The sequence below is a fragment of the Mustela lutreola genome, chromosome 9, assembly GCF_030435805.1.
Source record: "Mustela lutreola isolate mMusLut2 chromosome 9, mMusLut2.pri, whole genome shotgun sequence".
In the NCBI taxonomy this organism is placed as follows: Eukaryota; Metazoa; Chordata; class Mammalia; order Carnivora; family Mustelidae; genus Mustela; species Mustela lutreola.
In genome coordinates, this window is record NC_081298.1 from 1,074,742 (window position 1) to 1,132,972 (window position 58,231).

The 58,231-nt window shown below is 62.8% G+C and overlaps 4 protein-coding genes across 10 annotated transcripts; 1 reads left to right on the forward strand and 3 right to left on the reverse strand.

The window, feature by feature from the left end:
* The first annotated feature begins 399 nt into the window (after positions 1-399).
* On the forward strand, positions 400-14,159 carry TCFL5 (transcription factor like 5). Of its 5 annotated transcripts, XR_009344513.1 has the most exons (7): positions 400-1,231; positions 2,149-2,335; positions 2,594-2,756; positions 4,293-4,539; positions 6,323-6,464; positions 7,356-7,456; positions 7,539-8,191. XR_009344513.1 is itself a non-coding variant. In XM_059132896.1 (6 exons), exons 1-6 carry the CDS (start codon positions 489-491, stop codon positions 8,261-8,263), a joined length of 1,548 nt encoding a protein of 515 aa, XP_058988879.1. In that variant the 5' UTR covers positions 400-488; the 3' UTR covers positions 8,264-8,924. The 5 variants fall into 5 exon arrangements, 4 of the variants coding, with proteins under 4 accessions (XP_058988879.1, XP_058988880.1, XP_058988878.1 ...); XM_059132896.1 differs by lacking the exons at positions 7,356-7,456; positions 7,539-8,191 and adding an exon at positions 8,198-8,924; XM_059132897.1 differs by lacking the exon at positions 7,539-8,191 and having other exon boundaries at positions 7,356-7,512.
* On the reverse strand, positions 13,955-31,311 carry COL9A3 (collagen type IX alpha 3 chain). The gene is made up of 32 exons (XM_059132898.1): positions 31,136-31,311; positions 30,524-30,592; positions 29,330-29,365; positions 28,640-28,711; positions 28,071-28,124; positions 27,347-27,382; positions 27,091-27,114; positions 26,810-26,863; positions 26,408-26,461; positions 26,038-26,079; positions 24,963-25,019; positions 24,552-24,605; positions 23,967-24,020; positions 23,517-23,570; positions 23,209-23,262; positions 22,730-22,783; positions 22,264-22,317; positions 21,643-21,696; positions 21,501-21,554; positions 21,314-21,358; positions 21,164-21,217; positions 20,969-21,022; positions 20,458-20,511; positions 20,260-20,331; positions 19,213-19,248; positions 18,724-18,768; positions 17,970-18,002; positions 17,700-17,846; positions 17,497-17,551; positions 16,915-17,097; positions 15,795-15,872; positions 13,955-14,947 (listed from the first exon to the last, which is right to left on the reverse strand). The coding sequence occupies exons 1-32, from the start codon at positions 31,205-31,207 to the stop codon at positions 14,757-14,759; spliced, it is 2,049 nt and encodes a 682-aa protein (XP_058988881.1). The 5' UTR covers positions 31,208-31,311; the 3' UTR covers positions 13,955-14,756.
* A 2,849-nt stretch (positions 31,312-34,160) lies between these two features.
* Positions 34,161-42,242, reverse strand: OGFR (opioid growth factor receptor). 3 transcript variants are annotated; one of them, XM_059132874.1, is made up of 8 exons: positions 42,019-42,241; positions 39,333-39,401; positions 38,640-38,718; positions 37,690-37,768; positions 36,686-36,752; positions 36,034-36,182; positions 34,714-35,410; positions 34,161-34,372 (listed from the first exon to the last, which is right to left on the reverse strand). In XM_059132874.1, exons 1-8 carry the CDS (start codon positions 42,184-42,186, stop codon positions 34,346-34,348), a joined length of 1,335 nt encoding a protein of 444 aa, XP_058988857.1. In that variant the 5' UTR covers positions 42,187-42,241; the 3' UTR covers positions 34,161-34,345. The 3 variants fall into 3 exon arrangements, with proteins under 3 accessions (XP_058988857.1, XP_058988855.1, XP_058988854.1); XM_059132872.1 differs by having other exon boundaries at positions 34,161-35,410; positions 36,034-36,104; positions 42,019-42,242; XM_059132871.1 differs by having other exon boundaries at positions 34,161-35,410.
* Positions 42,243-46,093: 3,851 nt separating this feature from the next.
* On the reverse strand, positions 46,094-50,777 carry MRGBP (MRG domain binding protein). The gene is made up of 5 exons (XM_059132875.1): positions 50,563-50,777; positions 49,856-49,977; positions 47,907-47,988; positions 47,508-47,582; positions 46,094-47,082 (listed from the first exon to the last, which is right to left on the reverse strand). The coding sequence occupies exons 1-5, from the start codon at positions 50,708-50,710 to the stop codon at positions 46,901-46,903; spliced, it is 609 nt and encodes a 202-aa protein (XP_058988858.1). The 5' UTR covers positions 50,711-50,777; the 3' UTR covers positions 46,094-46,900.
* Positions 50,778-58,231: the final 7,454 nt, after the last annotated feature.

The window sequence follows — 58,231 nt, forward strand, 5'->3', positions numbered from 1 at the left end:
CGGCCCGGGCGCGGGTCACCGGGCGCACGCGGCAGGCGGCTGCCCTGGGAACCGCTACAGCGCACGCGCCCGCCGGCCCCGCCCCTCACCTGCGCGCGCAGCCTGCCGCCACGGAGGGAGCCCCCACCCCCAGCTGCCCACACGCACACGCACGCACACGCACACGCACACGCACACCTTCCGCAGCCACACGCAGAGACACACACGCGCGCGCACACACCTACCTGCGCGCGCAGCTCCGGGGCCGACCGCCGTCGGAGGCGAGGCGGGGCGGGGCGCGGCGGGCCGGCGGCCGGGCGGTTGGCGGGGGGCGGGGCCGGGGGCGGGGCCGCGGGGCCGGGGGTGGGGTTTCCGTTGCGGGGCGGGGCGGCGCAGGCGCGCTGCGGGCCCAGCGGTTTCCCGCCCCCCAACGTCGCCCGGCGAGGCCGCGCCGGCCCGGTGCCCGCCGGCCCCCCGCCGCGCGCGCGCGCCCCGCCGTTGGCTCCGGCATGTCGGGCCCCGGGCCGCGGGAGCCGCCGCAGGCGGGCGGGCCGGCGGGCCCCGAGGGCGCGGACGCGGCGCCGGGCGAGGCGGGGCTGAGCTTCACGACCACCGACCTGAGCCTGGTGGAGATGACGGAGGTGGAGTACACGCAGCTGCAGCACATCCTCTACTCGCACATGGAGGCGGCGGCGGCCGACGGCGAGCTCGACGCGCGCCTCAGCTCGGCCTTCCTGGCGGCCGCGGCGCCGGGCGCGGCGGCGGCGGCGGGCGGCTTCGCGGCGGCGGCGGCGGGGGGCGCGGCGGCGGCGGCGGCGGCGGCGGCCGCGGCGGCGGCGGCGGCGGCGGGGGGCGCGGCGCCCGTGTACCCGGTGCTGTGCCCGCCCGCGCTGGCCGACGGCGGCTTCGCGGGCGCGGCGCCCTGCCTGGGCCACGTCGACTTCCAGGAGCTGCGCATGATGCTGCTGAGCGAGGCGGGCGCCCCCGCCGCCCCCGCCGCCGCCGCCGCCGCCAGCGCCGCGCCCCCCGCCCCCGCCGAGAAGACGCCGGGCGCCGACGGCCCCGGGGCGGGCGCGCCGCGGCCCAAGGCGCCCGACGGCGGCGGCAAGGAGAACGCGGAGGGCGCGCCCGAGGCGCGGGCCAAGTCGGCCGTGCGCGTCCGCCTGGAGGACCGCTTCAACAGCCTCCCCGCCGAGCCGCCGGCCGCCCCGCGCGGCGCCGAGCCCCCCGAGCCCGGCGTGGCGCTCAACAAGTGGGTGTCCCTCCCCGCCGCCCTCCCGGGAGGCCGGGCGGGGCCGGGGCGCGGGCCCGCGGGGTGCACACGGCCAGGCCCCGTGGAGCGGCCGCCCGCCCGGCGGGGCCCGGGTCTCCCCGCGGACGAGGCCGGGGCGGGTCTGGGCGGAGGTGGCGTCTCCGCGCGAGAGCGCCGGCAGGGCAGCCTCCTCCGGCCGGGTCTTCGCGGGGAGCAGACCTGCTTGGGTCCGGGGCCCACCGGAAAGGTCGGCGCTCTGGGCAGGGGCCGGCCGCCGGTGCTGAGCGAGTGCGCAGCGCAGACCCCGCCGCCGCGCGTGCGAGCGTGCGGTGTGCGCCCCGCGTCTGCACCTGCGGACCGGCGCCCCGAGCCGAGCGTGCGGGCGCTTCTGAGGACCAGACCCCCTGCACCAGGTCTTCCACCCAAATGTCAGGAGAGGCCTGTCCCCTCCCCACCGCGACTCAGCTTACGGGTGACTCCACACACGCGGCAGACTTGGTGGCAGGGAAGTGTCCTGCAGGAAGCCAGCCCCTCCCTCGCGGCTCTCCTTCTGAAGAGGAACTGCGCAGGGGTGGGGGGTGGTCCTTGGCTTTCTGTCCCTCCCCACCCTGGGATTTTCCCCATTTTGTCCCTAGTCGCCAGATTTTGGAGAATGGCCAGAAATAGAGCAAGAGAGATTGGTCTCAGGTGACATCCAACGCCCTGGTCCTTCCAAGAAGAAGCTTGAGCTTGGCCACCCCCACGCTGCTTGAGCCTGGCTCTGTAGAGGTTTCCACGAGGAGGGGTGCTCATCCTGCCAGATGCGGGCTGTCTAGACCACCGGCGGCTAGCTGGGAGAGCGTACTGCGGTCACGGCCTTTGGCCGCTTGCCTGCCACATGGTCTTCACGCATCTCCGCGTCTCCTTTGTCTTGGCAGTTTGGTCACTCTTATCCGACATCCTTCGGAGTTCATGAACGTCCCTCTTCATCAGCAACAAAACAAATGCACAACGTTGGTAAAAAACAAAACCGCGGCAGCCGCCACCGCTTTGCAGTTTACATGCCCTCTGTTCACGGCGAACGCTTGCCCTGCCTCGGGGGGCTCGAGCCTCTCGCAGACGCAGGTAAGGGAGGGACTCGCCAGGGCTGCTCTTTTGTACGAGGTGGATTTTATTTTCATTAGGCCTGAAGGATTTTTCTTTCATTTGAGCTTAATATCAAGCTTTAAAATCAAGACCGTTCATGCGCTTTGGGAACGTCTTAAAGTCCTGGACGTACGCAGAGTTCCTCAAATTGCGCTACCGTCTTGGCCGTGGCTTCGGTTGGAGGGCATTTGGTTTGCGTGCGCGCTGGTAAACTTGCTGTCGCCTCATTCTTTCCAGGGTTCTGGGAACCCGTGTTCTGTACTCGAAGCTGCCAAGCATCAGGACATTGGATTGCCTCGAGCATTCTCTTTCTGTTACCAGCAGGAAATTGAATCCACTAAACAGACTTTGGGCAGTAGAAACAAAGCCTTGCCTGAGCAGGTTTGGATTAAAGTAGGAGGTAAGCCATAAAGCAGAGGGAGCCTCGTCCTGCTGGCCTCTTGGCCGAGGGTGGGGACGGCGAGATGCCGAGTATAAACATGAAGTCGTCTCTTCTTTTTTAAACATTTTTCCTTATATTTGAGAGAGAGGGAGGGACCAAGCGCACGAGCAGGATGAGAGGCAAGGGGACAGAGAATCTCAGGCAGACCCCTGTTGAGCACAGAACCCATGGCGGGGCTCGATCTCAGGACCTGAGCCAAAATCAGGAGTCGGCCGCCAAACCGACTGAGCCACCCCACGCCCTCACACGTCATATTTATGCTTTGGACGGCGTCGTTGAGTTTGAGGGCTGCTTTTCCTCACTGGTGATCTCCGTAAACGGAAAAATGATAGACTTGCATAAATTCTGTTTCCTTCAAGTTGCTGAAAGCACTTAATAGTTGTGCTTTTGTTTTTTTGTTTCTTATTTTATATTTCGTGAGTGGGACAGGAGTCTGAAACCTGCTAAAAGCTTTAGGAGACAGATGGGCAAAGGTTTCAGTTGGCAGCAAGAGGCCATAAGCTGATTCAGAAAGTTTTAGAAAGAAACGGCTGAAGGCAGCTTGAACTTGGTTCACCTTGAGAGTGAGCTCTCAGCCCCTTTCTCCCTGTAAACAAAAGTATTTTTCAACTTAACTTCCAGAGCTGATGGGGGCGGGGCGGGGGTGGAGTGCTGCCTCCTCCAGGCAGTGGGTCCTTCTCCCTGTTCGGACTTTTTATGCAGAAGTAGGTGCTTCCGTGTGCAGAGTGAAGGGTTGGTGGAGACACAAGCCACATACTAATTTCTTTGCTTCGGGAACAAGACAGTCCCAGCGCCGTGTCTTCCTCGCAGGTCCCGATGTGAACGCTGTATGGAGGGACCCTTTGGCCACAGAGACTTAGGTCTCATTTGGCGTTTCGGGAATGCCTGTCACCGCACACAGGGGTTAGGTGCTGGCTGGCCTCGATGCGGTGGGGCTTGCTGTGTTCCCCTGGGACACATAAGAGCTGTGACGTGATTCCTCCTCCCAGGGGCGGAGTCGCTGGTCAACTGGGCGCACCTTGAGCCCTAGGGCACACAGGTCTTGTCCTCTTCTGAGCATGGGAGGTAGAGCACCTGCTGTCCCGTTAGAGTGACTGTATAAAAGAAAATCCTGGGGAGAAAATTTGTTTTTTCCATTCTAAACATCAGAAAAGTCAAACAACCTCTTGGTTTCCCTGTTCACCGACAGCAGCTAACACCTGTTGATACATGAGGGACTTCGGACAAGAGTCTGTTGCTCACACACTGCTCGGGGTGTTTTAATTTAGTTACAGATTTATGTTCAGTTTTGTGCTTTGGAGCTTGGAGCTTTGCGTGAACGGCTTGTGCCGGTTACCGTAGTGGGTACGGCTCTTCCCGCTCAGTTCTGGGCGTTCTTCGCCCACTCGTGTGTCTGTTCAGGTTTGAAAAATGCCATGAAACACATTCGGCATTAATGGGGACAAGTTAAGTAAAATAAAAAATTAAATGCCACTCTTTCCTTCTTTTGCAAAGAAGAAGCGCTATGTAAGCAAGCCGTAAGTAAGAGGAACCGGAGTCGAGCGCGCCAGCCGGACACAGGTGGAGAACGAAGAGCCCTTGGAGAGATTCAAAACGTGGGCGAAGGCTCGAGCTCCACACAGGGCGCTTGGCCTCCCGCGGAGTCCTCGCAGGCAAACCTCGGGGAGCAGACCCAGAGCGGGCCCCAGGGAGGAAGGTCGCAGCGTAGGGAGAGGCACAACCGCATGGAAAGAGATAGAAGGTAACGCGTGTGCTTGCTTGTCGACACGCAGGCTTACGGCAGCTACTGGCGACGCTAGGCAGGCTACTCCTGAAACAGCAGTTCAGTGCTTTCTAAAATGTGTTCCCAGTGGAGAAAAGTTGGCCGAGGAGATGCTGACTTGGTTCAGCTCGGTGGGCCGGGGTCCCCAGGGTCACCCCAGGTTTGATGATTCGCTGGGAAGACTTAGAGCTGTGACTGATCACAGAGAAAGGACACAGCAAATTTAGCCAAGGTGCTTGGGGAGAAGTCCGGGAGCCAGATGCGAGCTCTTGGGTGTCGCCTCCCAGATGCGCTCTGCTCCCTTGGCCCCTGGTCCTGAGGCCGGCGAGCTTCCCAGCGGGGAACGCTCGTGAGAGACTCAGGGCCCCAGGATTTTATTGGCAGAGCGGGTCATGGGGACATTCCCTCCCTGGTGAGCCCCAGAAGGAGAGCCAGCGCTCAGCATGAACCGTATTGTTTGTACCAACATTTTAGGCACAGTTAGGCACCTCACTAGTGGTGCTGGGAACCTTCCCGAGGCTCCAGTTCCCAGCAGCCGTCAGGCGCCGGCCGTGTGAGCGGGCCTCGGGAGACCGCTGCGCTGCGCTGCTCACCGGGGAACCCAGCTTTGCCTGTTTCTTTTAAGAATGTTGGGGAGGGAGGGGGTTAAAACTGTTATTTAGGTCGTTTTATCTGCAGATTTTATTTAGAATTTTATTTAGATTTTACGTAGAACCAAAAGGTGGTTAATTTCTCTGTATCGCAGCTGGGTTTTTACTCGATGTTTCCGTAACATAATTAAGGTAGTTAACATAGTCCTTGACGGGGAGTTCACCCCAGTCTCCTGTGCGCAGCCCGGGGCGAGGCAGGTATGTAGCTCCGGCTCCGGCTCCGGCGCTGACCTGAGGCAGTTTATTTCTTTTTAAGGGACGTGTTACAGCTAGCTAGCCCGCCCGTGGTCCTTCTTAGACCTGCTCACACACGCACGCGCACACGGACACGCGCACATGCTCCATCAACCTGAAGGACGTCTGTGAGCTCCAAAGGGCAGCTTTCCCACCCTGACATTTCATCAGCGTTTCCTGGGTACCTGCCGTGGGAGGACCCTTCCCCGTGGGTGGGCAGCCTGCCGTCCCCTAGGGCACCACGCTGCCGGTTCGCTCCCTCTCACCTCCGTGCCTCGTCGGGGACGTCGATCTGACCCCTGCACGGACTGGAGATCAGCGTCCGCTGTTGGGTTTGCCTGACGAGATCCCCGCGTCCGCTCCACGTGTGCACGCGGGTAGGTGGGCAGCAAGGGTCGCGTTCTGTGCTGCCCTGTGTCCGCCTCTCTAGGACGTGGCGCGACGCCGAGTGTCCTCTGTGAGCGTTACTGTGGTCTGATCGTAAGGCCCAGTTGTGATTTAAGTTCTCTCTAAAATTACCTCTAAAAAGACTGGGTTTCGGGGTCTTAGCAGGCGGGCGGTCCGTGGTCCTTCTGTGAGCCGGGGCCCCTTGGCGGTCAAAGCCGTGACGTGGCTGCGGATGAGTCCCTTGGCACATGGAGAGCAGAGTCGTGACTCCTGAGTAAGGAACGGTCTACCCAGGGAAAGAGCACACGCAATTTTGCTTCCTGTTTGGGGGGTTTGGCTCTGTCCTTGGTCTAGAGACTTGAACCTGGCCCTTGCTCCTGGCCCACGAGCAGGACCGTCCCAGTGGAGTGCAGCCGAGTGCCAGGGGCCAGGCCAGGAGCAGTGGCCTGGCGCCTGCTTCTCAGCGTGATTACTTTGGATTTTGCCTGTAGGCGCAGGATCCGCATTTGTTGTGACGAGTTGAATCTTTTAGTCCCTTTCTGCAACGCGGAGACGGACAAGGCGACCACCCTGCAGTGGACCACGGCGTTCCTGAAGTACATTCAGGAAAGACACGGAGACTCTCTCAAAAAGGTCAGTAATGAGGGCAGGTGCAGTCTCAGAATGTTATAAACCTACAAGTGATTTTTTTGTCCATTTTTCCCTAAGATACCCCCGATGGTCCTTTGTTTCCTGGAATTCAGTGTTGGATACTGAGTTCGCTTTGACCAAAAGCTCGTTAGTGTTGTAATGTGTCACTTACGGACCGATGGTCCCAGCCTGGGTTGGTTCGCTGACCTGCGGCATCCGAGTGACAGCCCGGGCTGCAGGCAGCGGACCGGATGGGGCTCGCCCGGGTTTCAGGCACCCGTTACCCTATGACAGCTTCTCGGAGGGTTGACGTGAGACGAGTTAGGCAGGAAGAGAGAGGCAGATAGCGTTCAACAGTCTGGAACCCACATGCATTCAGAAGGCGCGGAAGAGATTCTCTTCCATGGGCTGGGTGAGCGGGGACAACATGGGGCCCTGGGGCCCGAGCACCTGGACCCCGAGTGCAGCCAGAACCACCTTGACCCTGTCTGTCTGGTCCCAGGGGCAATTCCAGCGAGCGAGCGCGGCTCCTGGCGGGGCCGATCGCGTGGTGTGAGCGGGAGGGAGCGCAGCCGCCCCTTCCTCGGGGGTCAGTGGGGCGCTCCCAGCATTGGCTTCACTGCTCTGCCCTGGGGGCACCTCGGCTCCCGGTGCCGGCCTCAGCGTGCTGGCGGTCAGGCTGAGCGCGGCTGAGGCCCTGGGGGGGCAAGCCCCGCGCACCCCAACGCTGCTCCCTGTCCAGGCCATCGTGTGGCTGCTGTGGTTGCGGCGTCTGGCAGGGACCAAGCTGAGGTTGGCGCGTCTGTGTGAAGCCTTTTCCAAAGAGCCTCCTGCGTGTGGACCGCGCGGGGCAGGGCCCGCGGCTGTGTTTCCGGCCCCACTCTGTCTCCGCAGGACACCGTGGCATCGCCCGTGTGACCGCGTCTCAGAGCGGCATTTGCGTCCCGCTCCCTCCCAGTGGCTCGCTTGCGGTGACCCTGCGGCTCGCGTTTGAGGTGATGTGTTCGAGGGAGGCTGTGAATTTTAATAAAATGATGCTCTTGTGCATTTTTTTAAAGCTTTTTTTCTTGATTCCAGCCAGTTAGCGCAGCGTGGTGGTGTCCCTGGCAGGTGTAGGACAGATGGGCACGTCCGGCCGCCGCCCGGAGGTCGGCAGCACAGGCGTCCCCCTTCCTGCCCGTCGCGGCCCCCGCCGCCGCCCGCGCCCGCTCTGCTGGCCGTCTGTGGGCTCTGGAGTGCGGAGTCTGTTTCTTTGTTTTTCTTAAGGGATGAGGTATTTAGTTAGGTTCTTTGTAAGAATTTAGAACGCCGCTTTGTGAGGGCCAAGTCTGTCTGGGAGAAAACACCGAGCGGTGGTGGCCCTGAACGGAGCAGTGGCTTTTCGCCACGGCAGAGTCCGGGGCCTGCGGCTGTCCGCCCGGCCTCACGTCCGCCGCCTCCAGCTTCTGTTCTCGGTGTCGACGCTCTCGCCCTCCCGCGTCTGGGTTCTGCAGATTCCCGCGGGAGGCGGCAGCGAGGCTCCAGGGATTGGCCACGTCTGTGTTTCCCCTTCTGGTGCTTTCGCCTGCGGGTTACCTTCCCGCCTCGGGCCGCACCCGCCTTCTCGGCTCTCCCGCCCGCTGTCAGACAGGACAAGAGTCTGTTTCTTGTTTGACTTCTCTCTTTTTTTCCTTGGCTGCTGTGTTTTCTTTCTTAAATTCCACGTGGGAGTGAAGCCATACGACTCTGCTCCACAGAGTTCACGCGCACGATCCCCTCCGGTTCCGACCACGTCGATGCAAAAGCCGGTATTCGTCCCCTGACGGAGGCGCCGTGGCCACATCTTGCCCGTCTGTCCGCGCGTCCGTGCAAGGGCATCTCGGTCCCTCGCACAGCTCGCCTACGGCGGACCTCGCTGCTCTGGGCGCTCGGTGCGCGTCTCCCTTTGCGCCACGGCGTCCGCATCTTTGGGGGAAATACCCGCAGAGCGATTGCTGGGTCGTCGTAGGCAGCTCTCTTGTCAGCTTTCTGAGGGAGCTCCGTGCTGTTGTCCAGAGTGGCCGCACCAGCCTGCGTCCCCGCCGACGGTGCGGGAGGGTCCCCCTTTCTCCGCATCCTCGCCAGCATCTGTCGTTCCTGACTGGTCAGTTCCAGTCGTTCTGACTGGCGCGATGATGCTCATGATGCCGGGTGATGTTGAACAGCTTTTCATGTGTCTGTTGCCACCTGGATGTCTTCTTTGGAGAAAAGCTTTTATATTTTTGAAGATGATTTGGGGCGCCTGGGTGGGCTCAGTCGTTAAGCCTCTGCCTTCAGCTCAGGTCATGATTCCAGGGTCCTGGGATCGAGCCCCTCATCGGGTTCCCTGCTCAGCGGGGAGCCTGCTTCTCCCTCTCCAGCTCCCCCTGCTTGTGGTCCCTCTCTCGCTGTGTCTCTCTCTGTAATAAATAAACAAAATCTTTAAAAAAAAAAAAAAAAAATGGAGGGGCGCCTGGGTGGCTCAGTGGGTTAAGCCTCTGCCTTCGGCTCAGGTCATGATCCCAGGGTCCTGGGATCGAGCCCCGCATCAGGCTCTCTGCTCGGCAGGGAGCCTGCTTCCTCCTCTCCCTCTGCCTGCTTCTCTGCCTACTTGTGATCTTTGTCTGTCAAATAAATAAAAAACCAAAAATGGAAATGATTTAACGTTTGGCCTGGTGTACCTGTTAGCGGTGAGTTATTAATATGATTCATCCGTAAGTGATGACGGCACTCAGCTCACAGCAGACCTGTTAACTGTCTTTGTATGTATTCCGAGACCAGATATGTTAAAACTCATGTCTTATATCTCATGTATAAACATGGCTTGGGTGGGCCCGGCAGGAGCAAAACCTCCCTGCGGAGACCTGGGATCAGCGCTGCGGCCAGGCACTGCCAGGCCACGGCCCTGGTCCCAGGTCTCACTGCCCGGCGCTCCCCGTGGGCTGGTCCTACCCTTTCCGAGTTGGGGCATCTGTGCCCTGGTCTCTCGGCGGCTGTGGGTGTCCCGGCTTCTGGTCTTGTTCTGCTCTGTTCGCTTTTGTGGGAGGGCACACGGTAGTGTTTTTTTCCCGTTGTAATTTGCTTGTATGTTGCTCTGAAAGCTTACCTTCTTTATTTTTTTGTAGTTTTAATCTTTCTGACATCTTGAGTTTAAAAGCTTTTGGTCTGTTTTTCACATTTATTACGTTTTCATAAGCGAAGATGGTCTGTATAAAGAAACAGTTTCTTGAAAGTTTGCTGAGACTTTCGTTGTGACCTCTTCTGTGGTCAGTTTTTAAAAGTTCTGTATTTATTTGGAAAAAACATGTATTGTCCATTTGGTGAGCTCTGCGTTTGTTGGGTTGGGACCATTAATAGCGACTCAGACCCTTGCTCTCGGGACACCTGGGGGGCTCAGTTGGTGGAGCCTCTGCCTTCAGCTCAGGTCATGGTCTCAGGGTTCTGGGATCGAGTCCTGCATCGGGTTCTCTGCTCAGCGGGGAGCCTGCTTCTCCCTCTCCAGCTCCCCCTGCTTGTGTTCCCTCTCTCGCTGTGTCTCTCTGTCATAAATAAGTAAAGTCTTAAAAAAAAAAAAAAAAAAAAAAGGAAAGAAAGAAATTTGCTTTTTTTAAGTTTGGTTTTACTTATTTCGTCTCCACACCCAACTTGGGGCTCAAACTCATGACCCCAAGGTCAAGAGTCACACGTTCTTCCTGCTGAGCCAGCCAGGTGCCCCCCAAAGTCACTCTTTCTATCAGGCGTTCTCATATTTACAAACCTAACGTGCCTATCAGCTTTGTGTAGACGTCACCTCAGGGTGTTCTGACTCGTAAAACTCCCTTGAAACTCTGTCATTTCCCTGAGACAGCGGCTGCCGGCTCGCCTCTGGCCCCGGTAAGGAGGTGCCGGGGCCCCGGGGAACCCAGCCCGCACCGGGGCTCCCCACTGCTGGCAGAAGTGTGCACAGCCGGGTGGACGCCGGCGCTCACCTTGTCGTGTGCATGACGTTCCCGTAGTCTCGAGTACTTTCTTTGTCAGAAGTGACGGTTTCCTTCTTTGTGACTTTTACATTACTTTTTTATTATTCTCAGAGGTAAATTCTACCTTCTCATATATGGGCAAATATTTTACATTTTGGGCTTTTGAGTGTCAGGATATACATAGGAAATTGTCAAAATGTGGCTCATCTTAGACCCTCAAGCCCTTTAAAGTTCAGGAAGAGGGGCGCCTGGGTGGCTCAGTGGATTAAGCCGCTGCCTTCGGCTCAGGTCATGATCTCAGGGTCCTGGGATCGAGTCCCGCATCGGGCTCTCTGCTCAGTGGGGAGCCTGCTTCCTCCTCTCTCTGTCTGCCTCTCTGCCTACTTGTGATCTCTCTCTGTCAAATAAATAAATAAAATCTTTAAAAAAAAAAAATAAATAAAGTTCAGGAAGAAAATAGATCTGAGCAGGTATAGCCCGAGTGCAGGTGGCAGGAAGCGCACTGCGGCCACCGCTGGTGGGCCTGGTGTTATCAGTGCAGCGTGGTACTCCTGTGTCCCTTGGTGGATGTGAATCCAGGAGGAACCCGCTACAGCCCAGCGACAAAGACAACATGATTCAAAACCAGCAAAGGATTTGAGTACCTTCTTCCAAAGAAGATAAACAAATGGCCCACAGGTCCGTGAGCAGATGCTCAACATCCCTGATCGTCCGAGAAATGCAGATCAAACCACGGGGCTCTGCCGCATGCGCCCAGTGGGTGTGGCCGGCACGCACAGACGGACAGACAGACAGGTGGAATCGCAGGCCTCAGAGCAGAACCCTGTGCAGCTGCTGTGGAAAATGGGGTGACAATTCTCAGAAAGTCAGAATTGCCAGATGGGCTGTTGCATTTGTGGGTGGGGATCCGGGTGGACACTTGTTTGGGAATGTTCACAGCAGCCTGGACGTGGAGGCCCCCAAATGTCCATCAGCAGAGGAGTGGATAAGCACAGCGTGTGCACCGACAGCAGAATGTGGTTCGGCCACGGCCCGGGTGCCCCCGAGGCTGCCGCTCACGGAAGGACAGCTCCTGTGCCAACCTCTGTGTGGTCCCAATTCGTACGCAGAAAGTGGGACATGGGGTGGGTGCTGGGGGAGGGCGACAGTCCGTGTCTCATGGGGACAGAGTGTCTGTGGGGGGGGATGATGAAAAGTCAGAAACCGTGCTGATCACATGGCACTGTGCAGGTAGTGCCACTGGGTAAAACCGTTTAAAGTGGCTGAAATGGAAAACTTCATGCTCTGTATTTTTTTACCATAATAGAAAATCTATAAACGTAAATTTAGTTTTTAAGAATGTTATGCTTTAGGGGTGCCTGGGTGGCTCAGTGGGTTAAAGCCTCTGCCTTCGGCTCAGGTCATGATCTCAGGGTCTCAGGTTCGAGCCCCGCATCCGGCTCTCTGCTCCACGGAGAGCCTGCCTCCCTCTCTCTCTGCCTGCTTGTGATCTCTGTCAAATAAATAAAAAAGATCTTAAAAGAAAAAAAAAGAATGTTATGCTTTAAAAAAAAAAATTATGGAAACGTATCCATGCACAGACATGGGGAGAGCAGAGCACAGAGCTCCAGTGTTCCTCGGACACAAGGGCGTGTTGTTAGTGCCCCCGTCCTGTGGCCCTCGGTGGGTGGTTTAAAACCTTCCGCAGATCTCTCGGTTTCATTCTCAAGGGCATCTCTGCATGTAGACACGTGGTTAAACAGCCACACCGCATCCAGACGCCCCGAAGGGCTTGCAGCCGTCTCTGTGCTGCCCACTCCCCTGAGTCAGGATCCAGAAGCTGTCCACCCGAACGTTGGTTGGTGGTGCTCAACATCGCTGAGTACACGATGGCTTCCTCCTCTCCACCCTGTCCTTTTTTAAAAGATTTTATTTATTTATTTGACAGAGAGAGATCACAAGTAGACAGAGGCAGGCAGAGAGAGAGGAGGAAGCAGGCTCCCCGCTGAGCAGAGAGCCCGATGCGGGACTCGATCCCAGGACCCTGAGATCATGACCCGAGCCGAAGGCAGAGGCTCAACCCACTGAGCCCCCCAGGCGCCCTCCCCCCGCATCCTCTTTTGACTGAAGAGATGGAACCCCCGTGCCGTGGCCTTTCCCACCTTGTACATTTCGCGTACCCGGATCTTTGTTTCCCAGAGGCTGAGGAGATCAGGCCATGTGCTTGCTCTCGCCTTTTGTGAGCTTGGGGCTGCCCGGTGCGCTCAGGAAACGGCCAGTCTGACCCTGCTGTGAAGCCCGGGACTTGTCTAAGTGCCTAGAGGCAGGGAGCAGGAGCAAGGGCCGCGGTGGACAGGGCTCCGCGGGAGCCCCAGCTTCCAGAGCCGACCTCTGATGCCAGCCCGCCGCTGGCATCACTCCCGCCGTGTGCCCGGGGTAGTGATGGGCCCGGTGTGTCTAGCGGTGATGGAAGTTCTGCAGGGAGACGGCAGTGATGCTGCGGGAAGCCGGCCCGGCAAATGCGCGCACACACGTGAGAATGGTTAAGCAGCGTGCAGAGTTTACTGTGGTAGAAAACACAAGTGTAGGTGTTTGTTTTTAAGTAAAGAAGCCTTTTTAATATGGATGGGTATTACAGGAATTATTGGAAAATTAATCGTAGGTGTAAATGTGACTCTGAGAAAAACGTTTGAATCCCTGTTTCCACCCCGCACACCCCCTTACAAGAGGTGACGTGAGTTTGTGGATGACACGTTTCCATCTTTTGAAGTAGTTTAGGTCATAATTTCAACCTTTGGTGTATTTTTAATTTTTTGTAATCTTATTTATTCATCTTAAGTAATCTCTACACCCAGCGTGGGGCTTGAACTCACGACCCAGGATCCAAGAGCTGCCCACCGCCACTCGCCGAGCTGGACAGGCGTCCCCAGCCTTGTCTGTTTTGAGATAGTTTGAGTCCGTAAATTCACAGCATTAATGGTTCTTTCTCAATTTCAGGAATTCGAGAGTGTGTTTTGTGGTAAGACTGGCCGAAGGCTCAAGTTGACCAGACCGGACTCCTTGGCGGCCCGTCCTGCGCAGGAGAGCCTACAGAGCAGCCCGGCCATGGACGTCAAGTGACAGGAAGGGACCGCCAGTTCCGGCAGCGGCGGCGGCTGCCCGGGGCCCCCAGCGTCCGCGCGGCCCTGGAGCCCCGGCGATCTGGCTCTGGGGGACGTGAGTCCAGCTGAGGGGCCTCCACGGGGACGTCACAGCACGTTTTGTAGAGATGTTTGTCTAGAACGAAATCCTTAGCCTTTCGTGTCCTCTTACACCATTTGGGGATGAAGACATGTTGACAATTAGCAAGAAACTTTTCAATTATCCGCCTGATTCCATCATGTTTTCTTAACATGATAACTTCAAAAATTAACATCCCATGTAATTTCCTTAGTCTTCCAAGGTGCACCGCTTTTTACTTATTTTATTTACATTTTAAATATGCCCACTTAGCGATTGGAACAAGTTAAATTGTTCTTGATTAGAAGTAGTTTGGAGATTTTACTCCCTTGTTTCTCCCTCCCCATGCTGACTTCCGGTGACACGGGACCGTGTTCTGTGACGCGGTCTGTGTCCAGCCTTGTCGCTGGACATTTTCCAGAGACTCCCTTTGAAGCCACTTTTGCCCGTAAAGGAGATATTGTCACCGTGGGTTCCTTCAATGCCTTCATTTTCATATTCAGAGTCATTACTTGGTGTGTAATAAACTAGTGTTTGGAACTGAGGTTTTCACACGAGTGGCTTTATTTATCACAACACATAATAGTGGGTTTGCTCGCGGTACAGACTCCCCTTCAAGAAACATTTACTCGGAGACAGTTTGCACACGAAAGAAGCAGGTAAATCAGACCAGACCATGTAGAGGGGGTGCCGTACATGAAACCCTTTATTTGTTAGACTGGGGTCGCTTGGGTCCGTCTGCCGTCTTAGTGGGATTCGCTCTCAGTCCTCACACGAGTGTGGTGCGGACAGGCGGCCGTTCCAGGCCTCCGCGTGCATGTGCCCCGTCCCCCTCTCAGGGCTGGGGTCCAGCTGGCACACCTGGGCCTGTGTCTGAGGTGCGCGGTGACCGCTGACGGGCAGTTGTAAATGCGCTAGGGACGGCTCCGGACAACAGGTCGACGAAGGACACTCTCAGGGACCAAGTGTCCGGTCGCTGCCGTTGAGAACACGAGGGGAGGCCAGGAGGGCCGTGAGGGCCGTCTGGATGCCATGTGTCGCCGCCCCCCGCCCCCCGCCCCCAGAGCACTGCGGCTCCTCCCGTCCTTCCGGGGCTCCCCGCTGGCGTCGGCACTGGCTTCTCGCTTCCTCCGGTTAGGTTTTAGGAACTTCTAGAACCTGACTTCTCCCCGCTGCCTCCCATCACGGCTCCTTGGCAGGCTGAGGTGTCACAGATGCCGGGGGTCCCCTGAGCGCCGACAGCACCGCGGAGGCCAGGATCACCTGGAGGCCCGGGCTCGCCGTGGGCCCCGTCCCGGCCGTCTCTGCTGACGCCAGGCACACCCTGCGGTCCTGGAGACGCAGCAGGAAGGGGAGTGTCGACCTAAGCCTAGAACAGCCACTGAGCCTCCCGCCCCGCGCCCTGCTGTGTGGGGTTTATTCAAGACTGTGGGGGGGGGGGTGAGGGCAGAGGATGAGGCGGGGCGGAGGTGGGGCCCGGGGCCTGTCCCCAGTGCCTCGGCTCAGACCGGAGCAGGGCTCCCGGGGAGCCGAGGGAAGAGAGCCGAGCCGGGGATGGGGCTGCAGGGCTGCCTGGTGAGTGGGGACAGGTGACAGTCGGCATGGCCTGCGCGGGAGCCCTGTGGGGCGCGCACCTGGGGGATGGGCCCCCTGGGTAGGTGGAGCAGGATAGGGCAGCTGGGGGTAGGGGGCACGGAGCAGGGGTGCGGCCTCAAGGGCCGGGGGAGGAGAGGCCTTCTGGGCGCTCAGGGAGGACTGGACCGTGGTCTCCGCCCGGCCCACGGTGTGTGGCGGCCCACGGTGTGGGGGTGTGCGGAAGGCTGTGCGAGGGGACTCAGGTGTCCTGTGAGGCTGGCCCGGGCTGCACCGCGGGGCCTGGGGGCTCCTCATTGGACACTAAACCCTCAGGATACACGTGGGCCAACTCGGAGGGAGTTCTGGAATGTAACCGACCTCGACGCCAGCCTGCTCTCACCGAGCGGAAACTGACTGACTCTGCGTGACGAGACCCGCCCAGACCCGGTATCGCTCGGACGGGTCGGTCTGACGGTTCCTGACTGTTCCCGACCATCGGAGACGGCTTCGCCCAGAGAAACATGGTGACACGCGTTCCCCACCCAGATGCAGCCCTGGGTCAAGTCCCAACGCCCTGGGAAAGCAGCCGGTGACCGGCACCCACCTTGCAGCCCCTGGTCCCCAGCCGGCCCGTCCAGTCCCGTGCCCGCCGCACCCCTGTCTCCTCTGTCTCCCGGGGCCCCTGTCGGAAAGCACCGGACGTGTGAGGACCCGGCTGGGGTTCGAGGAGGGACCCACCAGCGTGTCACCCGCCTTCTGACGGGCAGGGCTCCGCCTGGTGAGTGTTCTCCTGAAGTGAAAACACTCAGAGAAGCAACACGACCCCCGGGAGAGAGGACGATGGAGGCCCGTTCGGAAGGGAGCTCGTAACAGGCCGAAAGGCCTTCAGATCCCGCTCGGAGCAACCCGCGGCCTTCTGCTGGATGACAGCAGGGCCTCGCGCCCCGAGCCGGCACCGGAGACGCTCAGAGCCTGCCGTCCTGCGGCCGCCCCACACCGTGGGACCGTGACCTCAGGACCGACACCACATCTGCGAAGATGTGTTTGTCTCCAGGGCGGAAACTGTTCAGCCTCGGAGTTTCTCGAATACAAGGGCAGCGGCCCTGCTCATTCTGGAAGGACTTGCAGTAAACTTTGTCTCACCAAGTTAGAAAGGAAATCACAGTTAAGTTTCTCTCAGAAACAGTTTTCTTATGCTGTTTCTTAGAAACAGAACTCCTGGATCAGTAAGCCGGCGTGGACCGGAATGCCGAGCTCCAGAACTGGGGCCGGGAGGCGGGAGGCGGGGGGGGGGGGGGGGGGGGGGGGGGGACACGGTGCACACTCGGACAGGGGTGCGTGTTAAAGGCCGTTTTGGAAAAGCCCAGTGTCCATGAGTTCCCACTCGTGTCACCCACGAGGCCCGGTCCATGGGCCAGAGCATCCGCGGCTGCGGCTCAGCGGGGGCCGGGACAGACCCTGTCAGCAACGGGGCCCAGCCATGAGGCCATGCGGTTTCTGCACTGCACTTCCCTTCCCAGCGCTTCGGAGGGAGTTCTGTGTGATTGTTGCTTTTTACGAGTTTTTCAGGGTCGGATGCGGCTAAGGGTGATCGGGCTCCCGCTGTTCGTCCCTCACATTTTGTCTGCCCCCGCCCCCGACCGCTGTTCGGATGGTGTCCGTGGGGCCCGCGGCATGAAGAAGGGGTTAACCGGGCCGCACAGAGGTCGGCGCGGCCCACTCACCTCTGGGCCCCGGGTCTCCCAGCTCTCCGGTGGGACCACGGTATCCAGGGGGCCCTCGGGCACCGGGGTGGCCGATGGAGCCCGGGGGACCTGGGGGACCTGGGGGCCCCGCTGGACCAGGCCGGCCTGCAGATCCGGGCGCTAAAGGCTTCCTCAGGTGGGCGGCTAACTGTGCGATTTGTTCTTTTGGAAAAACAAAGATGCAAGCGCTTACTCGAGGAGGATCAGCAAAGGCCGCCGCCGAGGCAGAAAAGATCGAGGCGCCTAACTCTCTTCGGGGCGCGGCCCCGATACTGCTCCCTCTCCTGCGTGCCCAGGAGGAGGTGCTCATTTTGGGGGGACTCCTTACAAATCCTGTGGCGCAAAGTGGCCAAGAGCTGGCCGCTTCGTCCGTGAAGGCTGGAAGACGCAGGTCTCCGTCCCGGCTGACGGCGACCCAGACATCTAGACCCGCCCCCTGTGCCCCCGCCTGTGCTGAAGCCGGGGGAGGAAGCCCCCGCCGGGCGCAGATGGAGACTAGCCACCCCCCAGGGAGGGGAGAGGTGGAGGAGGCCAGGGTGCGCAGGGGTGGAGGGCACTCACCACCGAGCATCCCTCCGCACAGCTCCCGGATGTGCTGTTCGCTGGCTTCTCGCCCCTGAAATTCACCCCGTCAGTGCGGCAGCAGACTGGGGGCAGCCGGCTCCCTTAGACGGCTCCCTTAGACGCGGCCCCCCACCCCACATCAGTCTCGGAAAAGTGACCAAGGCCGGCGAACACCACCCTCAACAGAGGGAAAGACGTACCGGGACTCCGGGCTTCCCGGTGATGCCAGGCAGGCCTTGTACTCCTGGGAAGCCCACGGGGCCGGGCGGGCCTGGGAGGCCCTCGACGCCACTGGTGCCGTTGGGACCCTGGATGCCCTTTGGGCCCAGCTCCCCTCGACTGCCGGACTAGAGGGAAACAGGACAAGGCAGGTCAGAGTGCACAGCGGCCAGCAGCTGCTGCCCCACCCCCGCAGGCCGGTCCGGCGTCTCCTTTGGACTTTGTTGCTGGAACAGCTGGCGGCCACTTACCTCTCCTTTGGGTCCGACCGCACCACCGGGACCCTGCAAGAGAGCAGTTGTCCATTGCGCTGTTAGCCGGCGGGCATTCGCTTCCAAAGGGCAGGGCTGGTGCGGGGGGGACCGGGGGCAGGTGGGGAACCACCAAGAAACCACCCTCGGGGCTGCCTCAGGACAGGAAGCGGGGACTTCCTTTCACCATCCTGAGTAGTTCTTCTCTCGCTGGGACTGAGTTCTCCGCATGGACGATTTTGTGACTTATTTTCCTAACGAGTGTTTTCAGTAGCCGCTCGGCGCGTCTTGTTACACGCGTTTACTTTGTGCCCCGTGTCCATCGCCAACTCGCTCTAGCAACGGACGTCTGGACCTCTCTGTGCCTACAGTCCCCTTCTCCAACTGCGTCCTCTGGAAGCTTCCCAGCTGCACGTGCAGAGGGCCGGGATCCCCCACTGAGGGGATCCCAGCAGGCAGGCACGGCTGCCCCCATCAGGTTGACAGGGCTGGGGGCCGGGGCGAGGTGCCAGGGCCCAGGAGCCAAGGCCGGGGTCCGGCTGGTCAGAGTTGTCCAGGAATTCCGCAGAAGGACCCATGCGTGCGCGCGCACATGCAGCCGAGCTTGTCCTGGCTACAGCCATGGGGCCCGCAGCCTCAGGGTCCCTGGGGCTCCCCGCGCTGCCCGGAGCTGCGGACTGTACCCCCACCCCGCAAATGGGACTGATTTATTCTCAGCTGTTGACAAAAGCAAGGCCGATTTAATCCCACTCACCAGCTCTCCTTTGTCCCCAGGAAAGCCATCGGAACCTGCGACGCCCTGAAACCACACGCCCCAAGGTCAGAAAGCGGCTTTCCAAGCTCGGGCGCCAGTCCCCAAGCCCTAGGCCCAGGGTGGGGATGCCAGCTGACTGCACAGACCGGCAGGACACACGGACCCTCTCTTGCCAAGCAGCATCTCAGGGGGCTGTGGCTTACTCTAGGCCCTCAACCACTACGAAGATGGCCAGGAGCCCCCAGAGGTCACAGGCCCGGCCCCTGAACCTTTCCTGAGAGAGTGCACCTTCTGCAGACAGTCCTGGGGCCCAGACTCCACTCCCCCCTGACAAGGCCCCATTCCCAGAAGGTCAGCGGGAACACCCCCTCGCTGGGAGCTGGGGCTGGGTGTCCAGAGCGGTCTCCGCTGCTCAGAAGGCACGAGGCAGAGCAGGTAATGGAGGAGGGAGCGAAAAAGAAGGGACCTGACCCCTGGGCGTCCGCTCACCTGGTCTCCCTTAGGGCCGGCGGCTCCTCCTGGGCCCTGGGACGAGAAGGTCAGTGTTAGAGGGAGCTCGGGGGTCCCTGAGGCGGCCCCTCCAAGCTGCGGAGCACGGCGGGGCCGGGAAAGCAGGCCCTCCCCGGGCGCGTTCCCTGTCCGTGGCACTGTTCTGTGCATGCCCGTCTCTGGAATCTTCCGGAAAAACGGTCTTGGGGGCCCTGGAGCATCGCATCCACGGTGCTGTGACTGTGTCCCAGGCCTCAAATCTGGCGTCGCTCCCAGTACCGTGGGCCGTGCGCGGGTCATTGCCCACACGGAGCTGCCGCGTCACAGCGCCCAGAACTCGTGTTCCTCACCTTCCCAGAGGACCCGGAGACGAGGGACGGGTCTGGAGGAACTGCCAGGATTGCTCACAAAACATGGAAATAACACCTGCCCATCTGCTCCAACAGCAGCAGAGTGAGAACTTGCCCGAGGGGCAGAGACGTGGCCGCCCGACGACAGTGGAGGCCAAGTGCAGCGAGTGGCGGGAAGATTCAGGCACAGCCGGTGGGCACAGCCCCCGGGGAGGCCCTGGCCCGGTTGGCGAGCCCCAGACGCCTGGGATTTCCTGCCTGGAAGCTGATGAAGGGCCCCCAGTCCGGCCACAGGCCCGTGGTTTCCGTGCCCCCCGCCCCTGCCTCCCCCTGCAGCTCCTCGGCCTCCCGCCTGCGGTGAAGTCTGGCGGCCAGCCGGCCATCGTGGGACCTGAGCACACATCTGAGGAGGGCTCCAGGCTGCCCTGACCATCCCCAGACGACAGGGACCCTACAGCGAACGTCCCGACGGGCACAGGGCGCCCGGGACGGTCAGAAGCAGTGAGGCCTAACGGTGCCTAGAGCCGGGGCTTCGCTTATCTAAAGTGCGTCAAGCAATCCTCGAAAACCCAAAACATGAAGCCCTGGGCCTCCCCTGGGCTCCACGGGGGCCCGCCAGCAGCGGGCAGGTGCACCGCGTGGGTCCTCGGGATGGAGAATGGGGGCGGGGACCCCCCAACAGGGAACGGCCACTCACCCGGTCCCCGGTGCCACCTCGAAGGCCCTGGGGGCCCAGCAGGCCAGGGTCTCCCATGCTGCCCTTCTGGCCCTACAGACAAGGACCAGCCTGTCAGCATCCACAGGGGAGCCTGGCGGGGACACCGCCCCCCACCCCCTGCCCAGCAGGCCCCCCTGGGCTCACTGGGCATAAAGCCTGGCCCCAAACCTCACCCACCTGGAAGCCTCGGATACCAGGGGCTCCAGGAGGGCCTTGTGGGCCCAGAGCCCCCTGAAAGAGAAAGGGAAGGAGTGAGTTCTGCTCTGCTTGCCCCGGGGACGCTGGCCGTCGGGCCCGGAGGCTGCGGACAGACGTGGGAGCCCTGGTGGGGGGGGGCAGTTGGGGTTGGAGAGCTCGGCCTTCCCCTCAGCTGCCACGACTCAGTCTTGGGACCCAGGTACCCACGACCAGGGCTGTGGGGCCGGCGTGCTCATGATCCCTCTGTCCGTCTATGGAGGCGAGGGCGGCATCTTGTGGAGCCGAGACCAGGCCGCTGACCTCGGCCAGGTGTGGCGACTTAGTCCCTCGGCACAGAGGTCTCCAGCTGGGCTTGGCCCTCACTGTCTTTCGGCTTTCACGGGGTCAGCCCACGGGTGCAGCCAGAAGGCCTCCCAGCCTGCACAGAAACCTGGTCGCGTGGTGATGCCGCGGCACCCTTCCCCTGGGCCACCCTGCGTCCCTCACTCACCGCCGAGCCCCTGTGGCCAGCTTCCCCACGCTCCCCGGGCACGCCAACGTCTCCCTGCACAAGGAGAAGCGGAGCACCGTGTCGGCGGAATCCGTGGACTTGGGGGGTGGGGGATGGGTGGGGGATGGGTGGGGAGGGGGTGGGGGACGGGTGGGGAGGGGGTGGGGGACGGGTGGGGAAGGTGGGAGGACTTACTGGGACGCCGGGCTCTCCTGAGGGGCCGGCCTCTCCCAGCTCACCAGCGCGGCCCTGCACAGGACGCGAGAGCCCTGAGTGCCCACACGGCCCCTCCGGCCCGGCCCGGCGCTGCCCCCGCCCACCCACCAGGACAAAGAAGCCACATACCAGTTCTCCCTTCTCGCCCTTGGACCCTGCTGGTCCCGGGAGGCCCTGCACGAGTCAGAGGTCAGGGCTGCGGAACCCGCAGCAGAGCACCCCAAAGAGGGCCGGTTCCCCTGCACCAGCCCCCGCTTGGGGACCCAGGGGCGTGGACCCCCATCTCCGGAACACCGAAGGAAGCCCGAGCTCTCACCGGCAGCCCGTTGGGACCCTTCTCTCCTGGGGCACCGCTGCGACCAGACTCTCCCTGCGGGAGATCGGGGACCGGCTGCTGAGGCCCGGGAAGCCGAATCCCGCAGGTCCCCCGCCCCGCAGGCCACCGGCCCGACACCAACCTTGTCACCGTCGAGCCCCGGCACACCGTCGCGGCCGTCCTTGCCCGGCACACCCTGGGGACGGGGGACGGGGTGAGGCCTGCTCTGCCCCTCGTTCCCCGCCTCCCCAGTCCCCGCACTGGGTCAGCAGACCCCAGGCCGCCCCACCCCACGCGGTGACCTGGGCAGCCCTCCGACCGCAGCCGAGGGCGGCTGGTGCATGGCAAGGGGCCAAGGGCAGTGTGAAGGGTCCCACACGCTGCCACCCGCATCCCCGCAGGGACACTCCCCCATGGCCTGGGTCACAGATGATGGAACAGGCTTGGGAGCCTGCTTTCCCCGAGGAGGAGGCCGGAGGAGCGTCCGGGGAGGCCTGGCGGGCTGGGGTCAGGAGGGGACGGGAGGGGTTCAGGCCTGGGCTGAGCGCCCGCAAACCCTCAGAACCCTCCTGGCTCCAGGCCAGGACGGCACGGGGCACGCAAAGACCCTCCACCTGGCCCCCGTGCCACGAAGACGCCGGGGGTGCCCTGTCGTCGGAGAGGGATTCTCCAGGGGATGGGTGGGGACGGTCGGGGCAGCCACGCCGTGCTCCGCGCAGGGACCCAGCCTCCGCCCAGCGCCAGGGCGGCCGTGGGTACTCACCGGCTCTCCACCCGGGCCTGCTACTCCAGGGACGCCTTTGGGACCAGGCCTGCCCTAAAAGACACACAATTGGCAACATTTTGGGGGGCGCCTGAGAAAGCACCTCCCGGGTGCCGCCTCTCAATCCCAGGCAGCCTCGCGTCGGGGACAGTGGACTCCGGGGCCTGCGTGCTCAGGGCTGGGGGACGGCCCTGCTGGCCCAGCCCGACAGCAGGGGAAAGGCCTGCGGATCCAGGACCCAGCCTCGCATCCCATGTTCACGTCGGCCGCCAGACACGAGCTCCTTAGAGCCCCCTGGAGAACTGCCCGGGACCCCGTGGGCCAGGCCGAGGTGCTATCCAGGGACGCACCACCCGCAGGAAAGGGCAAGCCCCGCCCCGGCACGTGTCATCTGGGCGTGTCTCCCCCCACCCCAGATCAGGGTGTTTGGAGGAAGGAGCCGGAGAAGCTAGATTCTCTTACTTACAAGGTCACCCTTGGGGCCGCGGAAACCCTCAGGGCCCCTCTCGCCTCTGTCACCCTGAAACGACAGGGGGCGAGGGGGGTGGGGGGTGGGGGAACAGAAAGTTAACAACTCGAGCAGGTTGGAGAGCCGCCCTGCGGGGAGACTGACCGGGCCGGGCCCCAGAAGTGGTTAGAAGAGCAGGACCGACGCTGCCAAGGACCACGGGGACCAGAGGGGCCAACCGCACCCCGTGAGTGTCCAGACAGAAGGATACAGCTCTTCCAGCACACTCGACCCACCCCCCCCGGTGTGCCCACTGCCACCTGCTCAGGTGTGCCCAGGGCTATGGGCCCATGAGAGGACTCAGTCCTGGAGAGGACTCAGTCCTGGGGAGGGCCAGCCCAGCGCGGCCCAGTGGGACTGCGGGAGGCACCGGCGTGCGGAGGCGGAGGAGAGGGACCGAGAGCCTTGGCCGCTCTCCACCCCGGATGCACACATACCACTCTCCCCGGGGCTCCTGGGATCCCTGGCGGCCCTCGGAATCCAATGGGACCCTGTGAGGGAGTGCGGGGGTATCTGGGCCTCTTGTCTGGAGCCTGGCCAGCGTCCCTCCGAGGCCCTGGCTCCATCCAGAAAGATCTCGGCTCCAGCAGCCCCAACCAGACAGCCCCCAGCAGGCCCCTCCTCACTGGCCACCCAGAGGCCCACCCCTCTTCCCCCCCATCTTCCAGGGCCTCCCCCCAGCCCCTCCCCTCCTGAAGGTGGCCTCCCACAACAGCCTGGGCTGATCTGAGATGGCCAGACTTACCCGATCCCCTGGGGGTCCGGCCGGCCCTGGCAGGCCCCGAAGTCCCCGAGGTCCCTGTGGGGAGAGAGCTGGGAAGGCAGGGCTTGGGCCAGCAGCCTCTGCCCCCACCCCAAGACTGCATACCCCCTGGGCGCCACTGAGGGCCCTATAGTCTTCCCTAGGAGCACCTGACCTCGGGCCAGGCCCTGGAGGGGCTGGGCAAGGTGGTGGAGGAGGGGGCCACAGGCGAAGTGGGGGGTGCAGGGCCACAGGCCCTGGAAGGGGGCACAGGTCGGGGGAGATGGGGCCACAGGCCCAGGGGAGGGGGCCTGGGACTTGCAGCCTGGCAGACGCAGGACCGTGGCCGGTTCCCTGCACAGGGACCTGGCGGACAGTCCCCTGCAGCCCTAGGCAGTCCAAGGGGCTCCGATCCCACCTCCTCACCCCTGTCCAGCTCCTCCCCCTCCTCACCTGCTGCCCCACAGTGCCTGGGATGCCAGCGGGCCCAGGGGGGCCAGGATCGCCCTGCAGTGGAGATAAAGGGGTATGAGCACGATCAGCCCAGGCTCTTGCGGCACCTCTCCGAGCCCACTGCCCACCCCCAAGCCCATGCTGTTGGGGCCATCGCCCCACTCACAGCCTCCTGAGGCTCCTGACCCTCTGCCAGAGAGGCCCCCAGGCTTTCCCAGACGCCCCTGCCCGGCTGGCGTGGGCCCTTCTGCCGCCCATGCAGTGGCCTCTCTGGCTAGAGATGCTGCCAGCCTCCCTGGAGCCACGGGAGCGGCCGCAGGGGCAGGGCAGGAGCCTCCAGGAGACACTTCTCCATCCACCTGGGGGAGGGGGCGCCTGAGCTCAGGGAACCACGAGAGACGGGCAGGCAGGGGTGTGTCCCGGGACCCTGGCCCAGCTCGCCTGGCTCTGACCAACTGGGCCATACACGGTGCAGCCCAGATGCAGCCAGCACTCTCTCCTCGCCCCCACCATGCCTGGGGCCCCGCGCAGACCCCAGCCCCGGCCGAGCCCCCCCGTCCGGCCACCCCCAGGGCCCTCGTTCACCTTCTCGCCGTCCTTGCCGACCTCTCCTTGCTCCCCTTTGTAGCCGGGGGGTCCCTGAAAGCCAGCGGTGGGCGGCAAGTCACAGCCCACCCCCAGTGGCCCCGAACAGGGCCTGCATGGCCGCCAGCCCAGGCGGGCAAACTGAAGCCTGGTCAAGAGGGGCAGGGCTTCCCAGTCCTGGTGGCCGCGCCAGTGCCCACCGGTTACCACTGGGGAACGGGGGGTGCGGACAGAGCGAGGCCCCCAGGCTGGGCCGGAAGTCGGCCTCCTCTTCTTCTGGAAGGACTGGCAGACTTTCTGGACCCTTGTGTCCCCCCAAGTCCCCTCGGGATCTCAAGGCCCACACTGGACCAGGCTGCCTCCTCCTGTGGGGCATGGAAGGGGCTCAGTCACCCTGCGGCCGCCGCTCACCTTGAACCCCGGCATTCCTGGGGGGCCGGGGGGGCCAGGAGGGCAGATGGCTGGGCACTGTTGGAAGACAGAGCAGTCAGAGCCCTGGTCCACACAGCCCTGGACCTGACCGAGGTCAGCGCCCAGGGGCCCTCAGAGGGGCTTTTCCACCAAGCAAAAGGGACGACAGGCCACACGAGGGCCTCCTGGAACCGCAGACGGGGTCTCATTTAGTGTGGGTGCGGGGTGCAGGGAGGCCTGCCAGGAGCTGGCCCTGGGCGGCCTGGCCCCTCGCGGCCTCCTGCTCAGAGCCGCCCCCCCTTTCTTAGCGGACATCCCGCTACAGTGGCTACCGGCTTCACAGAGGGGCCTGAGTCCTGTGCTCTCTGCAGGCAATTTCAGGCCGGGCTTCTCCTCCGTGCACAGGTGTCCTGCAGGCGCACATGGGATGTCCACACCCAGGGGTATGGTGAAGCCCCGGGATGGCATTTTCTAGATCATTCCACAGCTGATCCGGCACAGACCCGGTGCCATCCATCTCTGCCCTTGCTGCTCCTGCCGGGCCCTTCCCCGGATTCTGGACAATCTCCCTCTGGGACACCAGCTGGTCAAGCACTCTGGACCCAAGGTGGGGCAGCTTCCTTCAGGAGCCCAAGACCTCTGCACGCCAGCCAGACGCTGAACCATCCACCAACAGCCATGCGCCGTGGAGAAGGACCCGGGGCCACCCCGGACGTGCTTCTCTGCTTCTGGGAGTGACACGCCTCCGAGATGGAGAGAAAAGGGAGTCCCAGGCACTAGCCCAGAGCCTTCTGTGCTGGGGACACCCTGTGTCCGTGCCAGCCGGGGTGGGAGACACTGGCCACATGTGGCTGGGCACTCCGGATGTGGCCGCACCACGGAGGCCCAGGCCCATTTACAATCCCTTCTCTCTCAGCCCAGATTCGTGCGGCCAGGGTGCAGGGAGGCTGTGCCCAGAGCCAGCGCCGCCCGCACAGCCTGCACCCCCGCCCTCCTGTGGGTGGGGAACAGGCCACTTTCCGCATGGGTCCCCAAGGCACCCCAGCCCCCTTCAGAAATGGCTGTGAACGCCTACCTGAAGGTCGGTGGCACCTTCAGGGAGGACCCCCGGGTGACCCTGGAACACAAAGACAGCTGACTTTGAAGCTGCCCCCCACCCCCAGTCCCTATAGCCCTGCCATGGGGCTCAGGCCCTGCCTCTCCCACAGTGGCCAGTGCTGGGCACTCACAAGGACAGATACCAGCTGCCTTTGGGGCGGAATGGTCACCAGACCCGAGCCCTGCCCATCCCCACGTCAGCTGACCCAGCCACCACAGCCCTGGGCTTCACGCACATCCAGAGAGTGGACCGGAGTTACAGGGCATGGATTTGGGGGCAGGAGAGTCAAGCCCACTGTGCCTGGCACTTCCCCCAAGAAGCTCTGGGGCCCCTGCCCCATACTTACGGGGGGTCCTGGAGGTCCTGGGGGGCCAGGGAGGCCGGGTAGTCCAGAGGGTCCCTGGGGGTACGGGGTATGACGTCAGGTGGAGCAGAACCAGCCCCCGCCGGCAGGGAGGTGACCAGCTACTTCCAGAGAGAAGCCTCCCTCCCCTGTGCCCTGACCGGGACGCCCCCACTCTGCCAGCCTCCCCCCACCCTGGCCTGGTGCTGGTGTCCAAGGTGCATCCCAAGGCCCAGGCTCTCCTTGTCCCTGAAGGTCAATCAGGGCTTCTATCAGGTCACAGAGAAAAGTGGGGGGGAGAGCGGGGGGGAGGGAAGGGCAGGAGAAAGGGGGCGAAGCCCTTGGTTGTTGACAGGCAGGGCCCCTGCTCTGAGCAATGGGGCAAGGTCAGGGGCAGCCACTCACCGGGGGGCCCCGGAGACCCATTCCACCTGGGACGCCACTCTCTCCTGCTTCTCCCTGGGGCGGGGGGAAGGGAGAGAGACACGGGGGTCTGCACCCGCAGAGCTCTGAGGACCCCACACAGTGCTGGTCTGCCCCCTCGGAACAGGAACCCAGGTAGCCCGTCAGGCAGCTGCCCCTAAGGAGGACCCAGAGCCACAGCCCTGGTTTGGGACCTGGCAGCCAGCTGAGCCCTGTGCACTGCTGGCCTGCCGGGGGCTGGGGTCCGGGCGGTCAGTACTCACCGGGGGTCCGGGGAGGCCTTTGCCCTGTAATGCCAAGCATTGAGTCAGAACTCGCCGGGGACTGGACGGCTTTGCCTGCCAACCCACCCCTTCCCCTAAGACTGGTGGGGTGCAGGGAGCAAGCCCTCAGGGGGTGACCCTCCCTGGGGGAGAGAGGGCATGGTCCAGGGACAAGAGAGCTGGACACTGCCTCCCAGGGCTCCCGGAGGGCCCCCCTCACGCTGGTCAGTCCTGCTGCAGGGGAAGCGATACTTACCCCCAGCCCGGGAGGCCCCGGGGGTCCCAGACTTCCCTATAGAAGGAAACCAGGGTGTCAGGAGCAGGCTGGGCCCAGGCTCCCAGGTCTCCGAGAGCACAGCTGTTCCCCTCCCCCACTCTGAAAGGGGTCTCCATTTTACGGAAGACTGAGGCCCAGGGGGAACCCCGGATGCCCCAGGGGCCCGGGACAGGTCTTTTGTCAACAATCCTGCTGAGAAAAGTCCAGACTCTGTTGGAAGTGGACACAGAAAGCAGCACAGGTAGGCCAGGCCAACAAGAAGGCCCAGCCCCAGGGCTCCCGGAGCCCCCACTGGAGGGCCCCATGCCCGGTTCTGGTTACCAAGGAAGCCCGGGGACCCCGGAGAGCCAGTGCCTCCTGCTCCTCTGCGTCCAGAAGACACGGTCCTGGCAGTGGAGACCACCTCCCTACCCATGTCCCTGCCCCCCTCGGGCTCCCTCCAGAAAGCTGACCCCCTACCGCCCCTCTTCCCAGGAAGCAGAAGCCGGGAAGGCTGGGTCATTCCCCCCTCCCGAACCCGGTATGAACCTGAGGACAAGCGTGACCAGAGGCCAGTGTGGGGCTTGGTGGGCTGGCTCCTCACCACCCTGTGCCCACTTCTGCACCCTCTGCCTCCCTCCAGACACGGGGCCCAGCGGCACCGCAAACCGGGGGCTTCCCCCACCCCCTCCAGTGGAACCCACACTCTGGCAGCAGCACTGACCCGCTCTCCAGGCCCGCCCTTGGGGCCGGGCGGTCCATCCTGGCCGGTCAGGCCCTGCGGAAAGAGGCAGAGGGAGGGCTCGAGGGGCCACACGGGGAAGACAGGCCCCACAGAGCGTGCTTTCCCAACTAAAATGGGTCCAGAGGCTGACAAAGGCCTAGCTGTGGCCCCTTGGCCTCCGGCCGGCCTGCCGTCCACCTGGAGGGCGAGCAGCTGGGGGGCCCACTTGTCTGGGGGCCCCTGCTCCGGTCCCTACAAAGCCCAGCCTGGGGCTCCGAGGAGGAGGCCCGTCTGCTCCCGGACCAGCAGGAGCACTTTCCCGTCCGTCGTGGCGCGGCTGGGTCTCCGCCAGCCGTTCCCGCCGGCGCTGAAGGGTCTGGGCTGAAGGCCAGCGGAGCCCTGCTGGGGGACCTCCGGAGACCCGCGGGGACAGGGCAGGCACAGCTGGAGGACAGCAATCAAACTCGGCCCCCGGATCAACCCCCTCCAAGTCCAGGCCCGGGGCAGGGGCAGCGCAGAAGGGGGCTCTCGGGAGGGGAGCGGGCGGGGGGAGGGGCAGGCACACTCACGTCCACGCCAGGCAGTCCCGGCAGCCCAGCCTCTCCCGGCTTCCCCGGCTTCCCTGGGGCCCCTTTCGGTCCCTGGAGGAAGGGGGCGGGGTGGGGGGGCGAGCAGAGGCGTGAGAGCAGGTCCCGCCCAGACCCGTGGCCTTCACCAATGAGAGAAGCGCCTTCCAGCTGGGGCCCCGCCCAGCAGTAGAGATTGGCTCCCGTCCCCCAGAGGCCCGCCCCGCCTGCTCTCCTGCGACCCCCTCGCGGGCCCCCGCCCGCGGCCCTCCCCAGCTGCCCCCACTGCCCCCCAGTCACACCGGCAGCACATTCACCAGGATGCTGTGTTGGCCAGCTGCTTTGGCCGCCCCAGCGAAGGGCCAGTGGGTCCCTCTGTGGGACCGACCGTGTGGCCCCGGACCCTCAGCTCCCAAGCCTGAACAGCTCCGGGGAAGCTCGCTGTGGGACCTGGCCTGCCTGGCCAAGGACAGCTTCCAAGCGGGTCCAAGCCGAACCCTCTACCCAGAGACCCGCCGAATCCCACACACCCCCTCCCACCCGCTTCCTGGCCAGGCCTCTGCTCTGAGCCCTTGGAGCCCCCCGCACCCCACCTCCCCGCAGCAGGTAACCAGGGCCAGGGGTGGCGGAAGGGATGTCAATGACCCCTCTGTTCTAGGTCCGCCCCTCCCCTCACCGGAGCTGGACACTCACCGGGGACCCAGGCAGACCCGGAGGCCCAACTTCTCCCTGCACAAGGGAAGACACCCGCATGTGAGCAGTGTCTCCTGACAACCCGGGCCTAGAAGGCCCCTGGAGATGACACGGGAGCATCCCCACCTCATGCACATCTGGGGGGCACTTCCCCTCTGGGGTCAGGCTAGAGGTGGGGGCTGGGGAGGCAGAGATGGACCCTGGGGACGCTGCCCCTACAGGGCCCACAGACCTTTGAGCAGGGTTCTGAGGGCAGAGGGAACGGGTCCCGCAGCCCCCCACCAGCACCCACCAGCCTGAGAAGCTTCGGAAGGTGGGCTGTGGGCACTGAGAGGCCTCCTGCTCCTGCCTGATGTAGGGTGGCAGTCCCCCAAGACTCTCAGAGGCTCAAGGCGGCCCCCCAGCCCCCTCCCACCCACGACCAGCCGACGCTCTGCAACGTTTTTAAGGGGAGCCCTCCCCGGAAGGAAAGACTCAACTTGACTCCCATCAGCCTGGGAGTCTTATGGGGGGCCGGGGCCCAGCCCCCATGGGAGGGGCGTGGGGGCCAGCCACGAGCTGTCCCAGCCCTCCCTGCCTCCACCCTGCAGGGATGTTGCTGAGCACCCTATGGGTCCAGGTCGGCCAGGGTGGGGGTGGGTAGGAGACTTGGGGCCATCCAGGGCCTGGGGGACTCAGAGAGGCTGAGGACCAGTTGCGGGGGGTGCTCCCGCAGTACATTACAGGTGAGGAGAGGCCTGGAGCAGGCCCCTACCTTTCATGGAGGTGGCTGGATTGGGGGTTCAGCCCAGATAGTCCTGGGACACCCACGGAGGACTCCGTCTCTGGGGCAGAGCCAGCTCCCAAGCCCAGCCCCTTCCAGAGCTGTCTCCCGCCCCTAGCGGCCTCCAAGACCCACCCAGAGGGACAGGCCCTGCACCTCCACTGCCATGGCCCCTCTGGAGACCCGGAGACACACACCTCAATACCCACAGTTCCAGTGCAAAGTCTACGTGCAGCACCCCTCCCTGCTCTGGGGACACAATCCCGGTGGGGTGAACCCTGAGCAGGAACCACCCACACCCCTTCCCCACTTTGTCCCTGCCCTGGGAAGTGGGGCTTGGTATTGTCCCCATCAGGTCTGGGGGCTCAGGGAAGTTGGGGCTGGACTAGAACCCCACCGAACCCTCCCCGCCCCTCCCTCTCCCAACTCACATCAATGCCATCTTTGCCTGGCTTTCCAGGTGGCCCTTGGGGGCCAGGGGGTCCTTGAGGTCCCACTTTCTGAAACGGAGAAACGTCGTTATGCAGCTGTGTCCTCCCCCGTCTCCTGTGGTGCAGGTCCCACTGGCCAGCCCTGGGTCGGCCCAACAAGAGTGTCCCCTCTTCCTGGGTCAGGAGTGGTGCTGGGGCCTGGCTCCAGGGGGCCCCCCGACCCAAGCCTGCCTTGGAGACCCCCCCAAAGCCTCAGGCCGGCAGGATCTGTGGCCTTCATCTTCAGGCCAGGAGGGGCTGGCCACTGCCCCACGGGAGCCTCAGGGAACAAAGGCAACATTGTGCCTCTCTGGTGGCGGTGGCTGACCCGGCCAGGCGAGGACAAGGCACCGTCCTGGGCTCGTTCCTGAGGTGTCTCGGTGTCCATGGGGGTGAGGGGGCCATGGTCTTCAGGTCCGGGTCTCCAAGGGTCCTTGAGTTCCAGGCTCACTCTCTGGCCCAGGGTGGTCCCAGGGCCGGACCGCTCGATGCCCCATCTCAGAGCCCCAGCCTCCCCCCCGGGGCCGCCTGTCTCCAGTGCGAGCCTGGCACACCTCTCCGGCCCGCGCTCACCTGTGCCTCGCTCCCGGTGGCGGCCAGGAGCTGGCCCAGCAGGAGCAGGACCAGCGTGGCGGCTCCGGCCATGGCTGTGCTCGCGCTCTGAGTGGCGCCGGTGGTGGCGGCGGCAGGGGCTCGGAGCAGCGGGCGGGGCGGGCAGCGGGCCGGATGCCAGTTCCCGCCCCGCCGGCCAGGCACAAGCCCCCCATTCAGCAGGGCCCACCTGGGGCTTCAGCTCCGCCCCATACCTCTCCACCGCGCCGCCAGGGGAAAGAAAGAAACCCAGTGGCATTTTTTTGGCTGGCCTCTGAGTTAAATTTATCCCCGGGACTGATGAGTTACACACATACACCTTTTAGCAAAAAAGAAAGACGCTCTTTTCTCCGCCTGCTCCTCCGCCAGGGTAAGGAGAGGGCAACAACCCCACACTGAAGGGCTCCTTTGGAGAAGGGGCAGCTTCAGCCCTAGAAACAGTGACCTCCGCAGGGTCCTGAGTAAGATAGAGGCTGCCCGAGACCCAGGAAGACCCCCAGAGAGGGGGAGCATCCCTGTGCTGGGGGCCAGACCAGGCCCACTACAGCTCTCGTCCTGGTACCCCGTCCTGCCTGGGCAGAAGCCTCAGGCCAGGCGTGTGAGGCTGGGAACACCTCCTAGTCCCAGGCTCCTAGCCCAGAGTTTAACGATCTGGAGTGCTTCAGTCACGGTGTCCATCACTGGCAAAGGTCAGACTCTTACCCTCTTACCTGGCCCTCCCCACCACAAGAGAGAGCCAAATGGTGGTGCCGGCAGAGGACAGTAGCAGCACCGGGACCACGGGGCCCGAGCAAAGCTGCTAATGGACAAGACCTCTGAGGCTGGTGTGGCTCTTCCTGCTTTTCACAGTCTCGGGCAGCTCAGGGTCGCTGGGTTTAGGCAAACTCTGCTTCACCCTCAGAAGGCACAGGAGCAGCAGGGTGGGGGGCAGCACCGGGGGCCAGGAGCCTCTGCGCCCACCCCAGGGGACTCCCACAAATCCAGGTCACCTAAAGGCCCACGGAACTGGCAGGATCTCAGCCCCGCCCACAGCCAAGTATCAGAATGTTTAGAATTCCCTGGGAAATGCTGCTTTGGGACTTAGAGCACACTGCATGAACGCTGCTTTCCTCTCTTTCACTAGTCAAGGGCATTAGCGAGAGGAGGGGAAGCATGAGGTACAGATTCGGACCTGTGCCTGGACAGCTGAGAGGCTCACGAAGGCAGGCCTGTCTGCGGAGGAACTCCATTTCGGTGGGTGGGAGCTCAGGACTTCCACGGTGCGTGGGTTCACAAGGGGCCAGCGGGTGGACGAGGAAAGGAATACAGAGGGAAGCAAACGGACTCGGTGGAGAACCTCAGCTCACCACTGTGGTGGACTGGCTGCTCACTCCCTCACATGGGGGGGGCGGCGGTGAGAATTCTATCAAGGAAGGCAAGAGAAGCTCGAAAGCTCTCGCCCTCCAGCAGAGTTCAGGTCATCCTAGGACATCATCAGACACCCCAGCCCTTCCACCCCACCCGCAAGCCCAAAGCCTGGGGAGCAAGACTCCTTCCCCACCAACCCCTCCTCCCTGCCGCCCACCCCCTTCCTGGAGCAGACTCAGAGAAAGTCCAGCTCAGTCAAGGGAGTGAGCTGGTGCCAGAAGTCTGGCTCCAGCCTCACCCCAAACCGGTCCCTGGCTCCACATAGTCCCTCTCCCTGGGGAGCTGCCCCTGCCTAGAAGCTGAGCCCCAGGGGGCTCGAGTGGGTCACGACCTCACAGCTGACACCCCCAGGCAGAACCAAAGCATCACCCCTCTGTTTCAGGCCATCACCCTGGGTGAAGTGTGGGGGGCGGGCAGGCCAGAGTGACTGCCAGTCTCTAGGTCCTGCTGCTGGGCACAGGCACCCCCTCCTACGGTTGTTCCAATGGGATTTTCCTCCCACTCTGGGTTCAAGCTTCTCCATGGAACCTGTGCTCCACAAATGTCCACAATGAGCATTCTCACCACTAAGGGCTCGGTGGGGGGGGGGGGTGCTGCTGAGGACTCAGTGTTGGAGGACCCCCTCATCGTGACGTCGTCACCCTCTGTGGTAGAAATTCCATCCCTGTGCCAAACTGAGTTCAGGTACCAGGGGACCATCCCCTCCCACAGACCGGAGGGGGCAGGGGAGAGCCAGCAGCACAGGACACAGCCTGCCCTAGCTCCAGCACCGGGGAACATTAACTCAGGGGCTGGCCCTCCCGCAAAATGACTGCCAGTCTGCCCACCTCTCCCACCAGGATAGGAGCTAACAGTCCACACTCTTGAAAAACGGAGCCCAAATCACAGCCGGTGACTCAGAGCCCCTCCCCCTCCGGAAGAGCTGTGACCTGGTTGCTTCAGTGGTTCAAAGGCCAGGGTGCAGCCCTCTACAGGGCTCTCACCCTGTTGGTGCTGAAACTCCAGTGGGTCAGGAGGGGGACTCCGGCCCAGGGGGACAAAGCCTGGCTGAGAGCCCACCGGTCCTTGAGGACAGGGAGGTGCACTCTACCCCTGCCAGTTGGAGGGGTCAAGGGGGTCCTGGTGTGGTAGGTAGAGCAGCCAGGGTAGGGACGGAGGAAACAGAGCCACAGAGAACGCTGGGGAGCGGCCCCAAGGCACCACAGTACACCCCTGACCAGGGTAGGCAAAGATCTCGTCCAGACCCAGGGTCCTGTCAAACTGCTGCTCCTCCTGCTCAGCCCACCCAAGGGACCGCACACAAGTCCCAGACCCGCTCCTACACCAGTGACAAGAGGCAGCCGTGGGACCAAGTGCCCAGCTCCAGAGGGCCCAGGAGGCCGTGTGGTCAGGGTGTCTAGGACCGATGCATCTGTCCGGGGGACTGCAAATGGCTGTTTCCACGGGTGCTCACAATGGCCAAGTGGGCCACATCTGGGCTAGGCCACTTTGCACCCAAGGGGCAGAAGCCCAAGGAGCAGCACCACCGCCAAACTAGCCCCCTTCCCGGACTCCAGCCACCCAGAGCCCACCCACAGCCCCGTGGGCCATGCTCAAACGCTCAAAGTCAAATGAGTTTATTCAGAAAAGGCCTCTGCACCAGACTAAGAAAATGAACCCCCCCTCAGGCCAATTTACAAAGCCAGGTAGGGGGCAGGGCACAGAGGAGACGGCAGGAGGGCAGTTCGAGGTCAGGATTTCCAAGTCCTGGCTTTCCAGCAGCTGCGGTGGCCACTATAGTGACGATCAGGGAGAGGCCAGGACTGCACGGTGCTGAGAACAGAGGGCAACGGGGCTCCCCAGACCTGTGGCCCGGCCGGGATGCCCACGGGCACCTGCTTCCCTTAAGGGTTTCTGGGTTTGGTCTAAGGCCCCACCTCAGCTTTCTTATCTAGCCATGGTCCTGCGGTGGCTGAGCTCCCCGGGGCAGCAGGCTGCAGCCCTGCCCAGCCTCCTGCCTCCTCCACTCCATTCTCACCCTCTTGAGCCTCAGGACACCCTGGCACTGCGCCATGCCAGGCGGGGACTGGCCTCTTGGTCCCACTGTCCCCACCATCGCCACCCACCGAGGAACCGTCCCCAGGGCCCTGATCCACCTTCCTTCTCTTCCTCACCTCCTCCGCCACCTTGGCCCCCGCGTCCTGTTGCCCGGGCTGCTCGGCCTCCCCGGGGGCCTGGCTGCCCGACTCCTGGGCCCCCCCGCCAAGGCTGCTCTGGCTGAGGGCGCAGCCCTCCAGGTTCAGGGCAATCTTCTCCACGTCCGAGGCGCTCTGGGCGCCCGGCTCCCCCGGGGCCTGCTCCCGCCGGCTGGCCTCCAACTTCCTCTTCTTGCTCTCCTTGGGGCTCGGGGGCTCCGGGTCCTCCTCCCCGCGGCCCCCCGCCTCCCCTTCCCGGTCCCTGGCCAGGGCGTCGCCGGGCGGCGACGGGGCACCCGCGGCCGCGCCGTCCCCGCCCTCGGCCCGCCCCGGCCCGCAGGTCCGTCCCGAGGCGCCGGCCTGGCGCAGGGGGTCCCCGGGGCACCCCGCGCCCTCGGCCGGCCGCAGCCGGCGCAGCTTGTCGTGCGGGCCCCAGACGAACTTGCGCCGCGGCCGGAAGTGCTCCCAGGCGAAGCGCAGCAGCCGGCGGCGCTGGCGCGCGCAGCGCACGGAGAACACGAAGTAGTCCAGCGCGCTCTGGCGCACGGCCGGCAGCTCCCCGCGCACCAGCGTCTCCTCCAGGAAGAAGCGCGCCAGCGGCGCCTGGTAGCGCTCCAGGCCCAGCTCGCCCAGGGACTTGAGGATGCGCGTGATGCGGAGGTTGTTGTGGCTGTGCCTGGGGGCGTGGGGGCAAGCGGAGGGGTGCTGGCGGGGGCCAGGACTGCCCTCCTCCTCCCGGCCCCCGGCTGTCGCCGCCCCCCCTCGCCGCCCCCACCCCCGCCCCGCCGCCCTGGAGAAAATGGCCTGGGGGCCCGGAGAGTGCAGGTGGGGGCTGCGATGTATTTTCTACAAGGCTGCTGTCCCCTTGGCCCCGCGGAACCGCCCCCCCCTGCCCCCCAGCCCCGGGCGCGCGCGCGCGGCTGCAGGAGAGCCGCGCGGGACCCTCCAGAGCACAGGGCCTGGCCCAGGCTTGCTCGCTCCCCGCCCAGCGCTTCTCGGCAGGGGGGAGGGGTCCCGTGCTTGCCAGGCTGATGGAACAGTGGGCAGCCCGACCCACACCCAGGTGGACGGTGGGGGCGCAGGTAAGGAAACGGACTGGCACGACTTTCTCGGTTCTCACACGCCCAGTGTTGGGACCAGCCCCGCCGTGCAGTGCAAACGGGGACGGTGCTCAGAGCCTTACGCACTTGTCCGAGCACCCCTGCAGGCCCTCTTCCCCCAAAGTGCTCCCCCACACCTGCCCGGAACCTAGCACAGCCCCATCCCCCTCACTTGTGTGGAGTGAGGGCCGGTCCTTACCGGTTAAGGTTCTGGAAGCGCTTCTGGTAGTTCTGTGCTCGGCGAACTTGTCCGGTGTCCCGGTCCTCCAGCTGGATCCCGTAGAACCCCAGCATGAGCTCGTAGGCCTGGACAAACCGCTCCCTGACCTCCTCGGAGCTTTTAAATGCCTGGAACACCCACCCCCCCGCAAGCCAGCGGGAGCTCAGGGGCCATTGCAGGCGCAGGGGGCTGGCTGACGCCTCCCTCAGGCCCCAGTTCATCTACAGGCCTGGACTCAGACGAGAATTCTGAATGTGACTTTTCTTCTTCTAGCTGCTACGAGGTCTCACTGGGGCCAGAGGCATCTGCCCCAGCTCCCAGAGGAATCCTGCCAGCGGCCAGGACAGCTTGGGGGGCTCCCAGGGTGGAGCATATGGTAGGAGACACACAGTCTCCTCGGCTCCCCAGACCCTGCCACCTCTCCAGGTGTCCTGCGCCAGCCCAAACCAGGTGTGACGAAGCCCCCATCCCCAGGACTCTGCTCTCAGCCCTGGCCCTGAGCTCTCTGACTTAAGGCAAAGGGCTGAAGAGAATCAGATTTCTCTAGAAGCCTGTGGGGAGCAGCAGGGGGCAGAGGCAAGGAACCATGAACCTCGAAGGGCAGGGCAGCTTCCCAGCCCGCATTGCTCACCTCAATCTCCCGCAGCGTGAGGGGCTTGGCGTGCCAGTTCACTCCCGGTTCACGCAGAGGGAAGAGCCTGTGGGAGAGGGTGCGGCACCGGTCCCATTGCAGCAAACACGGGCTCCCCGCCATGGGCCAGGTGCTCGCCAGCCTCTCGGGGTTCAAGGCTCCGCTCCTGATGGTCTGGCTGGACGACCCATGTCACGGGCTCTCATGAGTCACAGCCAGGGGGCGAGGGCAGGAGGGTCGGGGGAGACTGCTCTGGACCAGGGTGCGTGGCAGGGGCAGCGTGGCCGTGGGAGGCTCAGCGTGGATCAGGGTGCGTGGGAGGCTCAGCGTGCACGCTCAGCTCGGCGCTCCAGACTGTCCTCTTTATTCACTTAAAGATTTAGTTGTTTTTAGAGAGAGACGGGAGCAAGAGCGTGCAGGGAAGGGGCAGAGAATCCTCGAGCAGACTCCCTGCTGAGCACAGAGCTCAAGTGGGGACTCGATCTCATGACCCTGAGATCCTGACCTGAGCCAAAACCAAGAGTGGGACGCTTAACTGACTGAGCCGGCCACGCGCCCCTCCTCTTTATTCTTCCGTCCTTCTTTCTGTCTCGTCATTCATAGTGCAGAGCTGTCCCCCACAATACTATATGCCCAGGAGAGGCCCTAACCATGCCATCTTCAAAAGCATGGCAGATTTGGGGGGCAATGTCAAGGGTCCCCAAGGCCACCTGCTGACAAGGATCAACTCAGGCCACTGTTGGAACCCTGCCACCCCTGAGCGTCCGAGGGGCTCTGCAGGGCCACATGGCCTTTTGGGACTGGGGACCCAGTCTGCGTGCCACTCTGCCTGTCCCCTATGTCTGTGTTCAGCTCCCAGCCTCAAAGGCTCTGCACAGCTGCTGGACACACAGACTGCAGGACAGCGGTGGTGCAGCACCGGGAAAGAGTGCAAAGGGAGTGTGGGGGGGGGGAGGCGTGGGCACCTGCTCCATAGCCCCGCCCCTCTGGCCCCGCCCACTCACCACTGGATGTAGGAGTGATTCTCTTCCAGTAGGTCATAGTCCTCCCTCCAGTTCTGAAGAATGTCTTCAATGAAACAGCCTGGGGGCCCCATGGGGACAAGTCAATGCAGAGCTGCTGGAAGCCACCCCCCCCTTGAGGACCTTGGGGCTCCGAAGCTTGTATACGTCTCATGTGACCAACTCCCCCAACCAAAGCCCTTGATTTCTTTAACATCTAGACGTGGGACCTCCACTGCTGGCTGAGTGTGGACCCGGGTGAGAGTACCACACTGGGCCTGGGGGCAGGAGAGCCCAGGAGGCCCATTGGGAGAAGGACATGGGGTCTCCAGCCCCACACCTGTCTTTGTAGAAAGGTGGCCTCACTGCCCCCACCAAGCCATGGCCTGTCGGCTGGAATCTGACCTCAAACGGGGCGTGCAGCGGAGCCCCACCCCGTAGCCTGGCCTCGGGCAGGGCAGCTGCTGTTTCTGCAAAGGGCCAGACAGTGAACGCTTGAGGCCACAGGTCCTGTGGGCACTGTGGGGGGAGGCAGCCACAGACAGAGCACGGGCCAGTGGGCGGGTCCTTGCACATCTCACAGACACTGATCCCGGAATTCCGGGTAGCTGTCACAGTACAGAATATTATTCCATCTTACGTTTCTTCCAACCACTTGAAAACGTAACAATGATTCTTCCTTGTTAGCGTATGCATGCGGGTTTTCCACTAAGGCGGCCCCGCCGAGGGGGTCTGGGAAGCCCTATTCACTGCCTGGCCCTGCACAGAGAACAGGCTGGGGGCTGCGGCCCGGGCGTCCCCTCAGCGGCCTCCAGGGGGCGCCGTGCGGCTGGCCGAAAACCTCGGGCCACCAGCGGGGACCCCGGGACTGGGAGCAGGGGCAGCCAGTGAAGGGGAGATGGCCCGGACACCCCGGCGGGGACAGAGACGCGGGCCGCCTGGCAAGCGCGCACCGTTGGGCAGGAACCGGATCTCGTTTCTGTAGAAACTCAGGTTGGGCATGTCACCGTTGCTGTCCCGCTCTATCAAGTCCTGAGGAGCCGGAGAAAGGTGCCCGTCGGAACGTCTCCAGACACGGGCTGCCTCCAGGGGTCCCTCGCACTAAAACACTCCTGGCAGGGGCAGGGGGCATCTGCTGTGGGGCCCACAAACCTCTGACATGCTGAGGGCTGGCGAGGACCCCATGTACCCCACAGGTGAGGGCAGCAGCTCCCTCTGACCACCACCTTCTCCTGTCGCCACTGCGGCCCAGGGCTGGCAGGTCCCCATCATCGGCCCCCCTTCCTCACCCGAGGCAGCTCAGGGCTTGCCTGAGACTCAGGGTGCCGAGGACACGGATGAGGGCGACGGGAAGGCCAACTGCTCAGGCCCCAGCATGCAGGACCTTGTGCGTGTGCTGCTGGCTGGCACTGGTCCCTTGTTTTACAGGCCAGGGCGGGGAGGCTCAGAAGGCTGGCCCGCTATCCCCGTCACCCCAGGATGAGGGGAAGGAGCAGCTGTCCCAGATGGAACGTGGGACTTCGTCCGAGAAGAGGTGCTGACCGGACCGATGGTCCACACGGCCTTCTCCGGGTGGGGGGAGGGAGGACTCCGAGCTGAGGGGGGCTGGCGAGGTGGGGGGGGCGCCCCAGACAGCTGTTACCTACCGGGTAGTTGTGCCGGTACCTGCGTGTGTCCCGCATCGCTCGCCAGTTCCGGGACCCCAGCATCCTGGCCTGGGAAGAGAGGAGAGGGGCTGAGACCCCCGTGGGAGACCCACCAGTAGGCAGGACCCACCCCTAGCGAGCCCCCATCATAGTAAGGGCAGCAAGGACCTGTTGGCTATCAACAAAACCGGAGGGGACAGGAGAGCATGGAGCAAGGTGTGCCCTCTGCTCGGCCGCTGCTGCCTGCCCCAGCTCTCGGGACGCCCCGGCTGACCAGCACATTCTTGGGACACAGCCCCCTCTCCCCCATTTCTAACTTCACCTCCTACTCCCATATCCGCTGGTTACCTCCGCTTGGACCCCGGCCTTAGGACTTCCCCCGGGGCCTACCCCATTGCATCCTTTTTGCACTGTGCTCGAAGTTGTCACCAGACTGTGTCCCCAAAGGCAGCGGTCTCACAGCCTACAGCCCTGGGAGGGGCCCCAAACACTTGTCTGACAAAGAGATGAATGACCGAGGCTCCTGTCTCTGCCCAAGCCCGGAGCTCATAGACCAGATCCTGTCCTCCAGTCCCGTGGGGGAGCCCCCTTGGCAAGGTACAGAAGCTTCTCGTTGCCCTCCAACAGCTACGGCCCCTATAACTGCAGGCCAAGCACCCTGGGGTCCTGGGAAGGACAGAAGGGAACTGGCGACCAGGACGCCAGGGCAACACTGCTTGACCCATCTTGTTAGAGGGTGGGGGGCATGAGCAAGGCTGAGCCTGGCTTGTGGTCCCACGGATGCTGGGGAGGAGAAAGGGCCGACAGATAAGGCTCTGAGGCATGACAAGAGGGGACCGCTCGAGCCAGGAAATACCTGGGTCCCGGATCCTGGAAGGAGCAGAAGAGCACTGGAAGGGGGTTCGGAGGCTAGGCCTACCGCTGGGTCCCTTGGCTCTGACCCGATCCCAACTCCCCAAGATCCTCCAGCTGGTCTGAGCCCCAGCAAGGATCAGGGGGTGCCTCCATCCACGATTTATAGACCAGGGCAAGCTAATATTCTTGCCTACCAGCCAAGGGCCAGCAGAGAAAGCAAAACTCAGCAGAAGCTGGCCCCGCCCAGCGCCAGTTTCCTTTTCTCTTCCTCCCTGGGGCCAGCCAGGCGCCTCCCCGGGTCAGTGCAAGACGGCCAGCCCCACAGGTGCGCAGACGACACAGCCCAGGGCAAAGCACCAAACAGCCATGCTAGGGCTCAGTCTGGGGCAGCTGGGGTGTGCTCTGGGGTGGGGGTGGGGGCCTGGGGGAAGGGGAGAGGATTAGGACCTGAGGAGGGACAGAAGCGGTAGATGGTAGAGGACTGTGGGCCCATCACGGGATGGCCGGGGCGCTGGAGCACTGCTTTAGGAGCCGTGCCCCTGAGACTATAGCAAGGGCCGAGTCCTCTCACTTCGGCCAAGTGTGCATCTGGCCCAGGAAAAGAGCCCGATTCCTGCCCTCTGACTCCAGCCCAGTGACCCTGACCACGGCCCAGCCCTTTTCCTCAAGAACCGAATGCCTGCCCCAAGCACCACAGAGATGCTCCGGCTCCTGGGCTACTTGGCAGGTCCAGGACCCCTCGGGTCCCCTCTCACTGACCACTCCCCAACAGAGAGAGCCACCGAAGATCCCGAGCTCTCAGGTGCCAGTGGGAAAACCGGACCTGGAGAGCCTGCAGGCTGGAAATCAGACACGAGAATATGCTGTCTTCCAGAAGCGACCCCTATCGCGCTATGTCCCCCATAACACCTGCGACCCCAGCTGGAACCCCTGTCCTTACACCGGGAAGGATGTGCTGCCCGGCGGTCCTCGCCCGCCCGTGGTAAGGAAGAGTAACACTAGTAACAAAAAAGAAACCAGTGGTGACCAGAGAAAATCAACGGCAACAGAAGTAACTCACAATGACAGGGAGTAACCAGTGGCAACAAAAGTCACCATGGTAATGACAAATAATCAGTGGGGACAAAAGCAACTGCTGGTCACAAGTAATCAGTAGTAACAAAAGGGACAGCTGGTAAGGACAACCAGCACTTAAGTGTAAGCGGCCGCTGGTCACCACCAGTAGCCCAGCGCCTCCGGACAGGCCTGGCTCAGCCAGGCCACCTCGCGTAGCCTCCAAGGCCGCCTCCAAGGAGGCGGGAGGCCCCCCGTAGGTGGGTGCTGCACCCCGAGAGCAAAGGTGGGGGTGGGGCGGGCTGGCGGGGAGCAGGTGGGGCAGAAGCCGGAGCACCAAGAGGCAGGGAGGCTGGCGGAAGCAGGGGAGCGCGCAGAGGATCTATCAGGAGGATGGAGCCTAGGGTCTGGAGCTGGGAGGTGACAGAGAGCGGAGTCAAGAACGCGCCCAGGGCATCCCCTTGAGGAAGTGTCAGCGCACGATTCGGCTCCGGGCACACAGATCCGAGGGTGGCCCTGGATCTCCCTGCAATGTTCCCTGGCTGGGCCAGAGCTGGGGGGCGCAGGTCCGGGCAGATCTCAGGGTGTCCGGGGGTCTTGAGGGAGGCACGAGGGGGCTGTGAGCGGGGGAGAGGGCGACAGCTGGAGGGAGAGCCAGGCCCCAGGCCGGATCTCCAGGGAGGACGGCTTCCCCGGAGCGGGGCCTCGCTCCCACCTCGCGGCGGCCGGGCAGGCCTGCGCGGGGGCTCGGGGACCCCAGCGCGCGTCGGGGCTGCACCTGGAGCGCTCCGGGCCGCGCCGCCCGCGCGTCCTCCGCGTCCTCGTCCTCCGCGTCCGCGTCCCCCGGGGCGCCGGCCTCGCCGTCCTCGTGGCCTCCGGCGCTCGGGCCCTCGCCGCCGTCCTCCTCGCCGTCCTCCCAGGTCGAGTCGCAGTCCGGGTCGTCCATGCTCCGGCGGCGGCGGGTCCCGCGCTCCGGCGGAAGCGAAAGTGAGCGAGGGAGGAAGCGCGGGGGCGGGCCGGGGCCGAGGGGCGGGCCGGGGCCGGGGGGCGGGCCGGGGCGGGGCCGCCGCCGCCGCCGCCGCCGCCGCCTGCCGGAAGGAGGTCCCGGCGCCGAGAGCATCCTTGGCCGCGGACGTCGGTCCGGAGGACGCCCGCCCCCTTCCCCGCTGAGATTCCTCCCGGGGCAGGTCCCCAGCCCCGCGGCCATGTCTCCGGGGAGGATGCTCTCCACCCGGGGTCTCCCCGCAGGATTCCCCACAATATCCCTTCCCCCTGGGAGGATGCCCCCCACCAAGGATTTCTCCCCGAGGTTGTCCGTAGAGAATGTCTTCCCTCGGGAGAATCCCTCCCGGAATATGCCCCCTCCCCGCAGTATTCCCGCCTGGACACCTCCCCCGAGAGAATTTCCCCCAAAGTCCTCTGTGAGAACACCCCCAGTCTAGAGGACTCCACTAGATGCAGGGGATGTCCCTTGCGGATGCTCATCCCAGAGAATAAGTCCCCAGAATGCCCCCCAGGACAGTATTCCCCCGAGGAAGCCTCCCCCCGGAAGATTGTGCCCCTGGAGGATGCCCACGGGCTGGGAGGCCCCTGTCTCCAGAATATCCCATTTTGCAGGGGTGTCCTCCTATAGGAAGTCCCCCCAGAGGGACGTCTCTCCTGGAGGAAGTCTACCCACCTCCTTGGAGAATGTCCCTCCATAAGGATGAACCCCAGGAAGATCCCCCTGGAAGTCCTCCCCAGAAGAGGCCCCAGGACATTCCCTGCACGGGAGGCGGGGGCTGCGGTCTCATCAGAGGCTCCTCTGGAAGGTGGTTTGCTTCCGTGATCCCCCAGACTGTAGGCAGAACTCATTCTTGTGGGAACAGGATGGAGAGCCCCATGTTCCTCCAAGAGTCCACAACTGGGCAGTTTGCCTCTTCAAGGCCGGAGTGTCTTTCCAGTGGGCTGAGAGTCCTAGTACGTGCCGTCCTCGTGGGCCTGAACTCTGTCCCCTTAGTCTTGTCACATTCTCTCAGTGAAAAGAAAGCACAGGGGCTGCCTGCACTTAGAGGGAGGCACGCACAAAGTGCCAAACACCAGGCCTCAGAGATGACTGGGGGTCACCCTAAGGCCCCAGTTCAACACCCCCTCAGGGGCCTCTCTAAGGGCTGGGGGACGGCTGCTGCTGGAGGCCCTCTGCATACACCCGCACATTCCGGACGCGGCTGAGAATCGCCTTCAGCTGCAACCTTCCCAGATGCTGCGGGTCCCTTCATCTCCGCCTTGATGTCTGCTGGTGGTCACAGGACAGTGGGTGACCCAGCCCTCAAAATGAAGGTGGAGACAGCCTCCGCAGAAAACATCTGTCTTCTGTAACTAGCTACTCCACCACTTCATTATTTCAAAAAGCTCAGCTAACAGTGGATGGCTTTTAGATGGATCTGGCCTTGAGGATGACTTCTGGGGTCAAGTCCGGCCAGCCGCCAGGGACGCTCACCTCTCCCAGCCCTGCAAGCCCGTTAGCAGGCCCCAGGCTGCCTGTGCAGCCAGAGACAGCCAAGAGCTCACCAGAACCTTCCAATCTTGGCTGTGGGCACAGCGAAAGGCCTTTCTTGGTGCAGGTCCGGACTCCTTGCTGGCTTGTTGATCTTTGTTAATTCGCTGGGTACATTCTCACTGGGCGGGAACTGTCTTCACGCTACCTTACTTTCTAAAAGGATGACAGAGACGCCCTGAAGGTGTGGATGTCTGAGTCCATCTGTCTTTCTTTCTCTTTCTCTCTCTTTTTAAAGATTTTATCTATTTGTCAGAGCGAGAGAGAACACAAGCAGTGGGAGAGGCAGAGGTAGAGGGAGAAGCAGGCTCCCCACTGAGCAGGGAACCTGATGTGGGGCTCGAACCCAGGACACTGGGATCATAACCTGAGCTAAAGACAGATGCTTAAATGACTGAGCCAGCAAGCCACCCCCTTCTCTCTTTTTAGCTTTATTTATTTTAGAGCAAGAGAGCGAGCGAGCGCAGCAGTGGGTGGGTGGGGGTGATGAGAGGCAGAGGGAGAGAGAAACCAGGCGGACTCCACGCTGAGCAGGAGGCCCTATTGCCTCGGACCCAGGATCGCCACCTGAGCCAAAACCAAGAATCCAATGCTTAACTGATTGAGCCACCTGTGCGCCCCCATCTGGGCACATCTGCAGATGGTCGGCCCCAGGCCAGGGCAGGGTTCTGGGGTAGCAGGCAGCCATCGCACATCTGGCGAGGCCAGCTCCTGGCCTCTTTCAGAAATGTCCCACTTCTGTGAGGGCGACACCCCCACGTCACAGACAGAGTCCCTAGGCCGGGAGAGGTTCAGTGCCCCAGATGCCTGCCAGTCTGACCGGAACTGGCTGCCGGGCAGGAAAACTGGGATGGAGAGAGCTGGGCAGGGCCTCAGGCACCTGTGAGGGCCACGCCAGGGATGCTTGGGCTGGCCTCAACCCTGCCGAGGACGGCAGCCCCCACAGGCACAAGGGAATGGGGACTGGGCCCCCCCCAAAATGCCTGAGCCAGGGGGTGGTGAGGACACCTGCTCTTTTGCCATGATGGGCTCAGTATGCCCCTCGATCCTCCTCTCTTAGGCATGCAGCAGACGTTAACTCACCAAACGAGGCACTAGGCTTTTCCAGCAAGTTCGAAGGGCCATGAAGATACGGTTTCAGAAGGGGGTTTGCCGGCAAGCCTGGGGAAGAGCCCCCATCTTTGCTGGCGCCACTTGCGACGGCAGAGCTGTTTGCCCGATTTCCCTGAAGTTCTCTCCAGGGATTGCGCTTCTGGCAGGCGTTACAATTCCCACCACAGGACCTGGCCCAGAGCAGGCCTTGTGGGAGGTTGCAGGGCACTGAGCTTGCTAGGACGCAGACCTCTGCTCACCCTTCCCCCTTGGACACACGTGGGGCACGTTCCTGCTCTGTGGCAAGCACAGGGACAGTCCTGTCTGGGCATCTGGGGGTGAGGGCGGGGTCTGCTGTGCTGGGACAGTAGCAGGTCTCACGGGACTGCCTCTCAGACCTCAGGAGAAACGCCAGTGGCAGGCCCTCATGGGGAAGTGGCAGTCTGGGGCTCCATCCTGGGCACTGACCGGCTCCTGCTCAGGGAGATCACGCACAGGAGGCCCGCCCAAGCTCCACAGTAGGAGATCAACCCGCGCCAAGCCTCTGCTCCTGGTTCCAGCGCAGCATGGACAGCTGGGCTGGGCACTGGGGTGCTCAGGTTCAGGAGCCCAGACACAGCTGGTCTTTCTGCGCACGGTGGACTGGGCCCTGCTGGGGAGAAGGGGCGCCAGCAAGATGTTCAAGGCCACACGTGTGATGGCGGGCTGGGTACAGGCCAGTCTCCGACCACACTGGGCCACTCGCTGAGTGTGAGGTTCCTGCCCTCACCTGGTGGACTGCTCTGTGGGCCGGGCGCCTGCTCCGAGTTGCTGGTGGAGGCTCTGGGTGGATGGGAACGCAGCTTCCGGGTACCTTGTCCAGACAAAGAGCCTGGGACCAGGACGGCGGGCGTCCTCTTCTCACTCTGCCAGGACGGCTGGACCCTCCTCCATGGAGAACAGATTCAGCCCAGAGTCCCACGTGGCCTGCCAATGAAGCCCCAGACTTCCCCGCTCCGCCCGAAGTCAGCTCTGCCTTGTTTGCCGTCCTCGCATTTTGTATTTGAAGGACCCGCCACACTAACAAAGTTTCCACTCTGGCCTTGTTTCTAGTTGGTGAACACATTGTATCAAGTGAACACTAGGAGGTCTGAGACTAGGCAGCATTGTGAATCTTGGGGAAACAAACGCTTCCTACTGTTAGAAAAGGGGACTTATTCTGGCGCCCAAATCACGAGACCGCCGCTGTTCTTTCGTGCTTTAATGGTCGCCGCTCAAACGAAAGCACCTCGGCGGCCCGGCCGCAGCACCGCCCTCCACACACTCATCAGGCCTAGTCCCAAGGTCCCGGAGATACAAAAATAGCCCGTACAAACTCTGCTCCCGGCATATAACACTGAGTGGAGTGTCTCAGTACTCACTACCGAGCACAAAGCATCTGAGGAAAAATACAACACAGGTTTAACTTCTGCAGTATTTTTTTTATATAAAACACTAGTAAAATAGGTTTCTTAAAAATTAAATAGTGAAATACCACCAAATTATATACATCGTTACAGTACAAGTGAGCGAGGCGAAGTCTCCAGTCCTCAGTTTCTTGGGTGCAGGTGCTGGGGGGCAGGGCGGCCTGAGTCTCCTTCTCCCCAGGGAGCAGCCCGGTTAGGAAGAGCGGCTGACAGACGGACACACGGACGGAGGAGGAGAGCTGCAGCACCCAGCAAGACCAGTGCTCCCCACAGGCTGAGCAGGCACCCCGCTCCTCACCCCAGCTGTCCTGCTCCTGCCCCGCGCTCTGCCCCGTGGAGCCCAGACCACAGCTCGGCCAGGGCCCAGCACAGCTGGGGCTCACCCGCTGGTGCGGGGGGAGACAGGCCCAGACCCCGGCTCTCCACAACCACAACCGAGCCAGCTCTGGTCTCTCAGGGCCCCCCAGAGCCCCAGGTGGTCACAGTGGGCCCCGCGGGAGCCCCACGTGCCTAAGGGCAGGCAGCGGGCTGGGGGTGTCTGGCCAGTGACAGCAGTGCCCCGGCCCCCTGCCGTGGCTGAGCCACGACTACGTTCGGCGCCGCTTGGCAGCGCTGGGGCTGGAGGGGTTGCTGTTCGCCGTTAGGACTTTGTCGGTGACCCGGCTGCGCTTCCGCTTGTCTGCCCCTTCCTTGGACCCCAAGTCCGAAGGGTTCTTGTCTTTGCTGGACTTTTCTGTTGCTTTCCCCAAGCTTCCTGAAGACGAAAAAACTGGGAGACAAAATCATTTGGCTGAAAACAGAATATCCAGAGTTTTATTTCATCTTCTTACCAAATTCTAGAAACCTGCACCTACACAAGGCACTCTGGGCTGGGGCTGCCATGGGGCCTGCGGAGAGCTGGGTCCCTGAGGATGCGCCGCCTCGCAGCCCTGGGCCGCAGGACCCTGCCCGCCTGCCCACCGACCCTGCCTCGTGGAGCTCGGCCTGTGCCCGCTGCCTGGCAGCTGGCGCTGGACCTGAGGTCTCCGGGGCCTGCTCATAGTGTGGGCTGCCCACACCGCCACCCGAGGCTCCCACCCAAGTGGACGGAGGAGCGGACAGGACAACTCTGGCCACAAGCAGACTGGACACCCAGGCTGGGGATGGGGGTGCTGCTCGTGGGGCCTAGGGGAGGGTCTGGGGTGCCCCACTCACCATCGTCAGCCCCGTTGTGGGGGTCCACATCTTCCTTCATTTCCTCCTTCATTTCTTCTTCGATGACCACTTTTCCTGTGGGGCGACAGCTGACGTTTACCAGAACGGCGGGAGACGTGGCCCTGCCCAATGCTGCCGACGGCTCAGGCCGGGGACGGCTGTGTGTGTGGTTCTCAGCTGCCGCCAGGCCGCTTTCAAAGAGAGCCGACTGTTCTAGAACGAGCTCCTCCACTCCCCGAGGCTCCCCGGACCGCCCCTACCCAGTCCACCTGGGCCAAGAATCACCACGCCAGCGACCCTCCCCAACTCCCTGAGGCTCGTGACCTTCACCCTGACATCACCACCCTCGCCGCATCCTGCCTCCTAATCCCTGCCAGACCCCACCAGGCGGAGCCTCACCTTCTCGGACTTCATGAATGATTTCTTCAGGAAGGACAAAATTCCTCTCTGGGTTTGGGAATGGAAGAATCTCCGATTCGTGCTGATGGCAAAAACGGCGATTTTGTTATAGGAACAAAGAAAAAACCACGATTTTAGCAAGTCACCAAAAACGTGGAAGAGCCAGCTTCGCGGCACCTGACAGACGCGGAGTCACGGAGTCACAGGGGCTACGGAGGGGGGCAGGAGCGGCTGAATGACATTCTGTTCTGACGTTCTGCTCGCCGTCTGCGGGGAGCTGGGCTTTCCTAACACACCCGCAGAAGGCAAAGCTACAGCGCCAGCTGCCAGCCAGCAGGGGGCACTCCTGCCCCCCCCAGGGCAGGACGCAGCGACCATGCTGAGGAAAGGCCAGAGGCCGGGGCGCCTCTGGTCTGTCTTCGGAGCAGGAGCCCACAGGCACGGACAGTGCGCAAGGGGCAAGCCTCTGCCTGAGAAACCAGGCGAAGTCAAGAGTCGTAAGGGACACAGCGCTTAATGGAGTTCCACTTGCTCTACAGGACCCAGGGGCCCCCCAGGCCAAAAGAGACAGAGACCCTGGAGACACAGGACCCCCAGCTGAAGCGAAAGGGGAGCGGGCAGGGAGGACTAGGACTGTGAACGAGCAGACCCGCTCCTCTGTGCAGGCTGTGACCGTACTGCAGCCGGCTGCTAGCCCGCACCCATGGCCATCGGCATCTGCTGGGGTTTCAGCAGCCCCACGGCTCCCGGGCCTGTGGGTCCCCCTGCAGCAGGGGTCACGGACCTATACGGCCAAGGTCCTGCCTGACCCCACCAGCAGCCCCAGGGAAGCCCAGGGGTCTGAGCAGGGGACAGCCTGGGTGTCTTCCCTAATCCTGAACAAGGGACAGGCAGGAAGAAGCTGAGGAGAACAGGAGAAGGGCTGTCTGTCCGGGACCGAAATCCCCGAGTGCTGCCCTGCGGCTCGCCAAGGTCGTGCGGACCTGGGCTGGGTGTCCATGTCTGTCTCCCGGGCTGCAGCAGGGGCCCCCCGCCAGGACAGGAGCCCCCAGCAGTGGCTTCTGGCTCCCACTGGCCTAGAATCAGGGCCCGGGAAGTCTGGGGACCAGGTGACCCCATGACGGGATGGGTGTGGAGGCAAGGGCCCCCGGGGAGCAGCTCCCTCAGCTGACAGCTGGGCCTTGCGGCCTCGCTCCCAGGACGCCTCCTGCAGGCTGAGCATTCAGTCCCCATGGCACAGCTGCCATCTTTGTCCCCTCTCTACGATGACAAGGAGATGCAAATGACCTGCCCACAGCCCCCAGGGAGCAAGGGCAACACTGGGTCTGGACAAAGAAGGCCTCGGCTGGGAGGGCTGGTGCAGCTGGAGTCACCAGGAGGCAGAGCCTTACCTCCCCCTGTGCAAACTCCTACCCCTGTGTGTGCCTGTAACTCCCAGCCCCACACCACTCTCCAGGGGCTCTGGCCTCCTCTCCGCTCCTTGACCATCATCTCCCGCTGCCACAGGGCCTGGACCGCTGCCGCTCCTGGGCTGGGAACATCCCTGTTCCTTTGAGCCTTCCCAGTCGCCGGGTGAAGATGCCTGCCTTCCCATGAAACCGCCGCGGGGGCCTTTGAGGAGGGGACCCTTCCTGCCTGGTTCTCACAGAAGCCACAGATTCAGCTGACTCAAACTCAGATCCCATCACCTTCCTGCCTAGAGCACTGTGGGGCCTCCTGCCTACTCCCACGGGCCTCAGCAACCTGGTCATCTCCCTGCAAAGACGGTCACCGGCCACCCCACGTGAAAGAGGTTCTGCTTCGGAAGCCAGCCACCGTGACCAGGGCGGGGTTTTTAGTGAAACCACTGGAGCTCCCCGGTTTAATTCCTGCTGTCCCCTGGGATGTGCACAGGACAGAGGGACCCCAGAGGAGGAGCTGTGTCTGGGCTTGGGTGGGATCTGGCTCACCAGCGCCTGCATGTCATACATGGTGCTCAGATGGTCCCAGATGACCTTGGATGGGACCTGCCGACCAATGTTCTGGCTGAACTTGTCCCGAATACAGATCATGTGGAAGTGTCGGTTCACACCTGTGGGAAAAAGGAGTAAGCCTGTGAGGGGGCTTGGCTAGCACATAAGAGGGGAGAAGAGACGTGGGAGGCAGGGGTCAGCAGCAAAACGGTAAAGACAGGGGCAGGAGAGGGGGCGTAGCAGCTGCAGACAGGGTTCAGGAGGGGACAGGGTTGGAAGAGCACAGGCAGGTGTGGGGGGTGACGGGGTGGGGGCGGAATACTGGGGGTGGAGGGAGGCAGAAGGGGAAGACGGCGGGTAAGAAAGGGTGGACGCGCGCAGGAGGGGACAGGAGTACAGAGAGTGGGGGTACAGCAGGGGCGCAGGGTCGGCAGAGGTGGGGCTAGGCTAAGGGGACGGCGGGAGGTACAGCAGGGGCGCAGGGTCTGAGAAGTGGGGGCGCTAGGCGACGGGGCGGACAGAGGGAGGGTGCCGGAGGGGTGCCGGAGGGCGCAGGGTCGGCGGGGAGGGGTCGCCGGACGCAGAGGGAGGAGGCGGTGCAGGTGGGTGGGCGGGCGTGAGCGGCCCCGCCCCGCGCCCCCCGGCCGTTGCCCGGTCTGCCCCGCCCCCACGCGGGTCCGCGGCCTCCGCGGCGCTCCGCTCACCGACGGGCTTGTGGCCCAGCATGGCGTGGAAGAGGCACACCTCCACCTCGGGGCTCCACACCACCGTCTCCTCGGCTGGGCTGGTGGCCGCCTCCCCCGGCCCCTTGTCCCCCGGCGCGCCGCCGCCGCCCACCTCGGCCTCCCCCATGGCCCGGCCGCCCAGCGACGAGCCCCCAGCGGGAGCGGGCGCGGCCACGGCCTCCGCGCAGGCGCACTTGCCGGGCGAGCGCGCGCTCGGCGGGTTTGCTCTCGGGCTCGTGCGCGGCGCCAGCGCAGGCGCAGCTGAGGGACGGCCCCCGCGGCGCCCCCTGGCGGCCGGGCCCCGCGGCGCCGCGCGGTGGGCGCGGGCGGACTGCGGAAGCGCTCTGGCGGGGAGGTGGTGACGCCGGCGGCGCGGGGCCCGGGGCGGCCCCTCCGAGCCGTGCGCTCCAGGGGCGGGACGGCAGCCGGACTTCGCCGACTGAGGCGCTCAGGGGGAAGAGCAGGCAACTGACCACGCCCGCCGGCCTGGGCTCCCTGCGGCCTCCGCTGCCCCGGCCGGACCTCGGCGCAGCGCGCCGCACGAGTCCGCGGCGGGGGGCGGGGCCTCCTCCGGGGCGGGGCCAAGGCGGGCGGCCGGAGGAAGTCCCGCGAGGAATCGAGGCATTACCCAATCAGGGCCGCCGGCTCCGCCCCGTCCCGCCCCAGCCACGCCCACCGGTCTTGGGGCCCCGGGGCGGGCGCCCGCGTGCGTCGCGGCCCGCCCGGGCGCGGGCTCTGGTCCGGGCGGGGTGCGGAGGGTCTCTAGGCCTTCGCCTCCTCCTGCGTGCGGTGGAGCGCGTGACGGCGCGTTCCCGGGGTCCTGCCGAAGGTCGGGCGCCCCGCCCGCTGGCCGCTCGGGTGCTCGCTCAGGCTTCCCCCGCTGCCGAGCGCTGCCCCCGGCCGGTGCGGGCTCGGGTCAGCCCCGCTCGCTCGGACGGACCGGGAATCAGAGCGGGCTCAGCGGGCTGGGGCCCGAGTCCTCGCTGCCAAGGGGGCTGCTGGCGACTCGCGCCCCCCGCGTGACACCGGCGAGATGTGGCTCTCCTGTCCCGGGGTCCGGAGAGCGCCCAGGGGTGGTGACCTTGGACCTGAGAACTGAGGCCTGGGACGCAGGCTGAGGGGCGGAAAGAGAGGCCTGTGTGGTCCTGGTGCCAGAAGGCGGCTTGCAGGGGGAGCCCAGCTAGGGGTCCGGTGGGCTTCAGAGCAGGCCAGGCCCAGCTCCTGGGAGGGAACTGGGTCATGGGTGGTGGCTTCTGGAGGCTTCAGTTCCTCGCTTAGTGTTTGACCATCAGACTGTCTTAAGGTTTCTCACCCTGACCCCCATGCAGAAGGATCCCACCTGGTGCCTCATGGGCCCACACCCCGCCAGTGCTCCGCAGTACCCACACTGCCTATTTGTCATCCAAACCATCCCTGACTGCTTGTTTGGCATCTGCCGTCCCCACCAGCTTGTCTCTCAGATCCAGGGGCCAGGGCTGATCTGGCCCACAGCAGGAGGACCGAGACCACTTGTTCACGGACCCAGTAACCAACTGACCAACTCTCTCCCTTGATCCCTGAAGCTGAATGATCCCCCGTCCCCCCACTGCGACCTGTGTCGTCCACATCTTCCAAAGATGCAGTAAGCCTCCCAAGCGTCCTCACCCCAGCAGCGGGGGTTTGGACCCCATGTGGAAGCACCCAGGCCCTGGAAAGAGATCTCTCCCGTGACCAACAAGCACACAAGCCGTCTGGTCTGTTCATCAGTCTTAGAGGAGTCTGGGTGCTGTACATTATTCCCAAGACATGCTCTGGGTGCTGCCCAAGTGGAGGTTCTTGCCTGGGAAGCTGATGTCACCTCTGGAAGGTAGTGACCGTTGCTTATCAAAGGGCACTTATCCTTCACTCCTAAGGGGCCATCTGGTTCTTGGTTGTGAGAGCTGGGTTCCCAGGAAGGAGAATTTGGAAGGCTTTGGTCAGACATGCTCTTGTGTGTCCACCTTCCTTTGGGCACTCTGTCCTCACCTCTGAGTCTCTGGGGTGGAAACGGAATCCTACCCCAGCTTGGCTGGCACTGCTCTGTGGACCACTCCTCTGTGGCAGAGAGAGGAGCTCACCGCCGGACACCAGAGGAGTATGCTGATGCAGAAAGCACGGCCTTCAGAGTTGGGAGGCCCGCCGTGGTGGTTCACGTCCACTTGCTCAAACCTGGGCCTCCTCGGACCTTGTCCTGACATCTGGACGTCCAGGGCAACAGCATTATCCCCGATCCTGGGCTGAGGGGCCTCAGAAGTGGGAGGTGCCCAAGGCACCCAGGGCTGCCAGCGAGGGTGACAGGAATGTCCCATCCGGTGCTAGCTGTGACTTGCAGCCCACACATCTCGCCGCTAGGGGACGTCTCCCACCCACTGTTTGACTCGGACGGGCACTCTCCACTCAGACGCCTGCAGTCGGGCACCAAGTGAAGGCTTTTCCTGTTCCCTTGGAAAGAAAGTCCAATTCTTCACACGGGGCATATGAGGAATCGCCGGATCACCGGGACGACCAGGTTTGTCCTGCCCACCAGGCACGGCTATGCCACGTCACCTGCGGTGCCAGGCCTGGCCCAGGGGCAGCGGGGAGCCGTGCGGACACCAGGCTCCCGGCTGGTCACTGCAGATGGGTTAGGTGGCGTGTTGCCTTCTTTGCGGGGTTGCCAAATTTAACACATAAAAATAAAGGATGACGCTCAGTTAAATTTGAATTTCAGATAAAAAATGAGTAATTTTGCAGTACTGGTATGGCTCAAATGCTGTGTGAGATATGCTGATATCCAAAATTATTCTTTGTCTATTTAAAGTACAAATCTAACTGGGTGTTCTGTGTCGTATCTGCTGATCCTACTCCTTTTGCCTTAATTACGGTCTGGTCAGCAGCTTGCTTTGTCTTGCAATAGAGAGACTGCCAGGCGCGAATTGTGTCCCCTCTGCCTGTCACTGAAGTGAGCCACGTGAATGAGGGAAGGGGAGGTCCTGTCCCTGCTGGCGCTCATGAGGGCTTGAAGGGGGAGTGAGCGACTCAGGCTGTGTGCGATGAAAAGCCCTGCTGGCGTGGAGTGGGGTGTGTGTGTGCACTTCCCACCCCTGGGCTCTGGGACAGACCACACCGAGGGGGGCTAAGTTCTGGCAGCCCGGGTTTTTGCGAAGGCAGCCCCTCGCCAGCAGCTTGCATGGCACGGGACAGGTCAGAAATGCAGATATTCCCACACATGCATGCGCATGCCCGCGGCTCTGCTGAGTCAGGGTCTGGGGGGCCAGCGCTCTGGGGGAAGCAACCCTCCAGGGGCTTCATGGGAGGCGCACAGAGGGGGCTCCACCCAGCAGCCTCTCTTGCAGGCTTCAAGTGGCCTTGAGGCAGGGGCGGGGGTGGGGGTAGGGGGCGGGCGAGGCTGAGCTGCCCGGGATCATCATCTTTTCCATTTCCAGTTTCCTGGAGAAAAGGAGCCTCCTGTCTGCTGCCTGTCAGGGGACACGTGGCCTCCCAAGCCCTTGGTCATCAGAGCCAGCCCTGCATACAGCTGTGGGTGCAGTGGTCTCACCTCTGACCGGAGGGCCCAGCCGTCAGCGAGGACCTTGTTATTTTTTGCTGGTGGCTATTACTCTCCCTTCCGCGGATGGGGAAACTGAGGCACACGACTGTCGGGCAAGTGCTCTCCTACGCCAGCTGGGGAGCCAGGCTTGGACCGTGGAGGGCCAACCCTGTACCGTCTCACCATCTCTGAGAATGGGGTTCCCCAGGGGACTGCACTCATTTCATCCCCCCGAGGGGACTGACGACCTGCCCCTGTTCCTTCTTGTCCCACGGTCCCAAGGGAGCCTGTGGGCCAGTTTGTGGGATCGCGCTTATCCAGGACAGTGTGGACACTGAGGGCCGTGGAGAGTGGGGGCGGGGATGCACGGAAGGGAGCCCCGGCACAGACCGGGTTGTCTTCTCAGCTTCTGGGCTGGACAGGGCCCAGCCGTGGGGCACAGGAACAGACCATTGATTTAGAGCTATGGATGTCGGCTTTGAAAACCTCCTGCCCCCCAGATGATTCAGAGCCAACTCCAGCCCTACTCCTGCCCATGGAGCTCTTACCCCTCTATTTGTTTAACATGAAGGTCTTTGCTGGCCATCTGATGCCAAGTGTCCTGCAGCATTTCTGACGGTTGCCCCCGCTTCCTTGGATCTCTAGGAGCCCTGGGATGACCCTGAGGGCTGGGATGTGACCACAGTAAAATGCCCTGGCACCGTGCCTGGGCTGTTGGTCATTTCAGCTTCACGTCCATTTCAAGGGTATCGACGAGGGGCCCAGTTTATTGCTCACAGACAGAATCCTTCCCCATTCATTCACCTTCCCAAGGCCAGCTCTGCTTCCCTGTGTACATACGACAGAAGGAAATGCTTCGTGGGGTCAGCGTGGAGAATGACTAATGGTCTCTTTGTACCAGCGAACAATTCTGTTTCATAGGCAAGAAAAGTCACCCTGGGAGCACACCCCCACGTCCCGCGCTTCCCCCGCCCCGCGCCAGGCTCTGAGGTCTCCAGGCTTTGGTGCAGCTTCTGTCCCCTGTGAGGCGTAGAGGCCAGGTAGGAGGGCGGTCAGCTGGAGCCGTGGCTGGGACGGACCACGGGGGGACGTGAACCTAGCCGCACTGGGGCAGAAGGGCTCACCTGCTGGGCCTGTCTCAGACTCCAGAGATCAGGAGAAAAAGAGTGAGCTTTCAGAGAGAAACAGTGGCATGGCCGCGAGACAACTCAGAGCTGGGATGAAGGCCGGCTCAGGCGAGCAGAGGTCCCAAGGATGACCATGCTGGGCTCAGACCCCCGCCAGCCTGTGTCCTAGTCTGGTGTGAAGACACAGTGCCACGGGCCCAGGGCCACAGCTCACCAGACGCCCAAGCCTGGCAGCGAAGGGAATGTGGGGGCTGGTGCAGCTGGAGTCCGGTTCTATGGTTCAGTGAAAGGGGACAGAGTTTCCTCCCCCAGGACCCAAACCCAGCACTTCACGCCTCATCATAACATTGAGTACTGACAACCAGCGTGGCCGGTTACACCCCACCTTACAGAACGAGCCGGAGGGCCTGAGCTTGTCAGGGAGCAGAGGGCATGCGTCCCGTGGGGCACAGGGTGGGCACCGGGCGGGCAGAGGTCACAGCCCCCACGCTGACCTGTGTCGAGTCACGCAGGTGTCCCCAGAATTTGAGGAGCCCTGTCGCGGCCGGAGGAGTGCGGGGAGACGCGGCCCAGGCAGGGCGTCCTTCAGAGTGACAAACCCTGAGGGACCAGGAGGGAAAGCCGCCACCGATGGAAACTTCCCGCCCAACGGCCGTTCAGCGTGATACATGCGGATGCCCCGTCTCACGCTCCACCTGTGGCCGGAGCCCCGAGGTCATGGTGCTGCCTCTGCCCAGGCTGTGTCCTCCCCAGGCGCAGAGCTGGGGTGGAGGTTCCCTCCCATGCCTTTTAGAGGCCTCTGATCTCATCATGGGGCTCCGTCCCCACGATCTAACCACCTCCCAGAGACCTCGAGAGCCGAAGACCATCACCCTGGGCATTAGGTTCTCAACAGAGGGGCTTCGCGGGGACACAGGCACCCAGAAGGGTTAGGAGGAAGCCTGAGACAGCGTCCCTGGGGCGGGGGGCATGGGCCTGGCCTGCGCCAATGGGAGAAGGGGGTGTGCGGTCAGGATGGAGCCTGGTGTGCAGCCTGAAGACCGTCACCGTGCTGCCCCACCGTCTGACCTTCCCCACCCACTCAGCTTTTACTGTTACTAAAAAAATGAAAATACACAAAGAAAATAATCTCAAATGATCCAGTAAAAGTGTTCCCAGAGACAGGGATTGGAAGGCAAATCGGGGGAGCCCGGAGCCTGCGGCCGCCTGGGGCCTTGCACAAGCCAACCAACTGCTTAGCTTCAAATTAGTTTGAAATAAAACTTTAAAGAAATATGTAAGGATTGGGAAGGAAAACAGACACATGAAGGAGACCTACCCCCATGGCAGCTTTTTACAAACAGCTTTTGTGTAATTGCACACGTGATTCCCCAAGACGGAGGCGGCGATCAGGGCATGTGGGCACGTGTGCGTGCACACTCTTCCTTAGCAACCGGGGGTCTCTGCTAGGACCGCACAGAGTCAGAGGTGGGGTGTGGAGGCCCTGTGGGGAGTCATGCGGTCTGGGTCCCTGGGGACTTATGCAGAGCAAGGTTCCAGCTCTGGTCGGAGGAAACACACGCACAGATGGCAAGCTGCCCCCTTGGTTTTAGACACGAAGGGAAGCACCCCCTTGCTCTGTTGTGGGGGCAGCCGAGGGCCCCCCCATGGCTTCTGGCTGGAGCAACAATGATCATGTGAGTTTGGGGCTCTGGTCCCCCCTAGGGCCACCGCAGTCCTGGCAACAACTGTGGTCTGTCCCGGACGGAGTATTTGCAGAGAGCTGCCCCAAATGGCTGTGCCTCATCCTCCCGGTCGGGTGTGACGGCGGGGACTCTGGTCCACCCCTGGGCACTCAGCTCCTACCGGCATCTGGTGCACATTGCTGGGGTAACTCCTGCCGGGATGGGCCTGGGGGTCAGTGGGGGTGACGACTCAGGAGGGCCCTGGAGGGAAGATGTCGGCCGTAAGTCCTCTCCATGGCAGTCGCTGGTCTGACAGGCTCTTGTCTTGTTGCGGCTGGAGGGCGCCTCTCTCACGCCCCTTCTTGGAGACGCATGGGGTAGCATCAGCAGAAGGGACCCTGGCCAGCTTAGGAGATGGAGAATGACCAAGTGCCCTGGGCTTGCAGAGCTGACGGGAAACAGGGGGTGACCAGGGGCCGTGAGTCCCCGCTCTCAGACTTGGTTCCTCTGGTCTGGTGCTCCTGCTGGTTAGCTCCTAGCGGGGTGGGTTGTATCGGGAAGAAGGCCTTTTTTTTTTTTTCTTCTTCTCTCTCTCTCTTTTTAAGATTTTATTTATTTATTTGACACAGAGAGACACAGCGAGAGAGGGAACACAAGCAGAGGGAGTAGGAGAGGGAGAATCAGGCTTCCCGTTGAGCAGGGAGCCCGATGCAGGACTTGATCCCAGGACCCCGGGATCATGACCCGAGCCAAGGGCAGATGTCCCGGGAAGAAGGCCTTTTCTTTCTTCCTTTCTATCTTTCTTTCTTTTTTAAAGATTTTATTTATTTTATAGAGACACAGTGAGAGAGGGAACATAAGCAGTGGGTGTGGGAGACGAAGAAGCAAGCTTCGGAGCCCGATGCAGGGTCCAATCCCAGGACCCTGGGATCATGACCTGAGCCAAAGGCAGACGCTTAACAACTGAGCCCCCCAGGTGCCCCAAGAAGGCCTATTCTCTCTCTCTCTCTCTTTTTTAAGAGTTTATTTATTTATTTAACACAGAGAGAGAGAGAGATCACAAGTAGGCAGAGAGGCAGGCAGAGAGAGAGGAGGAAGCAGGCTCCCTGCTGAGCAGAGACCCCGATGCGGGGCTCGATCCCAGGACCCCGGGACCATGACCCGAGCCAAAGGCAGAGGCTTTAACCCACTGAGCCACCCAGGCGCCTAAGAAGGCCTATTCTTAAGGAACGTTGAGGTGTTGGGAGAGAGACTGGGGGCCCCACCGCATGCAGGTGACTCCAGGTCATGTGAGAACGTGTGTGCCTGCT

Bases quoted from the DNA above. Each gene is read 5' to 3' on its own strand.
- TCFL5 (XM_059132894.1), top strand. From the start codon at position 489: ATGTCGGGCCCCGGGCCGCGGGAGCCGCCGCAGGCGGGCGGGCCGGCG. The intron at 1,232-2,148 runs GTGGGTGTCCCT...TTGTCTTGGCAG, and splicing joins CCCGGCGTGGCGCTCAACAA to TTTGGTCACTCTTATCCGAC. The intron at 6,465-13,393 runs GTCAGTAATGAG...TCTCAATTTCAG, and splicing joins ACGGAGACTCTCTCAAAAAG to GAATTCGAGAGTGTGTTTTG.
- COL9A3 (XM_059132898.1), bottom strand. From the start codon at position 31,207: ATGGCCGGAGCCGCCACGCTGGTCCTGCTCCTGCTGGGCCAGCTCCTG. The intron at 19,249-20,259 runs GTGAGTGGCCGT...TTCTCGTCCCAG, and splicing joins GAGGTGGCACCGGGGACCGG to GGCCCAGGAGGAGCCGCCGG. The intron at 14,948-15,794 runs GTGGGTGCCGGT...CTGCGTCTCCAG, and splicing joins TGGGGACCAGGGGCTGCAAG to GACCGCAGGGTGTGCCTGGC.
- OGFR (XM_059132871.1), bottom strand. From the start codon at position 42,186: ATGGACGACCCGGACTGCGACTCGACCTGGGAGGACGGCGAGGAGGAC. The intron at 36,183-36,685 runs GTGAGCAATGCG...TGGGTGTTCCAG, and splicing joins TCACGCTGCGGGAGATTGAG to GCATTTAAAAGCTCCGAGGA. The intron at 35,411-36,033 runs GTAAGGACCGGC...CCACGCCCCCAG, and splicing joins CGCTTCCAGAACCTTAACCG to GCACAGCCACAACAACCTCC.
- MRGBP (XM_059132875.1), bottom strand. From the start codon at position 50,710: ATGGGGGAGGCCGAGGTGGGCGGCGGCGGCGCGCCGGGGGACAAGGGG. The intron at 47,583-47,906 runs GTGAGGCTCCGC...GTCGCCCCACAG, and splicing joins CATTCATGAAGTCCGAGAAG to GAAAAGTGGTCATCGAAGAA. The intron at 47,083-47,507 runs GTGAGTGGGGCA...TTTGTCTCCCAG, and splicing joins CCACAACGGGGCTGACGATG to TTTTTTCGTCTTCAGGAAGC.